General features: G+C 39.5%; 1 protein-coding gene across 1 annotated transcript; it reads right to left on the bottom strand.

The window, feature by feature from the left end:
* Nucleotides 1-16,468: 16,468 nt before the first annotated feature.
* Nucleotides 16,469-41,906, bottom strand: TAMM41 (TAM41 mitochondrial translocator assembly and maintenance homolog). Its single transcript, XM_014069804.2, has 8 exons — nucleotides 41,732-41,906; nucleotides 40,702-40,881; nucleotides 40,106-40,198; nucleotides 33,087-33,237; nucleotides 29,928-30,073; nucleotides 25,954-26,119; nucleotides 22,528-22,590; nucleotides 16,469-17,818 (listed from the first exon to the last, which is right to left on the bottom strand). Exons 1-8 carry the CDS (start codon nucleotides 41,858-41,860, stop codon nucleotides 17,745-17,747), a joined length of 1,002 nt encoding a protein of 333 aa, XP_013925279.1. The 5' UTR covers nucleotides 41,861-41,906; the 3' UTR covers nucleotides 16,469-17,744.
* Nucleotides 41,907-62,230: the final 20,324 nt, after the last annotated feature.

Genomic DNA, 62,230 nt, shown 5'->3' with positions numbered 1-62,230 from the left:
TAGAGGCAGATGAGTGGTTCACAAATATGGGGGAGGCAAATCTTCTAATGGCCAAGTTGAAATTACAGGTTATACATCTGAGGAAAGTGAAATCTCTTAACTTTTCTTGCAGAACCTGAAGTATATTTTTGTTCATATATAAAAAAACTATGTATGTTTTAGTTTAGATAAAAAAACTAAAAAATGATACACAGTTGAAGATATTTTATTAAAATTATGGAGCATTAGCTGCATATTAGGCATATCTAACACAATGTACAGTGTACATTACAACCCATGTACTGTAAGTGATAGCTGTTAGAAGAAATGTAAGCATTATAAAAAGAAGCAAACGAAAGATTCATTGAAAGTAAGTTATCTTCTACATATCTTGCTTCTTTGTTTATTCCTAAAGGTTCATAAGTTTAAACATGTGGAATAAAATGAAGATAATATACTTCTTGAGAGTTCAAGTGTTGTGTGTGTGTGTTTATACATCTATCCAGAGCAGTGATTATTCTGTTAGTGTTGCTTCCAGTACCCCAAACTCTTTGTTGCTGCCATGGTCCCAAGAGTCTCTCCTTTTGTAGTACAAATAAAATTACTTGATATTTTAGGAACATTTTCATCTTGAACCACCAAAATGAGAATTCTAGACCTTCCAAATTCTCTACTAGCTGAAACTTTGCAGACTCCATTCCTAAATTTTTCTTCTCTACCATACTTCAACTGTTTCTTTTTTTATTTATGAAACCCTTTTACAGCTACCTTTTATTGTGGGAGCCCATAATTATGCTAGAGGTTGAAGCAGTCTAAAGTTATATATAGGAACATTGAGGGTGGAAATTCAACAGTAATTAGTTGAACTGATTTTGTAACAGAAAAGATGTTTTATTTATAGGACGTAACTCATAGGAATAGAAAGAGATTAGCATCTAGCATTTTACCACAAACATCTTTCTGATGTTAATATTCCTTCAAAAAAAATTTTTTTTAGCAATCCTGTAATCCCTTGCATTGGGACAGAGTCGGGGTGACTGAATGGAGCGTTAGTGTTTACTGTTTGTGTGCACTTCTTGATGCTGATGCCGCTGCCTAGGATCGAACCCACAGCCTCCTTCCTGATTGTGAGGCCAGAGCTCCACCTCTAGGCCATCATGCCGTTCAAAAATAAACAAACAAATCAATTCCTTAAAATATCATTTACTCACCTTTCTTTTTGTAATTATAGCATTCCTTGTAACTTCCATTCTATTCAGGAATAGTGAATTTTCCATGTTTTATTTTCATCACATTTTATTCACTGTTCTGGTTTTAGAAACCTTTTAAAGTTTTTAATTAACACTGTAATATTTCCAATTCACTTAAGTTATTAACTAGCAGTCAAAATAATCAATTGTTTACTGGGCTTCATAACCATATAGTCTTTATTTACAGTACAGTACTGCCTCTTATATTTATTTATTAAGGATTGCTTTTGTGAGAGCCAGCTTGATGTGGTGGTTAAGGTATCAAGCTAGAAACTGGGAGAGTGTGAGTTCTAGTCCTGCCTTAGGCACAAAGCCAGCTGAGTGAATTTGGCCTCTTGTCTCAAACTACTTCAGAATCTTGCCAAGAAGACTGCAGGGACTTGTCCAAGCAGTCACCAGAAGTCAGCACTGTCTTGAAGGCATTATGTGCGCCCACATATAGCTTTTCTCTGTTATGTCCTAGCATGAACTTTGGTCTTTGAACGTTATGATGAGTATATAACAAATGTCTAGACTCTAGGCAAACTTACATAAGGGTCTGTCTAAGATGTGGCTTATCTTCCACCATCTCCATTCCAGGTATAAGATATTACAAAATACAATAAAATCTGACATACAATGGCTCATGCTTCTTTATTGTGCACTCAAGCAAAACTACATAATGAACACATGGAAATACCCAATAAACTGAAACTAATAACCATTTATGCAATAAGATTATCAGTCTAATGCTAGTGTGCTAAGACTCTGAAAATAAGTATTAGCAGCCATTAAGCCAAGTATTGTGGGAAATGAATTTAAGAAGTGAGTAAATGCACTGAATCAATGGTATAAGCCAGAGGTGGGTTCCTGCGAGTTCTAACCTCTTTTATAGAAGTTCCACAAATCTACTGTGCTGTTTAGAACCAGTTCCAGCTCCTTCCCCCACCCGTCTGCACCACGTTTGCCCCACCCCGCCACTCACTGCTTGGTTGGCACACTAATCGCCTCGCCCGCCTAAAGAGTCCTACCTTAAAGTCTTAAAGTTGTCAAGTTTGAACATCCCTGTTTTTTTCCTAAAGGGTAGGGGTGAAAGGGTCTTGTAACTTGACAACCCCTGGGGTTTTTTTTCCTAAAGGGTTGGTGCAAGGGTCTTGTAACTTGACAGCTTTAAGACTTGCATGCTTCAAATGCCAGAGTTTCTGAGCCAACATTTTGGTTGCTAAGCAAGGGCGTTGTTAAGTGAGTTTCACAACATTTCACAAGTTGGCCACGCCCACCAAGTCATATGAATGCCAAACCACTCCCACCCGGTCACATGGCCAGCAAGCCACTCCCACAAAGCAGGCCACACCTACAGAAGAGGTTCTAAAAAAAATTGAAACTCACCACTGGTATAAGCATAGAGCAATCTGGCTCAGCAGAAGCCTCCAAGAAGTTCCAGAATATTAGTAGAAATAATCTTCAATTGATTATCCTCACCATGTGATGTACAATGTACCTGAATAAGCAGTCTCACTTGATACCTAAAGGGAAATCTATTTTGCAGGCTATTCTAAATCTTTAAATCTTTAAATCAATTGAGTGACATTTTTTAATAATAAAGACCTATCACCACTTCTTAAAGGATAATATTGTGCAGATTTCTTTTTAGCTTGCCAAGCTTTTTAGCTGTATAATTTGAATACTCCAGAAGTTTCTTATCTGTGGTAAAATAATTCACTTAAGAACCATGTTACTAAACAACTACAATGATTCATTTAACAACTATGGCAAGAGAAGTCATAAAATGGGGCAAAATTCACTTAACAAATGTTTCACTTAGCAACAGAAATTGTGAGCTCAATTGTGGTTGTAAGTCAAGGACTACTTGTACTTCTTGAGCATGTTAGAAAAACTCACAGCCTGTGATTACACTTATTTTTGTCTGGCCGCTCCTTTTAACGCACTGTTTGAGATTAGCCAGTTCAATCTGCATGAAATATTGTTTGGTGGTAATCAAACAAAGGATGGGTTTTATTTAACTTTCGGAATAACAATTTTAATGTGACCTGACCAAACCAGAAATGTATAAAATCATATTTATATTTTGCTGTTACCACCTTCTTTATAATGTTAAAATATGGTTTCTAGCATCCTATTTACTTAAAACACAGGTTTTCTTTTCTCAAAGTAGTGTCCAATGTAACAAACAACAAAACAAAATTAAAGGTAATTGAGTCCAAAATTTATGCTGTTAAATGAGAAATTTGTTACGTGAGTTTTTGCCCCATTTTGACTTGTTTTGCCAGATTTGTTAAGTGAATCACTGCAGTTGTTAAATGAGTAACACGGTTGTTAAGTGAATCTGGTTTCCCCATTGACTTTCCTTGTTAGAAGTTTGCAAAAGGGGATTACATGATTCTGGGGCACTGCAACCGTCATAAATGTGAGTCAGGTGCCAAGCATCCAAATGCAAATTGTGAACATGAAGATGCTACAATGGTCCTGTGAAAAATAGCAATAACCCTTAGACTTATATACCACTTCATAGTGCTTTACATCCCTAAGCGACTCAGAGAGTCAGCATATTGTCCCCAACAAACTGGGTCCTCATTTTACCCACCTTGGAAGGATGGCTGAGTCAACCTTGAGCCTGGTGAAATTCGATCTGCCAAACTGCTGGCAGCTGACAGTCAGCAGAAGTACGCTGCAGTACTGCACTCTAACCACTGCGGCTCTTAGTGGTCATAATCACTTTTTTCAATGCCATTGACGGTAACTAAATGAATTGTTGTAAGATGAGAACTACCTGTTGATCAGCATTTAAAGGAAAATGACATGAAGAACGCAAGAAATTTTTTTCTCCATTGCCACAGTACACTACTGAAATTTTAATGAGGTTTCTGCTCTAAGTTCAGGAATATAGACAGTTATGGGAAGCGTGTGTTTATGTACTGCATAAAGTTGAGTTTCTTGTTTTCATTGTGTACCCCTCCTACAATTCTTGGCCAGAAAGTTTGATTGATTCTTATAGATATATGCAACAGGGCTTGAAAAGCAGCTGACTTTCAGATTCTAATAGTCTAAATATATGCTGGAGTTACTTGAGAACTTAAGATATTTACTATCCTTAGGCAACAAGCTCTGTAATGATGCTCCGCATATTGCTTCAAGAGAGGAAAAAATAGATGGGAACTGAACAGGTGGAGAACAATAAATCTTTCTTGAACTTGCTGTTTCATTTTCCTCACCAAAGCAGCTGACCAATTCTGTACAAAGTATTGTATATGTTTATTATATTCCAAATGTGATCTGTGCTAAAGGAATAGCTATAAATAACTAATATGGATAAAGAATCATGCAAAAATAATTAAGTCTTTCAATTGGTTTATCTACTGATGTGCCTAGTATCCATGCAGACTTATAATGTGAAACAATGTATAACACATTCAGTTTACTGTGGAAGATTCACAGTACTATATTATGTACTATATTAAATTTAGGAGAGGAAATCCAGCAGAACAATAAAAGGAAAGCACTAGTATACATCAACATGATAAACACAGGCTTTTAACAAGTGCATGACATTGAATTAGAATATATTTAGCAATAAGGATTGTAAAAAAGTACACAGTATTAAACACTATTAGTTTCCATATTTTGAAAAATTTCAATGCAACCAATCACATACATTATTGAAAAATATCTTTACTTCTTTATAAAGAAATACATTTTCTCTGAATGATTTTTTTTTTATGCGACAATTGAGCGGAGTGATTAAACAGAGTGATTTCCCTTAAGAAAAATAGGACAAACTCAAAGCATGGACAACTTTAGCTCATGAGTCATTCTTGGCATTGTACCAAAACCTGAACAGATTGAAGTCCTATATAACATTCAGAAGGAAGGAAAGTAGGAAAACAGGAAGGTTTTCAAGATCATCCTAGTTAGAGAATAAAATCTTTCTAAAGCTCTGACACTTAAATTTTTTATTGTGCAGTGGTTACAGTATTTCATAGGCATTTAAAATTGGAATGAACTATCCACATTATAAATTTGGAAGTTGCAGCCCCTGCTTTACATAGGCAATTAAAGCTGCATTCAAGCTACATAAAAAAATGCCTGTAATACCATTGCTTTTAGGATTTTAGTTCTGTACAGAACATCTGCTGCACATCAAATGCTTAATTAGCTGTTGCATATGTGCTTATCTTCTGTCTCTTTCTCTCTCTTCAGAATACTTCATTTCCCTCTGCTCTGCTTATAACTAAGTCTGTACCAAGATGTAGAGGTCAGTCTCCAGATTCACAGACCTAATCAAGTTACTTTTAACATTTTAAGCCATATTTTTCAGGACAATAATCTATTCAAAAGTGGCAGACTAAGGAAATCTTTCTGTCTTTATGACTGGTCAGAGGTGGTATTCAGCCAGTTCTGACAGGTTCTGGAGAACCAGTAGCGGAAATTTTGAGTGTGGGGTGGGAATGGGGATTTTGCAGTATCCTTCCCCTTCCGTGCCCACAAAGCCACGGTCCAGAACAGGTAGTAAAAAATTTAAAATCTCACCACTGGACTGGATATGTGTATTTGCTTGCAGCCCTGCATTTGGCTGCCTTTGTGAAAACAGGTATGTGAAGTCCAAGTTTGCTTGGATATAAAAATATACAAATGTGATTTTATATATATATCTGTTCACACTTCTAAAATAAAAATCTATTTATAAATGATTGCGAATTCCCTTTGGCACAGCAACTAGGTTGCCTTGCATTTCCAACTGAATATGTAAGCGTAGGATATGCAAAACGTTCCATACAAAATTTGCTCTGGACATGGAACAGCTGGTTTCATGTTGTCCATGCCCGCATGTTCCCAGGATTGTTTCTTCTAGATGGGGATAACGGCATCTTTCCCTGATAAAGAGGCAGGGAGAGGAAAGAATTGGCAAGATTTGGGGGCAAACAGACAGTGGAGTATATTGTGTTGGAATTTATTCATTCTGTAAAAGACACTTCAGGATTCCCCAGCACCATCATACCTAAAAAGGAGGTGGGGTTTCAATCATACATTTTTTATATACCCTCCGCTCCGTTGAATCCTAGAACTAACACAATTTGTTGCTTTTGTCAAACTGCAGTCATTTGAAGATACAATGGTTTGTGCTGAGTTTGAAACAAAATGTATTTTTTTTTAAAATTTTGTGCACAATCCCTATAAGATTCAACATTAAAACAAATATGCATTGGAAGATCTTGCCCAATTAATTTGACTATGATTCTGCAGCACCATTTACATTTATATGACAAAGTAGGTTGATAAGCAGTATCACTTAGACTGGACATTTTACTCTTCTTCAGAACATTCATATACAGTACAATAAATTATTGATTACATTCTAAATCAGAGGTCTCAAACTCAAGGCCCGGATCCCAGATCCGGCCCACGTGGTACTTAGATCTGGCCTGTGGAGCCACCCTGGAAACAGTGCAGGACCGGCCTGCAGTGCTTCTGCCAGTGAAAATGGAACTCAGGGTCATGTACGGCCTTCCCGAGCTCCGTTTTATTTGCAGACTGTTGCAGGAGGCTGTGGCAACTGATAACAGAGCTCGGGAGCCCATTTTCCCTGGCAGAGCACCTATGACATTCACGCCCATCCCAGCCACCTCCACCCCGGCTCTGAGGTCAAATAGATTTAGATTTAGATTTTATTGAACATTTATATGCCGCCCTTTTCCCTGAGGGGACTCAGGGCGGCTTTCAACAATGGGGGGAAGGGATACAACCCTGATGCAGCCCTCAATGAAATTGAGTTTGACACGCCTGTTCTAAATGGCATCATAACAAAGACATGAGCTAATGTCCTTCTCCAAATTTGAAATTTATGGTACAAAACCCTTAACTCAACAGGTTTAAGGGAACTGTCAGGGTAAATCCAATGGCATTTTGTAAAAGTTGAAATTTAGGAAAGAGAAGGTTTCTATATAGTGTACTCAATCTTCCAAAATATACTACAGTGGTACCTCGGTCCTTGTTGGTAATCCATTCCAGAAGATTTGCCAAATACTAAAACCAATGGGGTAAATCATGAGAAAACTCTGTGACTTATTGAGTTGACCTATTATTACAGTCGGAAGAAATAGTGAGTCACAAGGCAGCCAACACCAGCAAGTTCTTCCTTGCATGTCACCCACTGGGAGAAAGATGACTACCAGGACAAGAGTCCCCTTCGGGGGAAAAGGGCAGCATATAAATATAATAAAATCAATCAAATCAATCAAGAAGCAGTTGAGTGCTAAGGTATAACTCTATATACTAGGCAGTGGTGGGATTCAAATAATTTAATAACTGGTTCTCTACCCTAATGATTTCTTCCAACAACGAGTTCGCCAAACTGCTCAGAAAGTTAACAACCAGTTCTCCCGAAGTGGTGCGAACTGGCTGAATCCCACCACTGATACTAGGTCAAATTAGAGTCAAAGCAGGGAAAAGAAAGTAATACTAGCCCCTGAAACTGCACATTGGCACACATTTTAATAAAACGTTGGTCTTGAAAGTTTTGAAAAAAATATTCAGATTGAAATAACTATCTACAATGAATACATATATTCATTGTAGGATTCAAAGGATTCAAAAGGTTTTTTTTTTAAAGCAAGTAATTGATATTTAACTGAATCTAGCTTTCACTCACAAGGGACGTTCTGCATCTTCTAAAGTTTTAAATCCCCCTCCTTTCCCTACAATCTTCCCAATAAAATAATGTTAGAGCTTAATAATGCAGTCCTTCAATTCATACCACTGGAAGAACTACAATATTAAACTGTTGCAGAACCCACCTCCAACCTATCCAATGTCATTTCTGCCTTACATTTGGCACTGATGTTGCACTGGCCACCTAGGACACAAGAAAATCAGACTTTACAATTCTTCATGTTAGAAGCTGACCTGCAAATCTGAAAAATCTCTCATCAATGCTTTATTGTTAAATATATTTTAAATAGAATATAACCATATAAATGTTTTTAATTTATATTTATTTTTAAATAAATATGCAGGGAAAAAAAACAAGATTAGCCCATTCAAGTAATTTTAATTGTATTTTCAGTTAAAAAATATTAAACTCTACTTAAGGGAATAAGCAGCTCCAGCTAGTTCATCATATGGATTCCATTTCCAACTGTGTAACTTTTTACATCTTCTATCCCCTTCATTGCCTTCCTGGGAGGGATCAAATACAGGCTGTTTTCTTCCTTAAACATTTAAATTGCCTCTCATTGTGTTGGGTAAAAGAAAACTTTTATTAGCATACAGTTTTCATATTGGCTTTATACAGATTCTGCCCCTTAATATAATTGATTCACACAAGAGGGAGCTTCTTTTTAGTAAATGACACTATTCCTCTAGCTCAGTCAAGACTCTTCAACTTAATAGCAGCTATTCAGTTTTAGTGCAGCAGCCTTTTCCCAAGTTAATATATGGGGGTCACCCATAACTAAATTAACCCACCCCACTTTAAATATATCTCACACATTCATGTTTCAAGGCTGGTTGTGTTGCTACTGGTATCATCTGCCACTGTTAATTCCATTTGACTGAAATCAGTGGCATGGTCTATGTCTTACATTAAAAAAAAAGATTATTCAAAGGAATATTTCAGGGGCTACAGCTATTGTATTGCTTAGCATGCAATATTCACGCATCCCGCCAGAGTAGTTACACAGCTTCTGAAATGACATTACAAAACTTTAGTAGAGAAACTGCTCAGTGTCTACCTCATTTTTATGAACTCTTCCATACAGATATTTAGCATTAACTATTCCTTAAAATTAGCCCTTGGGGCATATGATAATACTGGACATTTGAAATTTAAAAACTTTTGAGAAGCCATCGTTTTCATGATTCTAAGCTAATCAGGAACTATGTTTCTGTAACTGATGAAGTCATAATATGAAAATGTGAACCTCTGTATCTGTGAAAAGTATTATACATACACACAGATACCTGTTTCTATTGTCAAATATTTCTAAAACATTCCTAATTTCTGCTATTGTGGCTTATGATTTCTCTTATTACATCAACTTAAAATTGAGTTGCACTAGGGAATGGGTTGGGGGATTGATTGATTTATATTTACTACACTTATATTCCGCCTCTCTCACCAGTAAGGTGATTCTGGGTAGCCTTACGAATTACATCTTGGGCTTTTCAGACTTTTTCTAACTCACTGCTCAACATTTCTGATTACCAGCTACATTGGCTGAAACCAATAACTAAAATAGAAAACTGCAATCCTTTTTAAAAAAAATCATTTTTTACTTCCGTATCTCCGTGTTACTATGTTCCTATAATTTCTTACTTGTATTTCCCAAGAATGTCTCTACTACTGGGAATAGAATAGAATAACAGAGTTTGCAGGGACCTTGGAGGTCTTCTAGTCCAACCCCCTGCCTAGACAGGAAACACTATACCATTTCAGACAAATGGTTATCCAGCATCTTCTTAAAAACTTCCAGTGTTGGAGCATTCACAGCTACTGGAGGCAAATTGTTCCACTGATTAATTGTTCTGTCAGGAAATTTTTCCTCAGTTCTAAGCTGCTTCTCTCCTTTATTAGTTTCCACCCATTGCTTCTTGTTCTACCCTCAAGTGCTTTCAAGAATAGTTTGACTCCCTCTTCTTTGTGGCAATCCCTGATATTGGAACACTGCTATCATGTCTCCCCTAGTCTTTCTTTTCATTAAACTAGACATATCATGTTCCTGCAACCGTTCTTCATATGTTTTATCCTCAGTCCTCTAATCATTTCTATTGCTTTTTTCCTGTGCACCGCTTGGAGAGTCCAAGCAACGGGTTGCCCTGGGACTGAGGAATCTTTTTCCTTGGCCACACCTCCTGGTGTTGCTAGTCCCCAGAATTTTTCCTCAGTCTGCCCGTTCAGGACTGTTTTTGTGAGCTCCAGCTAATTTTTTCCCTAGGCTTGGACTCTCCATTCTAAACCTCCTTTTTTCTTCTTCAATACTTTCCCCCCTTTTCCCCCTACCATCAGAGTGCCCTTTTCTTCGTTTTTGTGTCTTCTATAACGTCGATTCCCTTGGAGGCCAGGAGGTAGGCATGGTGGTCGTGGGATGCTCCGTTGCTGCGCCGCACTTAGGATGGCTTCGGAGAGCTGCCGCTTGCTCTTAAAAGCGCGGCAAAAGTGGCAAGGCGTCCGGCGGTGCCGGTGGCTCCTTTTAAGCATTCTTTGATTTTCAGTTTTTAGTATTCCAATAGTGTTTCTTTGCAAATTTAGCCTCCGATCGCTCCGTTTGCCTCCGCATCGCATGGACAGGCTCCCTGGAGCGCTGACAGCCCGGACGCTGTTTCGGGCAGGTCCTGGAGTTGGGGCTCTCTGGGCAGCAGCCTGTGAGTCCAAGGGGCACGTTAGGCAGTCAGGTATCCCCTCACGAGGAGCGCTAGGCTCCCCGAAGCCCCGACGACGCTCCAGACGCACGCGCCATTTTGAATAATTTATTTGGTGCGTTTTCCGTTCCTGGGCTCCTTCCTTGCCGCGCTGCCTGTTCCACCTCAGCAGATCACACTGGGTGGCCAGGCAGGCTCTTACCCTCCCTTTGAAGTCCAGCGGCTGCAGGGAACTTCGACCTAACCAGCCTTCCTACCTGCCTCAAGGAGATCTGCGGGAGCTTGGCTGACTCCACAGCCAGCTCCATTAAGGCCTCATCTAACTCTCCAGGGCCCAGTACCACTCAAGGCCCCAACGCGAGGCTCAGGCCCATCCTTCATCAGGCCTGTCCCTTCTGATTGCTGGCAGCATGGAGAAGCAGATCAGCCCTCAGCACAGCAATGAGGAGAAGCAAGGAGGCAACCTGACCGGGCCCAAACCCAGCAAGCGAAGTAGGCCTAATCCAGCGGCCAAGAGTGTTGGGGTGGGCGCTTCCCCCAGGGAGAGTCAGCCAAAAGTGGGGATGGCCTCTAAGGCCGGGTAAAAAATGGCGGTGTGCTGCCAGAAGGCCCTGGAGAAACAATTCCAGAAGGCCCAGGCCGCGCAGCGCAAAAATTCCGTGGGCCCCACTCCAAATGAAACCCGGGGTGGGTCTCCCAGAAGTAGCTTCCAGCAAGGGGAGTCCCCATTAGGGCCTAGTAGCAAGGATTTGGGGTTTTCCCCCAATCCCTCCAGGGCATCTCTGGGGTCCCCAGCCCATTCTATGGCTGAAGAATCCCTGGAGGAGTTAGATTCAGGGGCTGAGGAGGAATCCTTGGCTCCTTCTGAGTTGGAGCCTCCCTCCCCCCCCCAGGTCAGGAGACCATGTTATGCAAGGCCATGGAGGTGGTTGTGGCTCGTGCCATATCACAAGGTATTTCTGATGGCATGCAACAGGTGGTTTGGTTTGGTTTGGTTTAATTTATTTGTATGCCGCCTTTTTCCCAGAAGGGACTCAGGGCGGCTCACAACTCAAAAAGGGAGGGGAAATACAAACAGAGTTACAAAAACATAAAAACATACATAGTTAAAAGCACAACAATCATACCATTCGAAGTGGGGCAGCGAGTCTTTAGCCCCAGGCCTGTCGGAACAGCCAAGTTTTAAGGGCTATGCGGAAGGCCTGGAGGGTGCTGAGGGTATGAATCTCCACGGGGAGTTCATTCCAGAGGGTCGGAGCGGCCACAGAGAAGGCTCTCCTCCGGGTAGTCGCCAGTCGACACTGGCCGGCTGATGGAATTCGGAGGAGGCCTAGTCTGTGGGATCTAATTGGTCTAGTGGAGGTAATTGGCAGTAGGCGGTCTCTCAAGTATCCAGGTGGCGGCTAAACTGCCCGCTGTGGCGCCTAAACCCATCGTGAGCAGCACAACACGCCCCAAAGGGCCTGAAGCTAGGAAGGCCTCTCCCACCCCCACGGGTATTAGTGAGGTCTCGGATTTGGAGGTAGCCGAGATAGAGGTCCCTGTTCTCTCGGATGATGAGAACCCTGCCCGTGAGCAGGCCACCAGTTCAGGTCTTTTCAACCCCGCTATGTTCAGGGCCATTCTCAACAAGGCCCAGACAGCGGGGTCCCAGATGGGCCTTCCGGCCCCTACAGCCAAAGCTCCGTCTGAATAGGCCGCTGGCGTGACCATAGGACCCCAGGATCCTAGTGCAAGCTTGTTTAAGGAGGTGCCTCCGCCCCTGGATTTAGTTCCGGCCCCTCAATTGTTCCTGGATATTATTTAATGGCAATGGGCCCAGCCAGGGTCCATGGCAAATCCTAGTGGGACAGACAGGAAGCTTTATACTATGGAGGCCCCATTGGAGAAGCCGCTGAAGCTCCCCCAGGTGGATGACCCTATCGGGTCCCTCACTTTTCCCGCTTCCCTTCCCGCTGGCTTGCTGGAAGGGCTTAAGGCGGAGGACAAGATGGCGGAATCTGCAGCTCACAATACCCACTTGGCTACCGCCTGGGCCATGCGGGCTTCCTCGTCCTCTTCCTATTTTGGCAGGGCAGCCCTGTTTTGCCTTCGAAAGTTGCTGGCAGGGCTTCCGGCAGCGCCTAAGAGAAAGACCATTAGCTTACCTGAATGGTCGTTCTCTAGTCGCTGCAGAGTGTCCAACCCCACCCTTCAGGTGGGGCCATGAGGTGTGTTTTCACCTTATGTCTTGGACTTGGATTGGTTTGAGTTATGGACTATGGAATCTCCTTCGTTTTTCGAAACTGAGCCTCTGAGGCAACCAAGAGGCGGAGCTACAATCAATTTTAAAACTCAGTTCCTCGGGCAGCAAGCTGAAGTTAACCCGTGCTTGGACACTCTGCAGCTCCTAGAGAACAACCATTCAGGTAAGCCAACGGTCTTTCGCCCCCCATTGGGCTCTGATCATGGAGAACGCCTGGGTCCTCCACACCGTCAGGGTGGGACTCTCCTTGGAGTTCCTATCCCAACCCCCTCAGAACTTCATCCGCTGCCCAACTCTCTCCTGCCACCTCAAGACCCAGGAAATCCTTCATCTCCTGGAGATCAAGGCGGTAGAGCAGGTTCCACCTAACCAGGAAGGAAAGGGGTTTTACTTCATTCTCTTTCTGGTAGCCAAGAACTCGGGGAGAGGGCCATCTTAGACCTCAAGAATCTCAACAGGCACATCGCTTACTGGAGGTTCAAGATGCAGTCCCTGCAAACCATCCTGGCAGGGATCTGCCAGGGAGATCTCCTCATTTCCATCGATTTAAGGGAGGCGTACCTCCACATTCCCATCTGACCCCACCACAGAAGGTTTCTGCGGTTCTATTATGCCGGCCTACACTATCAGTACAGGGCTCTCCCATTCAGCCTGTCGTCAGCACCCAGAACCTTCACAAAGGTCCTATCAGTAGTTGTGGCTCAGCTCAGGCGCAGACCCATACGGCTCCAATGTTACCTGGACGACATCCTCATCCAATCGTCGTCCAGGCAATAAGACTTGTGGGACCTCCGCATCACCATCAGGTCTCTCAGGGGTCACAGGTTCTCCTTGAACCTGGAGAAAAGCCATCTCATCCCAACCACCAAGCGGACTCACATCATGCAGGGTGTTCCTCTCCCAAGACAGGATAGACGGCCTAGTGTCCATGACCCACAAGGTGTTAAGAGCAAAGCAGGTTCCCGTGCTCCTCCTATCACAGCTGTTGGGAAAGATGATCTCCTGCATCTCAGTCATCCCCTGGGCTCGGCTACATTCCAGAGCGTTACAGCGCCACCAGAGAGCCAACAGGAGCAGCTCATCCATGATGGTATGCGTTCCTCCATCAGTGAAGAGATCCCTCTGGTGGTGGCAGTCATCAGCTCTTTTCAAGGGACACCTGTTCAAAGAGTCCACCAGGTTGGTCATCACGACAGATGCCAGCCTCACCGACTGGGGGGCACACATAAAACATCTAGTGACTCAGGGCAAGTGGTCTCCATCAGAAGCAGCCTGCAACATCAACCTCCTGGAGCTGCGGGCTGCTTCCAATGGAGGCTAGCTCTGCGACATTTCCACCTGGACATTCAACATCAACACGTTCTCCTGATGACAGACAATGTGGCCACCAAGGCGCACATAAACCGCCAGGGTGGCACCAGGTCCAAGAGATTTATGGCAGAGGCGGAGGCCCTGGGCCACTGGGTAGAACACCATCTCGTATCCCTCCGTTAATACTCCATAATACTCGGGCGGACTGGCTGAGCAGGACCACCATAGACTCTGCAGAGTGGCGATTGGAACCGGCGCTATTCTGTCAGTTGTCTTGCATGTTCGGCACACCAGTAGTCGACCTGTTCGCCACCAAAGACAACACACAACTCCAATGTGTTGGGGGCGAATGGGACGGATGCTCTCTGATGCAGTTGGCCCCAGGGTCTGCTGTACGCCTTCCCTCCTCTCCCGCTTGTTCCACAAGTGATCAGCAAGATCATCGCAGAAAGGCCGGAGGTGGTCCTTGTAGCCCCCCACTGGCCTCGGAGGTCATGGTACACTGACCTTGTCAGCCTGTCGGTGTCTCCTCCATGGCGAATTCCTCGGGATCAGATCTCCCTCAGCCAGGGGGCCATCATCCATCCGGAACCCCAGTGGCTCAAGCTAGCTGTCTGGCACTTGAGGGGAACCTCCTGAGGACCGAGGGCCTGTCGGGGAGGTGGTGCATACCATTCAGGCTTCTAGACGCCCCTCTCTATGTCTCCTCCTGGGCTACTTTCGCCAAGTGGTGTGACTCCTACCATCTTGACCCTGTTACCGCACCTGTGTCCCGCGTTTTGGACTTTCTCCAAGGGGGCCTCGAAAAAGGCCTTGCTCCGAATACTCTTTGTCGTCAGGTGGCAGCTCTATCCACCATTTGGTCCAGCAATCCGACCCTGCCCCTCAACAGGATTCCCAGGGTTCACTGTTTCCTCAAGGGCGCTTCCAAATTGTGTCCACCAACGGTGCACCATTACCCCACCTGGCAGCTGTCGGTGGCCTTACCTCACTGCATTTTGAGCCTCTGCGTACTTCATCTCTTCGCTATCTTACCTTGAAAACGGCCTTTCTCATCGCAATAACATCCGCGAGATGCATATCTGAGCTGGCAGACCTGTCAGTCCGGCAAGACCTGTGTATTATATACCCTGACAGAGTTGTCCTGCGTCTAGACCCAGCCTTCATTCCGAAGGTTAACACATGATTCCACAGGGCGCAGGAAGTCATCCTGCCTAACTTCTGCCTGCATCCCTCTCACCCAAGGGAACGTACCTGGTAAAGATTGGACGTCCGACGGGCTCTGCGGATATACATCAGGCGCAATGCAGACTTCCGCAGGTCAGAGGCCCTCTTTGTGTCATTCCAGCCTGGCTCCTTGGGCAAGAAGGTGTCATCTTCCATGGTAGGCAGGTGGCTGAGAGCATGCATTGCTGCTGCCTACGAACACCAGTCCAGGGCGGTGCCTAGACACATTACCGCTCACTCGACGAGAAGCGCAGCCACCACTGTGGCCTGGGCCACCCAGGCCACCATTGATGACATCTGCAGGGTGGCCACTTGGTCTTCACCATCACCCTTTGTCAAGAACTATAAATTAGACATGTATGCTTCGACTGAAGCTTTGTTCGGCAGGAGAGTTCTCCAGGCGGGTTGTTCCCACGACTGAATCCTGGGACTGCCTTTCTGCCCGCCCAGATGGCACATTACTTGGGTATGTCCCATTGCTTGGACTCTCCAAGCGGTGCACAAGAAAAAGACCATTGGTTTACCTGAAGGGTCCTTTTCTGTGCACCACGGGAGAGTCCAACCCACCCTGGCTACACCTCCAGGGATTTGTGATTGTCGTGTCAACTTGGACTTACCATTCTATGATTCTTCACGCTTCCAGTCTTCACGGTTCCAGACCATCTCAAAATTCTGGGGACTAGAAACACCAGGAGGCGTGGCCAAGGAAAAAAATTCCTCAGTCCCAGGGCAACCAGACTGAATTAACCTGTTGCTTGGACTCTCCCGCAGTGCACAGAAAAGGACCCTTCAGGTAAACCAATCGTCTTTCTCAGCACTCTTTCTAGAGTCTCCTCATCTTTTTTTACATCGTGGTGACCAAAACTGAATGCAGTATTCCAAGTATGATCTTACCAAGGAATTATAAAGTGGTATTAACACTTTGTGTGATCCTGATTCTATCCCTCTGTTTATATAGCCTAGAACTGTGTTGGCTTTTTTGGAAGCTCCACACACTGCTGGTTCATATTTTAATGGTTGTCCACTACGACTCCAAGATCCCTCTCACAGTTACTACTTTTGAGCAAGGTACCACATATACTGTATCTGTGCAAAATGTATCTGTGCATTTTGTATCTCTCTCACAGGAGGAACTCTGGTCAGTGAAAAAAACAAAACAGTTCCAAGCAAAGAGCTTTCACAAGCAAGGAGAGAATGGTGCAGGAATAAGATAATAAATACTCCCCATCTCCTTCACCCCAAACCATTACAATATGCTCACTTCAGGAGAAGATGTATTGAGGATCAATTTCATAACTCAAATCACTCTTTTAATAAAATGATAATTACATGTCCTTCTTTCCCCTCTTCTGTACCAGTGACTTTGTCTCGACTCCTAATAATAACATGCACTAGTCTCTGTGATTTTCCTGGCAACATGTTTTTAGAAGTGTTTTGCCCTTGCCTTCTTCTTCGAGTTAAGAGAGAAAGTGTTAAAGGCAGGATAAAAACTAATTCCTTGCTCCTAGTCCAATGCCTTATATTTTAGAAAAACAATTTAGGAGCTTTCTTTTTGTGATCCAGTAGTTGAAGTTCATTGCTTTGGGTGTTAAGGAAGAAAAGCAACCTAAATCACAATGGAAAATATTCTCTGATTTTATGTTAGGTATTATTGAGCCTGGTTGGGCTACCTGAAGATTATACAGTCTGACATTTAAGCATTTTGTGATTTGCAGGGTAGCAGAACACTTTCATTACGTGCATTATATATACACCTATTATTAATCCCAGGAACTCAACAATAACCAGATCATCTTGTTTTGAAATATGACCTATTCACCAATATTTGGCTGTGATGTCAACTGTGCCTGGAAAGCGCATGTCTGACCTTTCTCAAAGTTACTTGATATGTAGCTCTACACAGTGAGTGTGACACAAGCAAAAGAATTTAACACATTGCTATTCAGCGTTTCTTAAACTATAGGACAAAATCATTATAAGTTCTTGGTAAAATGAATGATGCAAAAACAGAAGGACAATAGAACTCTTAACCCAAATGTGATTTTAAAAATACCTCAAAAATATAAGACCTTGGAAACAGGGATGCTTTGAAGATATTACATGTATAACACATGTAAAGTAAGTCGACTGTGGAAAAGTTAGAAAAATGCTAATAAGCATAGGGAAAAATCATTCCAAACAGTCTTCAAGGAAGCAGGTAAAAAACGGATTTTATCTTAATCTGTTATCTTCTCTGAAAAGTTGTCCGAAAATAAATACATCAAAGTTTCTCCAAACTGAACAAAATGCTTTGTCTTCCAACATGATGCAAAAAATAAACTAGAATACCATTTAGTCATGAGAAGATCAGGTTTTTCAAAACTTTAACTTCATAGCTGTCATGATTTTCTGAACCATCCCTTTGACATTTTGTACATCTTCTTCATGCTGTAGATCAATGACTTTTTCATCCCTTTAAATTAAGAAATATTATGTAAATAATGGATAGAAAACTTAAATACGATAGAATTCAACAACCTACATTCATAAACTTAGCCATATAACCTATCAGTTGGTGAGTTGCTAACATAGGGCACTGCACCATAAATTCATTAGATAATTTATTGTGATAATTAATTAAAGCAGTTGCACAAAGCTATAAACACTTTTCCCCATTCAAAACTGCTAGGGCTCTTTTCTTTTTACTATTCAAATACAAATTAAGAGATTCTTAATTTAAAATACAGTATTATTCACAAAGTTGTTTTCCTGGTTTAATTGCTATTATAAATGATTATAAATGATTATCATTATTTTGATGACAACTTTTCAATGTATGTATTACTAGCATTAAAACATATTAAGGAATTTTATGTGATACTAAATAAACTGCTTTCCTTTTCTTGTTCTGTTAATTTATGCCTTTGAAAGCCAAAGAATAACTTTAGTCAATTACCCAGGAGGTGTTTTTTTTAATTACCTGGTAAATCACACTACCATTTTATGGTTAACTTTTAGCCTATTTGACAAGACTCATGGACCCATTTACCTATTAAACTAGTCCCCAATACATTTCTGAAAAGGTTAGTTTCTCAATCTTACCCTGTTGTCTCTCGTGAGTTCAGACTCCAGAGAAGGAGTAGGCAAATGTTCAAGATTTTAGTCAGCCTTTTTGTATTGCTATGTAATTATATAGCATATGTGCACAGAATTGACAAAGTAGTTCCTTCTTAGTTTTGCATTTTGTCACTTTCTAAACTTATTGCTATTCTCACTTTATGTAAATGAAACCAATCCCCCATCCTTTGAGGGTACATCTAAGTCTGATTTCTATTTTTCACTTCCATATAACCTTACAAACAGCAGTTGCTTCATTTATTATGTGCCATTAGTGCTTGCTATATTCATGTAATACATAATATTTTGCTCACTCAAAATGAAGCAAAGTAATATTTATTAAAATGGATGTCAAGCATAGGCCCAAAGCACTATGGAAAGCAGATCATGTTCATATCCCAGGAGGGATGTCTTTATTGACATGAATAGGTTTTGACCCTTAAATAAAACATGACTTATTTGCATTTCTATTTACTTTTGTCCAGGGCCTCCATTTTAACTTGAATAATGTTCTAATAATGTTCTAATAAAGCACATCTGGGGTCTACAATACATTTCAGTCTTTGATCATCTGGGGATCTCTTTACTAAGGCAACAACAATAACAAAAATTCTGTCTTTTCCCTTAGAAGTGCTTTTTTTCTCTGCCCACCTTGATTTTTACTTTTGCACTACATAACATCTCCAGGTGTCTAAGCTTTCCTTCATCCACCTGGGACATCCATGACAGATTTAGATGTTGAGCAAGATTTTGCAGTCTCTGGAAGCCTCTGGCCTGCGTGCAGTTGGATACCAATATTGTATTAGGAACTAACCCTGCCTGTTCAACCAGTATATTTGTAAGTAAATATTATAAACTCTTCAGGAATCCCCTCAAGGAAATCTAGCCCATCAGAGGCACCTTTTAGAAATTTCAAATAAACCCTCTTCTCAGTTAATGAAGTGCAGCAGGACTGCAGGTAGATTTTTTCCTGATGTTGATGCAGCTACTGATATGCATTTGGTCAGTGCAAAATATATCCTATGGAAAGTTTTCATTTCAGGTAGGAATGAAGACCATCTGGTGTTGCCTCATACAGAGATATCCTTTGCCTTATGCATGAACAGTCTGGGAGAGGTCACAGACCAGATGTACAAGAGTGACACTAAGCAAATGAAAGGAAATGTGATCCAGCGGCAAACAAATTTAATAAAATAAAAAATCTAGAAAACGTTTCTGTTGTTATTCTCTCTCTCTCTCTCTCTCTCTCTCTCTCTCTCTCTCTCTCTCTCTCCCTCCCTCCCTCTCTCCCTCTCCCTCTCCCTCTCTGCCTGCCTGCCTGCCTGCCTGCTTCCCTTAGTAGTGGCCAAAATTGTAGAAACCTTTTGGGAAAAGTGTATTTTTGAGGTTTGATGGCTAATAACACCACTTTTTTGGAGTAGTACCATAAAATTATATACCTGTCCATTTACAAATCTGTCCATTTCTCCTCCTCCTAACTCTTTGGTCTCACATTCATACTCAAGATACATAGGAAGGTATGTTTTTCACAAAAAGCTCTACCTGACACAAAATCATTACTGCAAATATAAGAAACCTTATTTTATTTCACATAAGTTTGCCAAATGTATTCTCTCTTTTTGTGAAACATCTAATTTGCAAGCATTTCAGAGCCTTATATGCCATAAGACCAAGAAGAAAAATAAATCAATAGATGGTGTCATTTCTAATAGAAACCAGACCCAAAGACTTGCCACAGATTTTAGAAAACATACAATCTTTTTTTTCTTGAAGAGCTAAATAGGGTCTCCACAACTGAGCAAAAACAAAAAATAAAAAAACAACAGGGCTCAAGCTAGTTTTAAACTACATGGACTGTGCAAGATGAAAATAAATTGTTAGATGGTTGAAGGCCTTGTATTCTTTACCAACGTTTGGAAGCAGAACCTGCCAGCTACATAATAAACCCTAGATGGTATATATGCATTGCAGAACTTAGCAACGACCATTTTTCCTGTAGTGATGACTCCGGTGTTATAGATCTAGGTATTTGACTGAAAGAGGTAAACTGCTGCATGGCAGCCCAGCAACATTTAACCTTTACAGCCTAGCAGGATCTAATTACCAACCACATTCAGAATCCAGCTGAGATGATGGTAGCGGGTGAGACTAGAGAGGTGAAAGGCAAATTACTAACGTAATGTCTGGCTTGAAGATACTGCCTCAAGCCTGCTGCCATTAAAATATGAATAAAGTCTGTGTGGGAAAGAGGAAAAGGGGTGTAGGAGATGGGTGGATAATGTAGCACGAAAAATAATAGTCATGCAGGTCTGTGCTAGTTCAAAGCCTCATTAGAAGAATTACAGCTGTAACAAGAGAAGGATGGTTAAGTGGTTAAACCGGTATCTCTGTTCACAGCAAAATATATGAAAAACACCCACACAACAGTTAAACTTAATTGGGCTTATATCTTAAAACATCTGCTGCACTGCTACAGTCATTGCACTGATGCAGAGAGGCTATTCAATTTATCAGTAAATCAGAATGAGTTAACTATCCAGAGTCAGGTTATACAGGGAATTAACAAGTTTTGACCACAGGGCTAATGCTCCATTATGCAGGTTCTAGCAACTTGCTGAAGTGGCAGACATGGGGGAGAATTATCTCAACTGAGATCAGTTTGTCGCATACAGACTATTAGAAACTTGACAAAAAGGTTTCATAATATTCATAAACCAGGAAGACAAAATAATAAAAAGCACAGCACCTTCATTTTTATATGCTTTCTTTCTTTGTTGATATAGTTAAGGGTGATAGTGGAACACATGAAAAAACTAACTCCCACATGGACATATACAGGGAGGAAAGAAAAAATATTTTATCCCAACAAAATTATGACACTGAAAACATTCAAGCCCTTGGGATTAAGTGTCCCTCTCAAAGCAGGGCTGTATTTTTAACATTTCTAGAAAAAACAATGCCATGCCTTGCTTTCCCAGTCATCTCACCCTCCCTGTAAGATGTAGACTGGCTTGCTTCATGATCTACGGCCATTATATGTCCTATCAGTTATTGCTAGTGGGAAATAGCTCAGGGATCTGATGTTAAATGAAATTGTCCTACCCATTTACAGAGGGGAAGGGAGAAATGAAAAATCACAACTATGTTACTGGCAGCAAACCCCATTCTCCTTATGGGAAGCTCTAACTTCCCATTCCTTGGGAAAAGCTACAGCTGGGAAAGTTACTGCAATTTTGTGATTAAAAAATAATATTTGTACATATAATTTTAAAATTCAGGGTCTGCAAAGGGTTGGAAATGATTCCAAGCTTGGTAGACAGCAGTTTTCTAAAAACTTAGATTTTAAGAAAACTTTAAGAAAGTTTTGCAAAAAAATTTTTTAAAAAATTTTGCCCACATTATACTAGGAACATATGTCACACTAACAGCAATATGTGGTTTTACTACCACAAATTATTTAAACATTACTTTCACTGTTCTAATAAACATAGCTCCCATCGTAAAGTTTAGGCTCAGTTTTGCAGTTTTAGGTGTGTTCTATGTTCTATCTAGAGGTTTGAAAAACCCACATCAACAAGCAACATACAGAATCAAAAAACAAAGCAAAGTAAAATAACTGCAATCAAAGCTATGAGTTAAGTGTACTTGAAGTACTTTTTAGAACTACAGTTTATTAATTAGATCACGGTGTGCCTAACTTAATAACTCGTGAACTCATACAACCTAACACCTTAACTAATAAATGCAGAATTATTTTTCAATACCTCAACAACACATAGCAGTTTTGTTAGCAGAGAAAGAGAGAAAGGTCCCAAAGCTGCGAGATTAGAAGGGGAGCTCTCAATGGCAAGTAAGAATTGCTTATAGACTGCTTTTTACCCAGTATTAGTTAGGTTTGGAAGGTGCAGAAAGCAACTAAGCCACAGTATTAGCATCTTAAACAATTTAAATCAATGGTCTCTATTGTTAATTTTTTAAATTCATTTTTCATTTTCATTTTGCAAAAATACTTTTGTATGTTTGAATACAAGATTGTCTCGAAAAACACTGCACACATGTTCTTACCAGCTGTTAGGGTAGTTTTAGCACTCTGAATTAGGCTGGACAATCCCACAATTCTTGAAATACCTGGGGAAGGGGAAAGAGGAGGAGGAGGAAGAGGCATGGAAAGTAGGAGAAAATAAACAGAGTCAGATGTTATTCTTGAGATTATTTTTAAAAAGGGGTTTTAAACATTAAATATTATTCCAGAAACACATTAAACCACACTTTGCAGAATAACCAGATGATTATCCCACCAAATGCTGTAATTTTTATTTTGTTGGGAGATTCAAGTTTACTCGAATGTTTTTAATATATATTATACTGTATAATATAATGCACAAACATTCAAATTTTCTGTTCTGCGAAATGAAGTGATCTTTACAAATAAAATTCAAGTTTTCCTTGTAGTCAATCATGGCTATTTGCTGTTTCTGATGAAGTTATTAACCACATCTTGTTAAAAATTGTTGAAAGTGGAGACAAGAGGGGAACAGACAATCAATGTAAATGAACAAGGAATTAACAAGGTAGAAATGGAAAATAAAACTCAATGGAGTAAAGGCACAAAGAGAGTAGAGAAGAAAAAAGAAATTAGCCAAAAATAAAGAGAGAAATAAAGGAAGATGGGAAAGAAAAATTTGGGGGGAGAGATACTCAAAAATTCTATTGAAAAGTGAGAGGGAAAATACAAAAGAAAAGATATAAGACACATAAAAAGAAGAAAAAGAGAAAAGAAAATTTAGAAATAGGAGAATAGGAGAATGATATGATCCAGTAGAAAGAGATTGATAACAAGATAAAAATATGTTTTAATTAGAATGTGTGGGAATTATATTAAGAACCTTAAAGCTTATAATTATATTACGCTGATTATATAAAACTTGAAATTTGAAACTTGAACATTCATATTGTTAATGGAAAATAGATGGAAAATAAGTGATAAATTGTTTATTTTTAAAGAGTATGTGGTTAAAAATACTATATTGCAGCAAAGAAAAAGAGTAAATATGTCTTTGGTCATCCAGTGGTCTTTGGGATTGTTATAGCCCATGTCTGATAGCTTTGGTCAAGTTGTCTCATAAAATCATCAGTATGCCTCACTTTCCTTAATACAAACTCATTGCCCTTTATCAGCTAAAATTGCTCTCACCGGGAGGGTCTTGAAATGCCCCCCTCAGGTGGCTCAGTCAGAAAAAGAAGTAGAGCCAAAAGTGGCAGTGAAAACCGCTAAATCCAAATGGCCAAACTCTGCCGCTACAGGATTAGGAAGAACTAACAACCAGCAGGCCTGGGCCTGTTTCCTTTGACTCCAAACAAGATTCGCTCATCTAACCACACAAGCCCACAACAGCACCTGCAGTAGATAACATAATAAAAGGCAGAAAAACATGAAAGGACAAGGTTGCAAGGAAGAATCTTGTGGGAACAGTGGTCTACTAAGGAACTACTCCGGACGTCTGCATTCTAAGCAAGAGTCATACACCCCAGCTAGGCTTGAAATAGTATAAAATGACATCCATTGAGACAGTGAAGGGCTGTTGGTGGTCTTTGTCTTTACCTTCCTTGAACGCTGGTTCAAATCACACATCTGGACCACTGCAACTTGGTTTGTCTATTTTGACTACACTGTGCTTAATCCCTGAATATATTTACTGTTCTATTTTAGAATTCCAAACTACAAGACCTCTCAATTCCAAAACAGAGGCAATCTAATAAGTGACAATGGTCTGTATGTCAAAGTTACCCAGAAAGGTAGAAAAACCAGGTTACTACCGCAGTAATTTTAGTACTAAGTCCCTTTCTTAAAAGGGTCCATGAAAGTTCATTAAGAACCCTGAAACTGACACAAAGGAGCTTTTTCCAAAAGGCAACTGGATTTCTTGGATTTTTTTCTTTGAAAACATTGCCCTTCAGTTCTCAACTGAACTGAAATCTTTTCAAAGAAAAATACCAAGAAAGTCCAATCGCGTTTTAGAAAAAGCACCTTTGGGGAAATCATGTCCTGTGTGATTGAGAATCTTCAAACACCTTCAACTGAACACATTTCTCCCAAAGGAGGCATGTGTGACTGGATGAATGCTGTGATAGTTATCAGGATCAAGTAAATAGTCCTTAAGCTATGTCTCAGTCAGGGAAACTGGGGGCCATTGCTGTCAAACTGGCAGCAATTACCTGCACAACCCACCCAGAAATCCCCTTCAGCTGAAACTAATTATAGTTTAATTCATCTAATTAGTCAAGAGAGTAAAGAGGCAGACATCTGGTTAAACTTTTCCAAGCAAACTGTCCATCTCTTTGCCCTATATTAATTGAAACCCATTTAATATAACCAGACTAGATGGTATGCTGGTGACCTTTCCAGGGTAACTTTCCCGACAACTATGGCTGTGTTGTATAATAGCCTACTTAGCAAACTCCATGCTTGTAGCATTTAAGATTGGGGGAAATTTAGGCTGAGAGCTGGAATGTCTAAGTCTGTTACTGGGCATAACTAAATCCCAAGGTCAGCCTCAAATTCAGCCCTGAGCAGCTATAGTTTATTGGCTAAGACCCAATGAACAGCAAATGGGTCACATCCAGTGATAGTTCTTCATATTATATGGCAATTTGCTTTTGAGCCAAATCATCTGACATAGGAAATATTTTTTTAACAGTAAAAGAGTTACCAAACCCAGGCTTCTAAAGAAACCAACATGGTGCCAAAAATAAGGATGTGTGTACTTTTATGCAGAGTGGTGTATTTAGACCAGGGGTGTCAAACTCATGTCGTCAGAGTAGTGTCATTTGATGTATTGGACTTTTTCCTGCTTTGCTAAACCCGGTGTGGGCATGGCCAGTGCATGACACATCCGGCTCGTGAGCCACAAGTTTGACAGTCCTGATTTAGACTTATCAGAACAATGTTAACATGGTAATCATTTCGTGCAATTTAATAGACCAAGTGAGATCATTCAGAATGTTCATAACTCCCAGGCACAGTGCTGGAATTTCTAAGTACTTCATTGGACACAACCAGCTCCCAGGTCCAGTCCACAAGTTCTGCCTGAGGAACTATAGTTTATTCAGATGGCTATTGGCTAAGACCCAATGAATGGTGCAACCAATGAATGGGACACACCCAGTGATAGTTCTGCATGCTCTATGGTAAGTGGTTTGTGAGCGAAATAACTGAAAGAGGAAATCCAGAAGTAGAAATTGTAGGACAAATATACAGAGAGAAGCTTGTTAGGCATGGCTAAAGCTTTGGCATAAGAACATAGCATTTTGAATTAGTCTTTATAGATTCTAAAATGGGCTGACACAAAAAATATCAATTACATCATCAGCTTTGACACCACTGCCCATTTCCAGCTACATATACTTAAATACTATGGATTCTGAAACTACTATATACAAGACTGATTCTAAAACATTCACTTCTGCAAATGAATTATCATTAAAACCTACCTTGGTGTACCACAAATCTACAGTCAGGGTCATGGGCGACCTGTAATAAAATTTCTTCCACATCTCTGTTCTTCCCTGGAGAATCCTTGAGAAAAGTTATTTTTTGCTGCAGGGTGCTTGGTAAAGCCATCAGTTGTGCAAACTGACCTTCTGGACTTTTATCTATCTAAAGATTAAAAAAAAGAGCAGACACAGCTTGTTTTCCTTCAACAACAACAACATAGAAAATTAGCAGCCACATCTGGAACCAGGTTGCCAGCTCATGCAGGTTATCTGCACTGGAGCACTGTCCATTCACCTCATAAAAGGGCACAGAAACTGGTTAATGCAGAAGGGAAAATATCAATGAATATGAGTCAGGGTCGTGCAGTCAGGGGAGGCAGAGCCTCACCACTGTCATCATGAAAAGAAAAGAAAGGCTGGGCTAGTTGCTGCCAGAATCACCATGGATGACTCTGCTTAGTGCTTAACTGTTTAAAAAAGCCTCTAAAAAAGTGCCCTCTACAGGAGGTGGCAGGAGAACGAGGTGCCTCATCTAGCCTGACTTTATGATCACTCGAGCAGAGCTAAGCAAGGATTAAAAGCCGAAAAATTCCTGACTTACATGAGGCACGTCGTTCTCCTGCCTCCTGTAGAGGGCATTTTTTTAGAGGCTTTTTAGAGGCTCTGGCAGCAACTAGCTCAGCCTGGCCTCAGCTCATGCCTTTTTCCTTTTACATTTTCTTTTCTTTTCATGATGGCAGGCAAGAGCAGAGTTGAAATCCTCTCTGAAACAGCTGGAAAATGTACGTGTGGGTCGGAGGGAGGGGGCGAAATTCAAAAAGTTTGATTGCATGCAGAGCCACATTGCCTTTTCAAACACACACACACACACACCTGGATAAAAGTATATAAGCCCAGCTTCACTGATTACAAATTTGAAAAGGCAACATGGCTCCACCTGCAATCAAAGGCTCGAATCAGAAGGCAGCAGGGGAATGGGAGGGGGGTATGGAGGAGCTGCTTTCAAGCCACTGGAAAATATATCCACTCCAACTTCTGTGTTTGTGTTTGTTTGAGAGTGAGTGAGTGAGAGAGGGATCCAACTTCTCTGTGTTCTCTGTGTGCCTGTTTGAGAGAAGGGGGAGGGAGGGAGAGAGGGAGGAAGGAGGGGGAGGGAGAAGAAAAAGAATGAAGTAAAACTTTTTTGCAAAGGCGAAAAACAAATGCTGTCACTTTAAATTGGAACTGAGCATGCCTGGCTGTGGAATTCTGGGAGCTGAAGTCCACAAGTCTAAAAAAAATTGAAACCCCTGAGTCAGTGCCTCACCAGCCATAAACCTCACCTCACGTCACTGATATGAGTACACCCAGCCCAGTAGAGCTGACTGATTTGACTCAAAATTGTATCTGCATTTTGATCTTCACTGCCACCTGCAAATGTTTTAAATACGAGACTAGACTTGGGTTGTTTGCATTCAGAAATTTACATATTTAAAGAACTTATATGATTATCTATCTCACTCAATGAATCTAGGCTGCAACTGGTAAAAATATAAAAACACTTCCTACTCTTCCCAAGACATCAGAATCACCCATGTTATTATTTTATAAGACTTTTTAAATTTTAACAAAAGATAAAATACAAGAAAAGGAAAAAGTGGGTATAGGAAAAACAAAAATGTATTTGCAGAAAAAGAAAAGAAGACGACAGAAAAAAAAAGAAAAGAGTAACTTCTGACTTTCTTCAGTATAGCTACTAGCATAAAATAATAAATTTGCTCTAACATTAGCAATAATACATGGCACTTCTATAACCATAAACAGCTCCATCAAATCCCATAGTTAAAATTTCATCTCTTTCACTTTCAAGCAAAAAGTCCAAAAGTGGTTTCCAAGTAGACACAAAGCTTAGGCAAAGTCTTTCTTTAATCAAAGCAGTCAGTTTTGCCATCATCTCTGCCAAATCTATTAACTTCACCATTGTGGAAATGTGTAAGTCTTTCTATTTCTGTTCATACGAAAGTCTCACTCCAAGAATCCCCCATATTACTGGCTCAACCCCATTCTAGTGCTATGTTTGGAGGAACAGCTAGGTCTTCATGGCCTGCCAAAAGGCTAAAAGAATAGGGAGACTTCAGATAGAAGACTATTCAAAAGGGTTAAGAGGGATGAGTAGTATCCGATGACAATTTTTGAGGAACGGGATATGGAATGTGCTTCACTCTATCTGGTTTCTGCCCTTCCAGACTCTTCTAGCCTCCAGGCAGTGAGTAAAGCACCTGAATAGCATCACTTGTGCATCACTTGTACAATATCATACTGGACCTAGTGCCACGAAATGACTCCATCCAGTTGCTTCATAGTACATCTTAACTTGGAGAGGAGAAAGACTAGAGCACCCCACATAAAAGTCAAGGGCTGGATCTTTCTTCCCCACCAACATTTCCTGGTAGGAGCCATGGAAGAAGCAGAACCACTTCAAAATAGTGTCCCCCCCCCCCAATTTCTAATCACCTCAGATGATCCAGAAGCATACCATGGTTGATGGTACTGAGAGCTGTTGAGAAAAGAGCCAGGATGGGTGCATCACCCCAATCCTTTCACAGGTCATCCACCTACATGGTTATCTACAAACCTAGAGCCTCTGAGTAGGCAGAGAAAAAGATATATGATATGACAGGATAAACGAAGAGACTTGTAAACAAAGGAAAATCTTAAATCTTAAGCAGATAGCCTTGGTCAGTTTATAAATACATCTTCAAAGACTGATTTAATTCAGGCAGAAGGTTTTTTTCAATTTTGAACTAATAATTATATATCATTTTCTATCATTTATAATCTACAACAGAATCAAGTTGAAATCGTTGCTAAATCTCATCATGCAGTTGTCATTTACGGCAAAAATGCCACTCTGTTTCCAAATGAGATTGGCCCAATAATCTGAGCAAAACCAATGAATTCATGAAACATAGTTTATCTGAAAAGTTAAATTTTGGTATATGAAACTTGTTTAGTCTTCAGATAATTTGTTATAAATCTTTACCAAATACATTATTCTCACTGCTTATGTGGAATAATCATTTTTCCTGAAAACTGCTGTAAATTAAACCGGGATTCCTGCAAAAGCAGAATGTAACAAAATGGCATTTTTTTTTTGTAATGAATATTTTATTTCCATTTTCATAACACACACTCACATGTATAATATACATAGCTGGTATCATACAGTATTAAATAATAATTACATCAGTTCCTCTTGTCAACAATGCCCAGAAAAATAGAAACCCATTATAGCTCTTCTGCTCTCCATACACCTCTTTCTTCTACCACCCTCCAACTTTCTATATTCCCTCCATCATCCTTTTCTACTCTACTTCCCCTCCCTTTCTACTACTCCTCTCTCTACAATCCACTCCTCCTTATCCTTCTCATCTTCCCCCCTAACCCTCTCTCCTATCCTTTTCTTCCCATCTTTCTTCTCCCTTCTATTTCCCACTCCTCCTCTCCTTGGTGTATTTCCGCTACATGTCAATATGCTTAACATATCCTAGTTTTAATGAAAAAATAGGAATAATAATAGTAATGAAAATATAAGAAAAAAAAAAAAGAAACAGTATACATGTGGGGTCAAATTACATTAAAATCTAACACGTCTCATCAAACCTAATATATATCCCTCCCTCCACCCTCCCCCACAACCCCCCACAACCTACCCCCCCCCCCGACTTCCCAGAACCCGTACACAGTATAGATTTTTAACAATCACAGTCTGAAATATATTGGAAAAAAGAATAAGAAATTAATAACATCTTTACATTGAACTTAGCTCCTCCTTGCTAAGATAATTTTAAACAATTTACTTTTCCAGATTTCCTAAGTAATCAAGCCACCTGGATATGCCAGGCTATGGATAGCTTGTTATTTAACATATCACACTCTTCAAAATAGTTTACATTTTTTTAAAAAAAATATTCCAACATTGACCTGCTTACCTCTAACTTGCCCAGCTGATGCTTGTATATCACTTGGGGGCTATCTTGCAAAATGTGGCTATACAGCTTCTGAAAATGTATCATGTTTGGTTTCACTATGTTCATAACCTTTGATTTATCTTCTCCAATGAGCATTCTGAAATCGCCTAAAGCAAAGTCAGGTTATCAATATTTATATAGGCAACCTGTTTACAGAGATGTAGTTTGCCTTACAATTAATAAGATTTCTAATACTAGCTGCAAACTGAGACTTAGTCTTATCTTCATAATTACAGTATTACACTAAAGCAGGAACTATGGCTCCTTCACGACATGGAGTTCAACTCCCAGAATTCCTGAGCCAGTCAGGAATTCTGGGAGTTGAAGTCCACAAGCCATACAGGGCCCATAGTTCCCCACCCCTGCACTAAAGGAAGAGTGAAAACATACATTGCAAAGGGGGCACACTAAACTAATGATACATAATAAAGAAAATATAGCAAATACATGTCCTTGAGCCAGAAGATCCCACTTAAAATCACTACGTTGTGAATCTCACACTGTGGCTTTGGAATACTCATTAGCATAATTTACCTCACAGATATATTTTTAAAAAGTCCATCAAACATCGTAAGAATTACTTTTATGAAAAATGCAGCTTAGGAAACTGCAGGCAGAATATTAACTGCATTAGAATTCCTCAGGAGATCCTTGCTAATTAATTCAGTAGCCCAGGAAAGATAAAAGATGCAGCTCTTGCACTCAAAACTAATGAATATATTATGTTGGCATGTTGGGTGGGGGGGGACCTTCAAGCCGCCTTTAGCATTTCTTTCTATCAGATCAGGCAGATGGCTTTGTTTCAGGAGAGCTCAAGGCACATACTGCTGGCTGACACAAATGTTCAAACTGCAGTGTCTGAGCCTGTGCGTTTAAGGCAGTGATGGAGAACCTATGACACGTGTGTCAGTGCTGACACGCGTAGCCATTTGGGGTGACACGCACAGGATTTCATGCGATTCATCCTCGGCTCCTGCATGGCCGCCGAGGATGAAAGAATCTGTGCTGGAGGAACGGGGGGGGGGGGACGTGTGATCTCCCCCGCCCACACTCACTTACTGTATCGCCGCTGCCACTTTCTGAGCGCAGGGGCTGCTGGTAAGGCGTGCGTGCCGTGCGCACACACGTCATCAGCGCGGCGAGCGAGGACCCGCAGGAGAGGAGCGTGGGAACAGTGCGCGCCTCTCTCCAGTCAGGCCGGCACAGAGAGTCTACTCCTGGGACTGTCGGTTACGACCGCACCACAGCAGGGAAGTAGTTTAAACTATAAATTGCGCAAAATTATGTTTTTGTCGAAGTGACACACAACGCGAGTTATGCTCGATTTTTTGCCGATTTTTGACACACCACGCCAAAAAGGTTGCCCATCACTGGTTTAAGGGAAAAATGGTGTTCTGATAAGATCAGCTTGCCCCAACCACAAAACTTTTGTGTGTGTTCGACCACAGCCCCCAACATCCTTAGACCACAACATGCCAACATAATATATTCATTAGTTTTGAGTGCAAGAGCTGCATCTTTTATCTTTCTTGGGCTACTGAATTAAGCTTTCATTGTAAAATACTCCCTTTAACACTCAAATGTATTACATTGAACAAAAATCTGTACATTCAACTGATTTAAGCTGAAAATCAGATATGAAAATATCCAAGAAATCAAAACTATGGGTGCTTTCTAGCTGATAGAATGCAGGCAACAAGATATTCAGCTGAAAGCCTCTAGAGACCCTCACTTGTAGAAAATGAAAGTATGCTAAGTCCAAAAGTGGGCTATGGCTGTGCAGCACACACTGGCAATGTGCACAGATTGTCATTATTAGCAGCAAATGATGAATTTCGCAAATGTCACATTACAGCCAAGAAAACTATTCAGGGAAGCCAAGGTATAGACAGGGCTACAATGTATGACAGAAAACATTTGGACTTTGGTAGTCCTGTGTGAAAGTAGGAACCCATATGCTGGCAATAATTTGGTGTTAAGTTCTGATAATTAGGGATAATGAAAGAAATCAGTGATGAGTTTGAGGAAAATTGTGCAACATTCTGAATAAATGTGATGGAGAAAAACTAGTCTGTTAAAAGCATTAAATTAGTCATGTAAATGCATAAAGTGAGAACATTTGGAAGTCTAAGAATAAAACATTTGTGAAAAACATCTGTTTTGAATATATGATTTAAGTATATGTCTATTTGTAAACATACATATGTTAAAGCAAAGAATCTAAAAGTACAAATAACATGATAATTTATAAAAATATAAACTGACGGAAGAAGTAAAAGGCTAAAATGGAATTTTGAATGTGGGATACCATCTTATTTGTAGCGGATCTTGAGGGAAATAGAAAAGAAAGAAGAGAAAAATAGAAAGAATCAAGAATCATAGGGTTGGAAGGGATCCCTGACCAATGCAAGAATCCTCATAGCTTTCTGGACAAAGACTGTTTATTTTTTCTTGTGAAACTACAAATTTAAGAGGCAGGCTATTCCACTACTTCAAAGTTCTCACATCAGGAAAATCCTCCTTATTTCAAGTCTGGATCTGTCTCAATTCAGCCTCTATTCTTGTAAAAGCAGACGGCTTGCAAGAAAAAAGACGAATCCTGCATTTTTAGAGTGGAATGAAAGGAAACTGGACAGTAAAAAAAGATGTGGAAACTGCTTGGAATAGAATAGAAAGAATTGTTACAGAATACTACAGAAGTGTGAGGAGTTACATTAATGGGAAATATGGAAAAGGGTGATGAAGCAAATACAACTATGAATGAAGAAAACTATGCATCTTAGAGAATGCTAAAAAAGAATGAAAGATACATTAATGCATAGAAAGAAAAAAGTTTGTAGGCAAACAGAGAATGTAGGCAAACTGAGAAAGACTACAAAAAAAGAACTTAGAACAAATGCGTGGAAAAGTGCTAAAGGAGTATCCAGCTAAGTGAATAGAACTGAAAATAATTTAAGCTGCAAGATCCAGAATACTTCTTCCTAATAGTTTGTCAGATAGATGGCTGAGCCATCTATTATGCTAGCAAACCATAAGCAAAGTTGGTGCACATCTTTCATTAACAGTTACGATCTCGTTTTTAAAAAATCTATTATTAAACTATTTAAAAGCCATACTCACCACAATACGACAATCCAGCAATCGTCATATAAAGATCTTCTTCAGAGAAACTTTCAGGCAACATGAGAAAGGCTGCCATGACAGCACTCTTCAAATTACTGTTCAGAGCCTCTTGCAGCTTAACATTCTCATTCTGAGCCAGAATTTTCACCTGTAATTAGTTGGAAAATTTGGTCATCAAATAAGATCATAAAAATGATCAGCAATCTATTTCATTAGAACAATCCTCTATAGATTGTTTAAGGGATATCTTCAGAAATTGAAGCAAACAAAAAACAGACCCTCATCCTGAAAGCAAATGCTTTCCTCAGCTTAATTAAAAGATCTATGAAACACAGCCACAATCATAATGGCCTTTGAAACCAAGAAAATGTCAAGACTTTATGAAATGATATAGAAAAATCTATAGCAGCAGAAGACCCCACTCCAATTTATGTTTTTCAAAGCTTTTTTTTTTCAATCAAAGGACTTTGCCATTTCTTTAACACACATCTTCTGAGGCAGCTTCGAACAGAAAAAATGTGTACAATCTTGTTATGTGTGTTCATTGAAGAAAACTTCTCTTACTAGATCTGACTCAATATGTTGCAAGAACAAGTATTGCCTCTAATGTGATCACCGTGTGCTCAAATGTAAAAAAAAAAAAATCCACAAGATGAGTGAAGAAGACAGCTGGAACTTGACTGAATACAACAGTATTTTGTGATAAGAGTTCAATTTTGCAAACATGCAGAAAGCACACAAACATCACTAATTCCATGACAGAGGCATGATTGTATCCAGAACCTCACAACTGAAGATACACAAACGCACACACCCCTCTCTCTCTCCAAATGCAACCCTGGAGACTCAAAATGAACCTGTGGTGCATCCAATATCATTATTTTTCCATTATCTCTCCCTGCATCTGAAGTGTGGTTTTTGTTAGTTACATAAAATTTGAACCATCTGAGCTGTTAAAGGTAAACTGGTCCTGGGAGAGATTCCTAGAACACATGTTTTCAATTTGCTCTCCAGTCTGTTTTTGAAAGCCTAATTTTGCAAACAAGCATTCCCCTCCCCAAGAGGAGGGGGGGGTCAGTACCATCGTGTGGAACTGGGAGAGGCTGGTAGAACAATCTTGGACTACAGTGGAACCCAGCTGCTTTGCCAACTATTTCCAATGACTAAATTACACAGCCTATTGAATAATCAAGTGACCATACTTTAAATTAACTGTTATGGAGAACAACTGTGTTACTTGCTAGGAAAGCAAATTCACTGAACTGCATTAAGGGGGGGAGGGGGGGATAAAGAAAGGTAGCACTATGACCTTGAACGTGCCTTGGACTACAATGGCATTTAAAGAGAATAAATGTAGAAGCACCAAATGTCTCATAATGTTTGGGTTAATTTCTGAATATGCCCGTATTTTAAAAAGCTTCATTTGTTTCATATTTTTATTTGGTTTGTAACTTTAGCTGGAGCCAGTGTTCTCCTAACCAAAAATGAAACAAAACAACTAAACAACCACACCTTTGGAATGAGTTTTGGAAGAAAAACATCCAATATGAATGTTTTAAAATGACTTTTCAACCTCCAAAATAAAGGTTAAAGAGAGGCAATGGAACTGAGTCATTAAACCCTTTGTTTTGAAACACAATCAAATCCAATTTATTCTCAAAATTACTTCAAAATATAGTCCTAAAACACAGGTTTTAAAGGTATGGTGCTTAGAACTTCTTACAAAGCCTAAACATGTTTTTTTCACCCATTGTGTATATTACCCATTTGGTCTTTTATATTCCTTCAAGTGCCAGAATCATGTACCACTAAATTTCCTTTTTATATTTTTAAAACAAAATACAGCTAGAAAGAAAGAAAGAAAGAAAGAAAGAAAGAAAGAAAGAAAGAAAGAAAGAAAGAAAGAAAGAAAGAAAGAAAGAGGCAGAAAATGTATGCAAATATAATATTTGCAATTTCTAAACTTAGCTACTATATTAGTTTATTAATTTCTATGGTTACAAAGGAGAGTGCAAAACACACAATAGATTGCCTAAGGCAATCTATAGGAATTGCCCGTAATATCTCATATAAAGAAAACCACACACAAAGTTCCACATTCAATTTCTGACAATCATTAAGAATACCAGAGAAAGATCTGGAAACTCTATGAATTACAGAGCTCTGCATTAGCACTTAAAACTAAACAAGAAACTATGAATAACTGCTGAGTGGGAAATTCTAGAAGTTGACGTTCATAAATAAGATTGCCAAGTTTGGAGTCCCCTGTTTTAAACCAATAATATTAATTTTAAGCCAACCTTTGCTGTGTTTTCAATAGGTACTTGTGCCTTATTGAAAATGTCCTCATCTGAACAGTCATTTATATTAAAACCATTACAAGAGGAAAGTCTAAAGTGATATTTGGAAAGAAGAATGAGAAGGCAATAATTATGTATTTTAACTAATCAGGTCACAAATGGGAAGGTTACAAATGGTGATCACCTGACCCTGGCATAAATATATGCTGTTTGCCAAAAATCCAAAGTTTGATCATGTGACCATGAGGGATACTGCAATGATCATAAGTGTGAAAGATCACTAAATCGCTCTTTCAGTGCTTGAAAGAGTGTAAGTCAAATGGTCACTAAACAATGGTTTTAAGTTAAACGCTACCTGTACCTGTGTGGCTGAAACCGAAAAAGCCACTCAGACCACTTCTGCAGGAAACCGCAGGACTGAAAGAATGTGAAGAATGTACTGGCTGAGAAACAGGAGACCATTATGGCACATCAAACTATAGTTTAAGAGCCGAGGTGGCGCAGTGGTTAGAGTGCAGTACTGCAGCCATTTCAGCTGACTGTTAGCTGCAGTTCGGCGGTTCAAATCTCACCGGCTCAGGGTTGACTCAGCCTTCCATCCTTCCGAGGTGGGTGAAATGAGGACCCAGACTGTGGGGGCAATATGCTGACTCTGTAAACCGCTTAGAGAGGGCTGAAAGCCCTATGAAGCGGTATATAAGTCTAACTGCTACTGTTTAATCCTGTAGGTGTCTGAAAAGACTCTTTCTGGGCATTCTTTGCTGACTTCATTGAGAGATTGTGGGAGAAACTGGAAGTAATCATTGATGGCTCTTCTTTTACATTTATCAATTGCATGAAAGTAACTAAAGGGTTATTATGTAATCATAGGGTATTTATCTACAATGGTAAATGGACAGTTATTTTAAATTCTATATAAACTCACTGATCCAAACTCTTTCTAAACCCAGTTTACTTCCTCCAAGATTGGTATATTGACCCAATTCTGAATTATGCCTTGGTAAAGCCACACTTGGAATACCGCATTCAGTTTTGGTCACCACGATGTAGAAAAGATGTGGAGACTCTAGAAAGAGTGCAAAGAAGAGCAACAAAGATGATTAGGGGGACGGGAAACTAAAACATATGAAGAACGGTTGTGGGAACTGGGTATGTCTAGTTTAATAGAAAGAAGGACTAGGGGAGACATGATAGCAGTGTTCCAATATCTCAGGGGTTGCCACAAAGAAGAGGGAGTCAAACTATTCTCCAGGGCACCTGAGGGTAGAACAAGAAGTAATAGGTGGAAACTAATCAAGGAGAGAAGTAACTTAGAACTGAGGAGAAATTTCCTGACAGTTAGAACAATTATTCAGTGGAACAGCTTGCCTCCAGAAGTTGTGAATGCCCAACACTGAAAGTCTTTAAGAAGATGTTGGATAGCCATTTGTCTGAAACGGTATAGGGTTTCCTGCCTAGGCAGGGGGTTGGACTAGAAGACCTCCAAGGTCCCTTCCAACTCTGCTATTGTATTGTATGTATTGAATTAATTTATGTGGGTGACATTGTTATTTTACAGTCTATAGCAGTGAGCGGAAGAAGTTTTACTACTGATACCAAAAAGAAAAAACTCACCATAAATTACTAAAAGGACAAAGGTTTTGTTTATCTTCAAAAGCCAAGTCAGATCAGAAAGTCAGATAACAGCAGATCAGTGTGCATGTTATTCAGTGGGTAAAGACTTTCTAGACAACTATAAAGATTAAGGAGAATGGCCACAGAAACATAATAGCAATTATTCATTTGATGTATATACAGTAACCGGTGCTGCAATTATTCCATCTGAAATTAAGACTTTCAAGCTTGCTATATGCATTTAAAAACCCTTTAAAAGAAAACAGAATCCGAATTCCACAGATCCATGCTTGATGTGCTTCAATGTGCACTTTGTGTAGTAGGAGGGATTAACTCGAGGTCCAGCCTGGTGTCAGATCATAAACGTTTGATACAAACCAGTGGTGGGTTGCTAACCAGTCTACTACCTACTGGTTCGTTTGTACTTGCGTGTGCAACACTTCTGCGCATGCGCAGAAGCGTCCGGGAGGGTGGCCAGAGCCTCCCACCACCACTACCAGTTCGGCCAAACTGGCAGCAACCCACCTCTGGTGCAAACTGAAGTTTTACTCTAAGAATTAGTCCTCTTAGATATGGGTCCATAGCTTTTGCTCCAAATAAACTATAACAGCAAAGACAAGGTCAAGGCACCTACTGTGCAACAAATCACAACATGCAAATCACAATATGCAAGTTCCAAGTTAAGCTAATGCAGAAAATGAAAGCCAACCAGTTCCACAAGATGATCTTCAGCATATACCCACTATTGTCAATGATTACATCAAGAATTGCTTTGAAATTCTGACCACAGGGAACCAATGAACCATGGAATGAAATTTTAAAAGCTGCTAAAGATCAAAATGCAGGTTGGGGACTTCCTGGAGAAGGTCTTAGCTATGTGGCTGCTAAGAATCAATGTCAGATATGCACAAAAGACTTGTCTTTACATAGCATATAAATCTGTATCTGTTGTTAATCAGAAAGAACTGTTTTGAAAAGCCCCTACCAATAAAGGCTTTAACATTCAAGTGATGAAAAAATTGACAAAACCTCAAAGAAAACCCACATAGTATTTGCATTATTTTTCCAAAAGGAAAAAAAAGGAAAATCCTAACTATCCATGTGGCAACCATTACATCTAGTATATCTCAGTTTCAAATAGTTGAAATAAAGTAATTCCATATAAAACTTGTTATAAAGTACCATTGGTTTCATTGCAAATGCTAGAGACCTACTTTTGTACAATATCTACACGAGTGAACAGGTGCCTACTCAAAGAGTTGGCAAATATTAACAGAAAAGCTAAATAAACACAATGAAAACATATTTTGCCTAATACAGTGCAACTTTCTCATGAATCAAAACATTTCATACACTGTGATATGGCTATATGGAACCACCAATCACTAATCACCTTGCATGTTAAAAGTTAACATTTGACAAAAAGTTTTCAAGAACTGAATGCGTTTGAAGCAAAATCCTGTAAGAACTTAACAGAAAAAGTCACTTACATCTGATTGCAGTTTAATCTAGTTCCCACATGAAAAGATGAACATTCATTTTTTTAAAAGAATGTCATAATGACTAATTAGGAGTAAAGACTGTAGAGCCTCTTCTACTGCCAGTATGTAATTTCTGGTTTATCTGTCTTAACAAATATTAAGGTACATATTCCAAAGCTTTTAAAACATTTCTTTTCCAGTCTAGTGCCCTTCAAAAAATTGTGTAATAGAATGAGAAAATGCCAGACAGCAGGTAAAATTACACTAAACACAAATCAGAGTTATCCAAATTAATATTCAATTCCAAATGGATCCCTCTCTCCATATCAATGTTACTATTAAATTATTACTAAATGTATCTTAAACCAAACTAGTTATTTTGTCTTTTTTAAAAAAATCTTTAACTCTGCTTCCATCTTGTGGCCAGTCAGAATAAGTAACAAGTTTGTCTCTCCCTTTATTCTGATGGACATCTAAGTTGAATTCCATTGTATCTACTATCATCAACATTATATAAGATATGTGAAATGTTTAAATAGAGTATATTTCAGTACAGTGAGCTATAACCACATATTCTAGCACAAACATTGCAAGTATGAAGAGATAACACTTCTATCAACAATTCATAACACCCTGTCACACGCTTCTTTTAGATCAGGGATTGCATTGTTGGTTGTACAGTTGTTGGAGATATTGCAATGGTCTCATACTGAATTAGCATGCTATGCAAAGCTGTGGATAGGCTAATGTTACATTAAGAAAAGAAGAGCAAGTAACAATACCCTGCCTTCTATTGCAATGGAGTTGGTCAGTGCTTCTGAAAAAAAATCTGTGCTTTCTGCAGTTCTAAAATGCTTAGCCCTCATCCCAGCACACTGGGTAATTTGCTCCATTATCAAAGAACTTAGAATAAAACCATGGGCATGAACTGAACACTCATTTTGAAACCATGCCAACATACCCTCCCTATTTGGTCTGGTAAAAAGCCTGCAGCATTCTCAGACTCCTTTAAGGAATGCTTAATGAATGCAGGGTTTTCACAAGCAGTGGGGGCTGGGGGAGAGGGAGGGCAGGAGGACAAGAGAGAGAATGCAAAATGGGATTGTGTAGCCATCTCTTCAAAACAACAGAGGACAAGTTAATCCTCCATTTTAAATAAAAACAAAACATGTAAGGCAGGGGTGTCAAGCTCATGTCATTGCGGCATCACGTGACGTATCGGGACTTTTTTCTTTCACTAAACCGGACATGGGCGTGGCCAGCATATGATGCATCCGGCCCACAGGCCAGGAGTTTGCCAGCCCTGGTATAAGGCCTTTAGATCAAATCTAGTAGCAACTGAAACATCAGATACTTTAAAATGTGAGGAGTCTAGACCAGAGGTGTCAAACCCACGTCATACGTTGTTGTCACATGATGTATCGGGACTTTTCCCTTCGCTAAACCAGGCATGGGCATGGCCAGCACGTGGCATACCTGGTCTAGACAATACTATTATGACTCACAGCCATCATTTATTTTCACCACATTACTGTCAGTCAATTTCCCTATTATTACAGTCAGTGCTATCTACCATATTTTTTTTCATTTGTAATTTTAAACAAATGAGCAGAAGTAGTACCGGCTTTTGCAGACGTCCAGCTACATAAAGTGTCTTCCATCGCAGCAAATCTTCAATTAAAGCATCAGTACTTATGACACCGTATTTTATAATCTGGCAGAAAAGAAAGCTAAATCAGACAAATGTAATTTTGAGATAGGTTTAGCTCTACCTAAATCAAACATTGAAAAGCTAAAAATGTCAGAAGTCTTATTATTCTGACCTTTTTTTTTTTTTTTAAGAAAATCAGATTTTTATCTAACTTTGCAGGTCATTTTCCTGAAAAGCAACACATAGCGCAGAGCAGGAACCATTTTTCTCAGGAAACTTTGACTAAGCTGGCAATTTCTTCTTATTCTCCTACATACCCTTGAACTCAGACTCTTTTCTTTTCTCTTCTCTGATTTGTAAGACTTCCTAAGAAGGTTGCTATGTTCCTGTGACTGGGTTTTGAAACCCTCAGTAACTTAAAAAAAAGTCTAATTAGAATAAACATTTCATTAATAAAATATCAGAATATTGCGTTCTAACAGCACTACAACACTGGAGAAAGAAGATACACATCAGACAAATTAGAAATAATTCTGCATTTTTCTTAATGTGTAAACATGACTTACCCTACCATTACAAGGCACCAATGTATTGTAGTAAATCCCTGCTCCATAGTTTTGGACGTTGCATATTGATTTGGTTCCAAAATATTTTAGGCAGGAATAATGACTCCGGTTTTTTGACAGGTTCATTGTATGCCATGTTGTAGAATCATCAACTGCAAATACAAAATCCAGCATATTGTTCTGCAAAGGAAAATAAAGTGGACTGACTTCTCTAGTTGGCAAAATCCACAATTCATCTGCTAGGATTAGAATCTTTAGCACCAATCTCATTTTTAGCTTATCCAAGAAATGTGTGAGACATGAAGGACAATGTTACTTGGACACCTCTTTTCCGGTGTGGGGCAGGAAGGACATTTGTCATTAGGTTGTCAGACTAACAGACAAGTAAAATACACTATATTGCCAAAAGTATTCACTCACCCATCCACATAATCAGAATCATTTGTGAGCGAATACTTCTGGCAATATAGTGGTTTTCAGGAGCCCTAACCCCTACTCTTTGAGGAACATTAGAACAAGAAACTCAATTCAATGCAGTTCCCTGCATTATATACACATAACTCCTTCCACAAATCTAAAAAAATCATGAACAGTTGCCATCTTCAGCTATAATGGACTAGGACTATTTTAAAAAAAAAAACTTGAGGAAACTTCTGATTAATTCAGTGGACAGGTGTTCCAGGCAGCAATCACTGAAAGCCTTGTAAGGAGTAGGCTAAAGCAGTAAAAATAAAAAAAACTCAATGTTAGAGAAGCTGTAACATGGTCGCTGGTGATAGAACTCAATTCAATCTTTCCCAATTTAAGTCAACCTCCTATGTAACACAGGGTTTAAGTAACAAAGTTGAAAGAAGGTGGCCATCTCTCAAGGATACTAGCACTCATTCAAGCGTATTAAATTCATGTTTAAGAAACAGGTCTCCTCCTCTTTCCAAGGGTATATAAAGAGCTTGGATAGATCTATCAAGTGGGCAAAATAGCTCAGTGGTGATGGATGGGCATAAGGGCTTTAGACTCCGTCCCGTCCCACCTCCGTTCTGGCTGTAGAAGACCCCGCTTGTTGGAAGACCCCAGAGCCATAAGCGAAGGCTAGGCTGAGCTCTTGGGGGAAGTGAGACAAGATCCTGCGGAACTTCACGGCTGAGCTCGGCAAAGACATGCGGGCAGAGGGGCAACAAAGAGGCTCCCCCGGAATTCGTGCTCGGCGCCTTCTTCCAAGCAGCACGTGGTCAGTCCGGGCGGAAGCCTCGCCTCGCCAGTAACTCCGGAGGAAAGGTGGTCGGTGATGGGAGAGGAACAACAGACAAGTAGCCGAAGGACGCTGCCTAAAACCACAGCGCCCCCTGCCTCAGGCGGTTATCGCTCTTTCGCTTTAATAAAATAGAGGTCGCGCGCTCTATTCAATACATCGGAGTGCATCTTTAGTGGATGTAAACACGGATTCAGCAGCCTCTGTGCAATCGATGAATTATATTCATAAAAACGCTAGTTTCAGGGTTGCCTTGTATAACGCCTCTCTGTTATTTAATCTTTTCTTTAACAGATTAACAGAGTTGGAAGGGACTTTGTAGGTCATCTAATCCAGCCCCCCACCCAAGCAGGAGACCCTATACCATTTTTGACAGATGGCAGTCCAGTGTCTTCTTGAAAGCTTCCAGTGATGAAGCTCCCACAACTTCTGAAGGCAAAGCTGTTCCATTGGTTGAATGTTCTCACTGTCAGAAAAATCCTTATTTCTAGGTTGAATCTCTCCTTGATCACTTTCCATCCATTATTCCTTGTCTGGCCTTCAGATGCTTTGAAAAATAGGTTGACCCCCCTCCTCTCTGTGGCAGCCCCACAAATATTGGAACACTGCTATCATGTCTCCCTTGGTCCTTCTCTTCACTAGACTAGCCATGCCCAGTTTCTGCAACTGTTCCTCTTATGTTTTAGCTTCCAGTCCCCTAATCATCTTGGTTGCTCTTTTCTGCACTTTTTCTGGAGTCTCAACATCTTTTTTTATAGTGTGGTGACCAAAACTGGATGCAATATTCTAGATGTGGCCTTACTAAGGCTTTACAGAGTGGTATTTTTGAGGAATTCTTTAATCCCAACCAAGCACTGCTTCCTTGATCTGCTTTGTAACCTAACTTTATTCCTTTTCTCTGTAAGTCCACATTGCTTTCACAGGGTACTTTATACCAGGTCTTCACGTCTGAATTCTGGATCTGCATTTTTTTTTTACTCTTATTAATTTCTTGTTTTGCCACACACCCCGCAACCCACTATATTCATTTTTCTTTCCTTTTCTCCTAATAATATCCATCTCTCAGTTCCATGGAAAAAAGAAGCACATTCACATACACAGGCCTTCTTTTGACAGTTACTCATTCCTTTCCACAGACTATATTTTATTGCCTGCTTTTCCATCAGCATTTACATTTCTTAAAATGCCTCCATTTCACCATCTCAGTATACTACCAAAGTGTACAGGTTAATCTCCGTTTACCTTTTTGCTGATGATATATTGCTTCCATTTGTTCGTTCCTTTCTCCCTGTCAAATCTTGCTCACTGCTAGGTTGAGTTTCCAGGTTGATAATTCTCACTGCATCATGCAATCTATCTACCATTTTTTTCTCCAAATCAGTTGGGGTCTCAAAACAACAAATGGCATCGTTTGTTTACAAAAGTACATGTATATTCATTTCCCCAACTAATATGTCTCTGATGTGATCATAAGTACTAGGAATCCTGGGATCTATATTAACCTAGTGATTATGTAGCCTTTATCCCTTTCAATTTCACAACAGCATTTTTAATTTAGGCTCTTTGGAGCATACAAAATTAAAATATGGTTAATTAGTTTGTGGCTTAGAGCTGTTGTCCCCAATTCAGGTCTGAATCTGGTGCTGAGGTTGATGAAGGACGTCAGACAAGAGGTGCAGGTTTTGTTTCCTTTTATTGAAGCGCTCCAAATAAAGGGTCAAAATGCCAAGAGTCCAGAAGTGTTGGAAGAAATGTCCTTCTGGGTTCAGCTCCAAGTGTGGAAAAAGACACTGGAGACATGGAGGCTGCTTGGAAAAATGATTTAATGGTGGACATGATCACATGGTTTGAGCTCCTGAACAGAAAAGCGGGGCCACATGCTTCCATGGTGGGTGAAGAAGAGAAGAGAGTGAGATGTTGAAAGTTCCTGGCTTTATACTCTCTGTTCGGCCCCACCTCCTGTTCCTGTGTAAGAAATGTATTCTGATTGGTTGCCAGACTCCCATGGGGCCATGCAGGGGCAACTCTCTATGCTGTTTTTGGCTGAGTTCCCAGATGCTATGTGGTGAGTTGGGTAAAGGGCTAATACTATCATGCCTTAAGCCTATCACCCTGAAGCTGAAGGGGGAACTCTTTGTTATGTAGAATAAACTGACACAGGCATTTTAATGGCGAATTAAGGAAAGTGGAGGCTATTAAGAGTGAGTCTGTTTCCTGCCTAAGAACATGTTTCTCCATTTCTGATCCAGAGAAATATAATATTCTGCCTTTTCAATATTTCCTAGGATATTTCATTTTTCTAGGAGAGGGGTGGGTTTTAACCTCTTACAGAAAGATTAAGAAAGCTGTATACAATTTCACTAAAGCAGAAGTCTTGACAAGGTGGCAGAATAAGAAATATCATATAATAAACATTTTAGTGATGATCTAACCGTTTGCTTTATTGGTGTCTAGCCATTCCTATTTCTAAACCTTGGCTAATGAATGCTCCGGGAATTATCTAATACTATTTGCTCCGGGCCATCTCTATTCCTAACTTTTAGCTGAGCTATGTGGGATATCAAACTCTGTTATTAGTCCTCTAACCACCTAGAATTGCTACAAGCTTTACACGTGCACATTCACTGTGAATAAGCACTCTTTGTTCTGGCCAGACAGACCCCACAATTACAGGCTTCCAAGTCTCCTTTCAATTTTATGCCATAACCTTGGTTTGTTTTAGCAGCCAGCCCATCAGACCTGTGTTTACATAATTTGGACCTGATGTGGTACCCTTTGGAGAATCCTGTTTTGTACACAGAGGCTAGCCCTGAGTTTGAGAAATTGTATCCCTAGGATGGTGTTTCTCAACCTTAGCAATGTTAAGATGATTTCTGGGTTTTGGAAGTCCACAAATTTTGTTGCTGAAGGTGAGAAACACTGCCTTGGAGGAAATTTCCATCCATTGGGTCTCCGTGAGATTTTTTTCTTAATCCCTATTGAAAACCTCCTTCAATCAAACCTACTGCTAACTCTCCACTCTCCGGCTAACAGGGATGCTAAGTGGTGTCTCTCACCTCCCTCCAGGCTCAATAATATCCAAGATGCTATTTATGAAAGATAATTAATGTTTACTTTCCTGCATTTAGAAACATAGCCTGATTCAGCTCTACCTAGCTACATAGTGTACTTGCATTCAACCAAAAACCACACAAATCTATGACTAGATTTAAACAGATAAAAGAATACCTGCTGGCTGGAGAATTCTGAAAGTTGAGGTCCACACATATTCAGGTTACCACAATTGAGAAACACTGTTCTAGACTAAGAATTCAATGACCCAGGCTAGTCACCCTTAAGACTTGGCTAGCAGAAAACCTGTTATCTCAAGGGATAAGCCAGCAGTGTGCAGCAGCTGCCAAAAAAGCCAAGTCAGTTCTAGGCTGCATAAACAGAGGGGCAGAATCAAGATAACGTGAAGTGTTAATACCACTTTATAATGCCTTGGTAAGGCCACACTTGGAATACTGGGTCCAGTTTTGGTCACCACGATGTAAAAAAGATGTTGAGACTGTAGAAAGAGTGCAGAGAAGAGCAACAAAGATGATTAGGGACTGGAAGCTAAAACATATAAAGAATGGTTGCTGGAACTCGTTATGTCTAGTCTGATGAAAAGAAGGACATGATAGCAGTGTTCCAATATCTCAGGGGTTGCCGCAAAGAAGGAGGAGTCCAGCTATTCTCCAAGCACCTGAGGGCAGGACAAGAAGCAATGGAGGAAACTAACCAAGGGGAAAAGCAACTTAGAACTAAGGAGAAATTTCCTGACAGAATAAATAATCAGTGGAACAATTTGCCTCCAGAGGTTGTGAATGCTCAACACTGGTAGTTTTTAAGAAGAGATTGGATAACCACTTGTCTGAAGTGATGTAGGCTTTTCCTGCCTCAGCAGGGGGTTGGATGAGAAGACCTCCAAGATCCCTTCCAACACTGTCTATTTCTATTCTATTCTAGTCTATTCTATTCTATTCTAGTCTAGTCTAGTCTAGTCTAGTCTAGTCTAGTCTAGTCTAGTCGTCTACTCTAATGTAATCCACCGTGTTTCCTCCTTATTTTCTTTTGGGCCCCGAAATAAGCACCTGGCCTTATTTTTGGGGAGGTCTTATTATTTTTGAGATGCAGGAGGCAGCGAGCGTGGTCACCTCATGGCTGCTGCTGTGTTGCAATATTTTCGGGGAAGGCTTATTTTCAGGGGAGGGCTTATTTTAGTGCATGTGCTCAAAAGCCCGATTGGCCTTATTATCCAGGGAGGTCTTATTTTCAGGGAAACAGGGTAGTCTAGTCCATTCCATTACAGATATGAATAGCAAGAATTTTGGTCATTGAATAATCTGGATTTGTCCTGGGGTGGTTTCCGATGATCACTACTGCCGGTTAGCTCATGACCGTGCCACATACACGTGCGCTTCACGTGCATGCAAAATACAATAAAAATTATTCTGTGCATTCACAGAAGCAAAAAACAAGATGGTGGCGCCTATGGTGCCACCTGGAGAACTGGTTTGGGAGCGTGGCAGGCCTGGGTCTCTGCTGGTTCCAGCGGCGCCAGGCCGCCAAACTACTACCGGTTCAGTCGAACCAGTAGGAATACACCACTGATTTGTCCATAACAGATATGAGGAAATATTTGATTTGTGTACTCCTCCGCAGCCATACCACAGTAGTTTGTAAATTCTAACATGGCTTTTCATCCATGTAGTCAACTAGCCGCGTGATTTCAACTGTTGGCAACTATATCTTTGCTGATTCAGTTATAACACCCCTCCAATTAATTCACCAGGCTTTCTCTAAATATAGCAACTCTTTCATTCTACTCTCTGTACCATCTGCTTTGTTTTCATCTTCCTGTAATTGCAGGTATCTCCAGCTTTAGCTGTTGTCACATTATATACTTGCTGTTATAATTATACATTTCATTTAGTTTTTCTCAGGTTTTTTTTTTCCTTTGGAACATTTGTCTCAGAAAAAACAGTGGAGCAATTAAGACTCATTGGTTTTCCAACCTAGATTATTCAGTAGTTGTTTTTGGCAGATATTTAAATCCCTAGTATACCAACTCATGTTTATTATTCCTGGCTTGTGTTTTCTCTTATGTAAATTAAAGGCATAAATGTGCAATTTTCCAGCCCATGTACTCCACATTTACATTAGGTATTGAAGCCACCATTTTATAATAATTTCTGGGAGCTAAGTCACAATCTGGGGTCATATAATACGCTAAGATAAAATATGGGTACTCTGAAGCTGAATCAACTGGATTAATTCAGTGAACTGTGATTAAATAAGCCAACTATCATTAAGTGAGATAGTTCTGAGTAGACATAAACAGTAGTGTGCTATAAAAAATTGTTAAAGAATTATCTAGAGAGCAAGCCCTATTTACTAGTGAAAAAACAAGTAGGATTTGTATTTAACTACCTTACAACAGGGATTCTCACCCTTGGTAACCTAAAAATGTATCTGCTTCAACTTTTAATATCAGAATACTATATTAAAATAAATGACAAAACAAAATATTATTGCAAATTATGTTAAATGCACAATAAAATATAATTTATGAATAATCTTTCACTAGATTTATTTCATTTTTAAAATTACCCGAGGACAGGACAAGAAGCAGTGGATGCAAAATAATCAACGAGAAGCAACCTAGAACTAAAGAGAAATTCCCTGCCAGTTAGAAAAATTAATCAGTGGAGCAACTTGTCTCCAGAAGATGTGAATGCTCCAACACTGGAAGTTTTAAAGAAGAGATTGTATAATCATTTGTCTGAAATGGTATAGGGTTTCTTGCCTAAGCAGAGGGTTGGACTAGAAGACCTTCAAGGTCCCTTCCAACTCTGTTATTCTACAGCTAATATATTGTTATATAGAGATAGAGGCTGGCTGAGGTGGTTCTTGAGAATCATTTATTTGGTCTGCAATATTGATCCAAAGATTTCTCTATTAGAAGGTAATTGTCAGGCCTGCAATTATATTCCTTTTAGAATTTTGGCCTTCCACATTTTCTCTTATTTCATTATGCTGTTTCATTAGTTAGTTGTTGGGAGGGGGGAATAGAAAGGATTGTGGAATGTGTTGTTGTCATTATTTTCTAGAAGACCAAGGTCGTCTTTTGTCTCCGCACTTTTACAACTGACCGGAAGCAGCTGGGTGGAGATGACAGCGTGGAAGAAGAAGATTGGACCATGTAATAGATTTGTGGGTGTGGGGACAAGATCATGAACTTTTAACTGGGTGGAATCCCAGGAAGCTCTTTAGAATTGGATTACACAGATGTGTTAAGATGTCTGATTTATTAAATTGGAACTTTAAGAATCGTTTTGCCTTGGATTCTGATTTAATTCTACATGATACTTGGAATGCTGACAGTAATCTTATCCTAAGGAAGGGCCGATAATGGGCAGATAATTCAAGATTGCCATAAAAAAAATCTAATGGAAAGCAGGATTTGGTTTCAATGTGCTGGAGCTAAGAACCTTTTTTTAGATTGAGCCTGATATTTAGGCTCAGCCTATATATCACATCACAGTAAATACTATAAATCTCCAGTGTGCTCTGACTGCTTCCCATATCTTTTTATTTCTTGGATGTTGGGAGTAGCTGTGTAATGATATCTCAGCATCCAAACAACATTTCCTAGATAATGAGAACCAGTGAAACTCTGGGGCTTCAGAAACAGGCTTAGGAACATACGGCGAATATCATTTGTTGAAATAATGTACTGGTGCTTTTGACACTGTGCTCCCCGGGCAGCTAAAGACGAAAATAAGCAAGTAAGCAAACAAACAAATGTCAGGTAAGCCAAAGCAGTCACTGAAAGAAAATGGAATTATGGGTCAAGTGTAATAAATACAATCAGAAAAACAAATGTGTTTTTTATTATAAAGTAGCTCAGATTGCTTAAAAAAAAAAAGAATTAAAATGCTTGGAAAAGTGGCTGGAGGAACAGCCTAATGATGAAATATAAACTAGAACGGTGCCCAAGTGTGTCTGGTAAATGAGCATCACCACTAAGGAGATCATTGTACTGATTATCTGCCAGGTTGTTTCCCCCCCCCCCCCCCAAAGCTAAGAATCTGGGAAGAGATGAGAAAATATCTTAGGGATATAAAAGAGGGCAGTTATGTAAGATAATAATACATGCAAAAGTTTAATAACTTGTCCCACTGTCCTTCCTTCCTTCCTTCCTTCCTTCCTTCCTTCCTTCCTTCCTTCCTTCCTTCCTTCCTTCCTTCCTTCAGGTGGCATAGAAAATCAACAAAAAGAAAATTAAAAACATAATAATAAATAAATCAGAAAAAATGTTGTTGGAAGAAATGTCCTTCTGGCTTCCGTTCAAAGTGGGTAAAAAAGACACTGGATTCATGGAAGGGTTCCACCACAAAACTGTGTTCGACTAAAGCGCGCTCGACGAAACCGCGTAGCTGACGTCATCACAGGGTGACAACAGCGCGGAGACGGAAGCACGCTGTAAATGCTAAACCTAAAATTAACCCCTAAACCTAACCCCCCTAAACCTAATCCTAAACCTAACCCTAAACCTAACCCTTAACCTAACCCTAAACCTAACCCTAAACCTAACCCTTAACCTAACCCTAAACCTAATCCTAACCCTTAACGTAACCCTAAACCTAACCCTAACCCTTAACCTAACCCTAAAGCTAACCCTAAAGCTAACCCTAAACCTAACCCTTACCTTAAGTTGAATCGGCTTGCTTTCAAAGCGCTATTTAAAGCGTCCTTCTTTCTCCGCGCTCGCTGTTGTCGCCCTGATGATGATGTCAGCGACGGGGTTTAATCGGGCGCGCTTTAGTCGTGCCACGTCATGGAAGTTGCTTGGAAAGAAGGTTTATTGATGATGGTCAGGACCACATTGTTTGAGGTCTGGGGGAGGGGAGAAAATATGCTGAAAGTGCCCTGGTTTTATGTCCTCTCTGGGCTTTTGATTTTGGTATTCTAATTGGTTGTCAGACTCCCATGGGACCATGCAGGGGCAACTCTGTAGGCTGTCCTGAGTCCCATGCTTGGTTACGCCTTGCTGGATGATGATATAATGAAAGGACTTTGGGCAATCCTACTATGGCTCTTCCTAAAAGAGGTTGATCTTTGTTATGTAGAATAGACTGGCTCAGGCCTTAATGGCCCATTGACAAAGGTGGAAGGATGAGTTTCTGCCTCCCTTTTAGGGGAAATATTCTGTCCTTTTAATATTTCCTAAAATATTTCATTTTTCTAGGAGAGGGGTGGAGGCTAACTTCCTACAATGTCAAAAGCCAAACAAAATTGCAAAAAAGTTACACCCCACAATAAAACTCAAGATTGGCACTGATAAACAGTCAGCTGGACTGAATGCATATTGAAATAAACAGCTTTGGCATGCTAATGGAATTGAAGGAAGTGGGATGGGCTGGGGTTGCCTGTACTTCAGGAGATAGAATATCCCATAAAATAGGGCTTTAACAAGGAAGATCTGCCATCTCTCCCAAGCCTGATGCCCCCGCAGGCAGATTGACTTCCGACAAGGCATTATCTGATATAACTTGCAACTGTGCTGAATAGAAGATTCCTTATTGATGTATTTTATGATGTGATCTTCACTTGCATCTATAAAATCTGAAGAGGAAGTTGGTTTGATAATTGCTTCAGTGCAGAAAACTTAATCTTATCCCACAATATAAAGTAATTATGATTTTATATTAGCAGGATACATATAATAAATATTATAATATTTTCCTAGGCTTTTATATGCATTTAAAGGAGCAAAGTAGGGTGATATGTACAAGTGCATGAGTGCAGATGCTTCTGATTTGAAATCCAAGAGTCTAAATCCTCAGTGGTTTATTCCAATAAAGTATTTTGATGTATTTAAGCAATTGCAGTTATGGGTATTTACCAGTAGAGGGCCTCTTTCCCTAAAATAATCCATTGTGCATTTCCAAAATAGGCTATATGTTTGGTTTGGTTTGGTTTGGTTTTTTTCAGGAGTAGCAAGGCTATTTTTATTGTCATGTAATTATAAGGGGAAAAGCAAAAAGAAGATAAGAAAAGGAACAGTGTTATTAGACTAATATTGTGCTGCTGAAAGAGTACATAACACCTTTGAGTCAGACCCTTCAGTCATAATGATAAATAGCTCAGATATCAGCACAACCAGCTGGTAGCACACACTCTGACATTTCTCTGATAAAAATAGAGATGGGGTTTTGTGCACAATAGTAGAGCAAACACGCTTGGCTAAAGTGTGTTCAGGCACATGTCTCTATTTAATAAATCCGGTCAGCAAAATAAAACCTATATCGCTAGTGAAATACAACTAGAGAATACCGTATAATCTCATGGGTTAGAAGAAGTAAGGTGGTGCCAAATACAGGGATTACAGCATCATGAAGGAATGCTGAAGAAGCTGAGACAAGAATGGATTTTTTTCCCCAAAAAAGTAAAAACTGCATCCAGATCAGAGGAATAAAAGAGGTTACTTACACAATAGACACTCAAGTAAGCAATAAAAGGTGTGTAGGGGGGGAAACGTGGCAGGCAGAACTGGATTAACTCAAAGGATTGAGGCAATTTCCCTTTAAGGAAAGATGTCTAGATTTTAGTTGCAATTTCTTATGAGGCAAAGGTGGGTTTCAAAATTTTTTCGAACCTATTCTGTGGGTGTGGCCTCCTTTGTGGGAGTGGCTTGCCGGCCATGTGTTTTCTTTCTTTCTCTCTCTTTCTCTCTCTCTCTCCTTCCTTCCTTTTGTCTGTCTGTCCCTTTTTCCTTTTTTTCTTTCATCTCTCACTTTTTCTTTCTTTTTTCTTTTCTCTCTTTTTCTTTTTTTCTTTCTTTCTCTCTCTCTCTCTCTCTCTCTCTCTCTCTCTCTCTCTCTGTGTGTGTGTGTGTGTGTGTGTGTGTGTGTCAGTGGTGGGTTTCAAAAATTTTTGGAACCTCTTCTGTAGGTGTGACCTGCTTTCTGGTGGAACCTCTTCTAACCGGTTCGGTAGATTTGACGAACCAGTTCTACCGAACAGGTGCGAACTGGTAGGAACCCACCTCTGTTATGAGGGTTGTGTAATGCCTCCCCTATTATAGTCTTCATGTATCGCTTCCCATTTCAGTTGCTGGGAACACAGCTCAGGTAGTGCTGTTCCTGCCTGCCTGTAGGCCTCCCATTAGAACAAAAGTTTTAGATTAAGTGGGGCCCACATCTCAAGTAGAAATCTGTTACTTACAGTGTATGTGCACTGACTCCATACTTCCTTTGAGTATGAACCTAAAGACATTTCAAAATGCAATTTGAAAAATCTTCTTTTACAGAACCACCACCTAAAACTATGATAAATCCTTCAGAGAACAGAAAAGGTGAAAAGAATGAAATAGAGCTATCCAGGTATGTGAAACTATCCTTTCCCTTCTGATAGGTTTAACAACAACCTTTGTTGACATTGGTTGTGATATATGCAAGGAAAGAGCGTCAAAACAGGCAAAATGGTGAATAGAGTATTAAACATCAAGCCTTCACGCTTTTAATATATCTAATCAGAATAATCAGAATAGAGCTGGAAGGGACTTTGAAGGTCTTCAAAGATACCATTTGAAGTTCTTCAAAGATACCATTTGAAGGTCTGCTAGATACCATTTTAGATAGGTGGCTTTGCAATCTTTTCTTTCTCCAGTGATGAAGCCCCTACAACTTCTGAAGGCAAGCTGCTTCCACAGGTTAATTGCCTGGAATTAAGGTTCTCCTTAATTCCAGGTTGCTTCTATCCTCAATTGCCTCTATCCTCAATTAGTTTCCATCCATTGTTTCTTCTGGTGCCACATCTACAAAGGGGCAAGACTTTCACCATTATGCTGCATCGGCCATCTTATCTGTTTTGACCTTCCCTGAATGTTGGTGTTAGTATAGGCAACCTTGTTCCATTGGGTCACAGTTTCAGAGATAATTCTTTGCTAGATTCCTCAATGCCTTCAACAATGAAAGAGCTTCTAATGTACTCTGTTCATTGGAAAATTGGGATACATTCAGAGGTATTATCTGCTTTGAAAATGCCCATATTCAACTGTAGGCAATTGTGGCACAGTCAAACATCAGCGCATGAACCTTTTATGGTATTTTCTATTATGTCATATAGTGCTTTATGATCATGTTTATGTTATAACATGTTTTATTAAAAAAAAACCTGCCAAATTTCAATTCCACAGGAGACATGGGTCCTGGATTTTGGATACCCTTCTGTATGTTAGCCCATTTGAGGTACCTTGGCTGAAAATCAATTGCCCCAGGATGCATTCTTTCATCCAATTAAAGGTCACGACAATGAAAGTTTTAGTAGAATATAGGTAGATGGATCTACTGCGTTTAACTTCAGTTTAATCAAGGTCCTTAAAATTGAATCACTTCTTCCTGCACACAGCCCAGTTTAGAACATTTCATTTTATATTTCTGGTTTCTGAGAAACATTGCCATCATTTTTATGAAACACAGATTGTAATGCATTTGCCAAGTAGCTCAAATGGCATGCTTGTTTGGCTCACATACAGCAACTGCAGGGAGAACGTCTGCACAGAGCACAAATGTTGACGTATCCTAAAATGGCCATAATGATGGCATGCCTTTATTATATATTCCGATACTTCATATGGAGTGACAAGAGCCAATGCTTTTTAGGCTTTCATTGATGCAAACACTGGCTTTTAATGCACTGTTCTTAGAATGGTGTGCTACTATTCAAAGTCAAGTAATGGAACTCTTATCAAAATGCAGCGCTGGTGCTAATGCACAGTATAGAAAGGGGACTATTTCAAATTGCATGTCCATTTTACCACAGTAGACAGTTGCTTAAGCAATCTTTATTATGGTTTTAATATCCTGATGTTATTATGGTTTTAATATCCTGATGTTTTGACAAAATCCCGAGGAATTGCAAACAAAATGTTTTAATAGGACACACACACCCCAGCAACATAGACATTCTCAGTATTCCATCTAATGTTTGGGAGAGTAGAAATAAGAAATAAGGATTATGTTCTTTTAGCATTGTAAAGGCATTTCCATTCATGGATCTAAATTAGAGATATAACAACATGATTGACAGCTCTAATATTCATTTAGCACTTTGGGCCACCCTTTGCTTTGCCTTAAACAACAGGACAAGTAAAGACAACTAAATTTCCTCCTGCCTTGGATTTGCTTGGCTCTCTCCTAGCTATTTCTTTCTCGCGTCTTTCCTTTAGTCATTGTTTTCTGCTGATGAAATCTTTGGCTTCAAAATGAGACTGCTATAATTTCTTATACGTGTTTGCTCAGAAGTCAATCCTATTCTATTCATTCAGACTGCAGCTCTAGAATCCTGCATGCTTCTCAAAAAAAAAAAAAGCATGATTGCCAAGTGTAGAGACATTTATTCCTGTTCCATTTCTTCTCAACATTCATTTTGAAAGTTACAGACAGATCCTTGAAAAAGACAGGGTTGCTTTATCAATTTCCAAGACCCGAATGTAATTATCAGTTCTGGTTTCACTTTGGAAGAGCATTCCATCATCTCTGCTATGTCATTGAGCTAATGTGTATGGTGAATCCAAGGACAATGACAAAAATAAAATAGCCAGCTCCCAACAGAAACAATTCTCAGGATTCTTTGATGGCTTTTGGGATTTCATATCCGCTTCTTCCATAAATAGATGCACTGATGAACATGGGAGAGCATTTCCCAACCTCTGGCAGTGAAGGCAAATACCTTCACTAAGGTATTTGCAGATTTTTTTTAAAGAAGATCCTTTAGTCAAGATAGCATCGTACTTTGAATATTGAGAAGCAGCTCACTTGAATGCATGGGATGAATCCATCTTCCACCCCATTATCCACCATGTTTTAAACTAAACTGGTACAGTTTATCTTTCAACAAAGCCAAACTGTACCAGAGGGGGAAGTGTTTTTCTCAGATGTCAGATGCTGGCGGGTGGGAAAGGATAACACAATGTTGGAAAGACAAAAGGTGTAAATGCTTCTTGGCATGCCTTCATTTTCTTTACCTTTTATCCCCAATATTCATGGAGGATATTGCTCAATGATCAATGTCAGAGAAAGATGCAACAGGCATTCTAGCCAGAGTTTGCATACCTTGTTTTCATTCTCAGCCCAACAATTTGGGGACTGACTATTCCTCAAGGGCCACTACTCAATATCTGAATATCTAAAAGCAAGTAACAGGGCTCTAATTATTTTCTTTTCTAATATAATACAAATCGAACTGTCTCTCCTCCCTCCTTCTTGTGTCTAATCAATGTCTAAATGCAGCATTGCTTGTCTTGTTATGCCATTAATTTTGCCTAGAGCGCCATTGTTTGTGAAGAAGGAGTATGTGAAATGCATTGCTTTACGGAGAAAACACTTTAGGAAGTTTTTTTTAAAGACAATTTATCAAATCATGAGTAAATATTATGCATACATTATTGAAAAAAGCCTGATGTCCATGCTTCTTAAATCAATGTTCTGTGCAATTAAATTAGAAATCAAATAGGTAGCTCAGAAGAAGAACCACAAAAAAATCAATTGTGAAGAGATGAAGGGGATAGGAAAACATGCTTTCGGGAAGTGCTTTGCAGTTTTATATTTCAGAGCAGTGCCTTCCTTACTCAAAAGTTCATGACACTGAACCAACCAATTTGCAATTCAGGAATAGCAGAAATGCATTAAGTTCTGATGCTCAACCCATAAGGCAATTGTGAACAGCATTCACATTTTGCTGGGAAGACTGTTTTAGAAGGGCCCATATTGCTCTATCTTAATTCTATAAGGAGTTAGATTAGATCATAAAAATGAGTTGTGCGGGGGAGTTCCAGGGCTCAGAGGTGCCGAACTTGTCATCTGGAAAGATGACAGCCCGGGTTTGAGATCCAAGCACTGCACAAAGGGAGGAGCTCCTGTTCCTGTCCCAGCTCCTACCAGCCTAGCAGTTTGAAACCATGCAAATGCAAGTAGTTAAATAGGTACCACTTCAGTGGGAAGGTAACAGCGTTTGCTGTGCCTTGCTGTATAATGCTGACCACATGACGTGAGAAATGGCAGTAACAGTAACCAGTAATAGTAACCTTTGGTTGACGCTAGTTCTCTCTGCTAAGAAACAGAGATGAGAGTGTGCGCGCACCCCCCCCCCCCCACACCTCTTTAGAATTGGACATGACTGGACATTAATGAGCAGTCTGAGGATATAACCAATTTTGTTGTGCTTAAGTACAATGACAATAAAGATTATACTTACAGAATTCCTTTTGGTCTTAAAATGCATAACTTTGGGGCTGGTTAGGAATATGAAACTGGGACAACTAGGCTTTTTTCTTCACTTAGTGCTACTAATTGTGTGAGGGGAAATAAATACATATGGAAGAATCAAATAATAGGGATTTGATGAAAAAGCATCCCTCGGTTATTTCCTTTATAAAAGGATGAACACCTGAAAATATCAGAGAGAGGTTTAAACCATTTATATTTCCTATGACCGCAGTTACACCACCTTACTCTTGTCCTACAAAGGCTCTGTACAATGGTTTGTGTCCTCCTTGACCTAACTAGACACAATTTTCTCTTTTGTTTATAGTTCTAATTTATCAGTCTGAACTGATGGGCTAAACTATTGTGAACTGGTTTTGATTAGGAACCTGGTACTAAAAACCATACCACAATATCATTAACAGCACAGTATGATGGCAACCGAAATAATTAAACACTCTACTAAAACAGATTAAAAGAACAATAACCCAAAACAAATATAAAATATGTAAATGGTGTCTCTGCTGCATACTATCCCTTCAGAGCAGCCTTATACCCTGAGTCTGCTGTCCTGTAAGGAAGCCTGGAAGACCAGCTGTTCCCACAGGCATCAGGCCAGGACATTATGTGTATCGACCACTTGAGTCAATACTGTTTAATTTTTATGCTTTCCCTCCCTCACAGCACAGCCATTTTTAACTCTTGTTCTAATTGATAGTTATTACTTCTTTTAAGCTTTTATAAGTTGCCCAGAGCAGTTGGTGAGTGGGCAGCCTGAGAAAGTGGAGTCATATACAGACAAAGAAATTAATAATCCAGCACTGTGTAACAAGAGGATAATAACTCTACTTTCCCCACTATAACCCATAATTTTTTGTCCTCCTCCACAAAGAAACAAAACAAAACAAAACACCTGTGGTCAACTAGAGGACGAGCCAACCACAATTTTGTGGTTCCTATATCTGGTTTCCATATCCACCAGGAACTAATTTTTAAAGGTACCACAATTTTGTTTCTAGCTTTTGATTCATTTATGACAAATCTTTACCTTAAATCCTCCCCTACTCAGAGATTTCTTATCATTAAGCAATTTCTTTCATTTTTTTTTTTTCCTGGGATCTCCCATCCTCCAGAAGCTGTGAATGCTTCAATGCTGAAAGTCTTTAATAGCAGTAGACTTATATATACCGCTTCATAGGGCTTTCAGCCCTCTCTAAGCGGTTTACAGAGAGTCAGCATATTGCCCCCAACAATCTGGGTCCTCATTTTACCCACCTCGGAAGGATGGAAGGCTGAGTCAACCCTGAGCCGGTGAGATTTGAACCGCTGAACTGCTGATCTAGCAGTAGCCTGCAGTGCTGCATTTAACCACTGCGCCACCTTGGCTCTTTAAGAAGATATTGGATAGTCATTTGTCTGAGGTGGTGTAGGGTTTCCTGCCTAGGCAGGGGGTTGGACTAGAAGATCTCCAAAGTCCCTTCCAACTCTTCTCTTCTCTTCTCTTCTCTTCTATTCTGAATGCAATATATTGGAAAAGCACTTGTTGAAGAGAGAGCTGAAAAAGCATAGCTTATTCAATATTATGTAACTTTACTTATCTAATTACCCAAATTGCATGGGCTTGCATTTGTCACTACTGCCTCTCCAGCACAACAGTCAGTTTGTTTGTTATCTCATAAACTTTTAGTTATTTCTATTTAAGATTTCAACAGCTTTATCTTGATGCCATTATAAGCCTAAGACTGTTGCTTTATTTTGTGAACATTTGTACACAAATTTCCAGAAAGGACAAAATAAATTAGGAAAATTATTATTGACTCCGTGGAAAATATATTACCCAACTTGATATTTCATAATCAATAACAACCTTGTGAAACAAAAATACAGATTAAAAGATTAGTTAATGACCTTTTTTGCACTATTATGGAATTGTTTTCCTGCAAATTCCATACCAGAGTCCGAAAAACCAAGATTACAGAAAATTGGATTATTCCATAATTTTCAATTGCTTTTCTGATTTAAAAAAAGGTAGAAGGCCACACCTGTAGAGGAACTGCTCAGAACAGATTGCAAATAAGGCTGAATAACAGCTAACCAGCCATTGGCAAAGTATCTCATCTGAAAAGGCATTTTAAAAAGCTGGTTTAAAGCAAGGTGACCAGATTTTCAGATTGGTAAAGAGGGACACCTTTGACCGGGGGGGGGGGGGTGTTAATTAAAAATTTTATACGGAGCAACAAAAATTTTCATACAACGCAAAAATAGTATTGTAATTTTTTTTTAATTTCAACATAACTACAATTTACAAATATAAATTGTAACTGTTGCCAAACATCAAAATTTTGATCACATGACCATGAGGATGCTGCAATGGTCGCTAAGTGTGAAAATGGTCGCTAAGTGTGAAAAATGGTTATAAGTCACTTTTTTCAATGCCATTGTAACTATACGACCTTTCTGGCCACAGTTCTTAAGTGAATAACTGCAGCTGATAAGTTAGTAACATAAGTGAATCTGGTTTCCCCATTTGACTTTGTCAAAAGGTAATTACATGACCCCAGGACACTGAAACCATCATAAATACGAATCTGTTGCCAAACATCAAAATTTTGATCGCGTGACCATGAGGATGCTGCAACGGTTGCTAAGTGTGAAAATGGTCGCTAAGTGTGAAAAATGGTCACCAGTCACTTTTTTCAATGCCATTGTAACTTTGGTTACTAAGCCCATTATACCACCTTTCTTGCCACAGTTCTTAAGTGAATAGCTGCAGCTGGTATTTTGTATTTTGGATAGAATCTTTTTTTAAATAGCCTAAGACAATTTAAAAAAAGAATCCACATAGAATAAATTGAAACATTTCAAACTATTCTTTCTATGCACAATATATTTCAAAGTATTGTGCATAGAATTTTTAAACATGGTTTCACTTCAATTTATTTTGGATAGAATCTTTTTTTAAATAGTCTAAGACAATTGAAAAAAAGAATCCACACAGAATTTTAAAAAATCGTATGCACAATAAATAAAATATTATTTTAAAATACATTAAAAAAATAAAAGAAAAAACCCAGCTCACTTACCAGCAGGCTTGCACTACAAGTAAACCCAGAATGATGTAGATGTTAATACAAAGAACTGAGCAAATTGAAATGGTGAAATTAATCAGGGAAATATTTTTCAAAGAAACTTTGCCACCATTTTGGAGCAGACCTCCAACCTCCGTGCCCCTCCCCTCTGGAAAATCCAGGAAGTAACACTCATGACCTCTCTAGCCATTTCCTGGTGCTCTATGGTACTAGGTGATTTTTTTCTTATAAAATGAGGTAAAAAAGGGGTGCGGGGGGGGGGGAGGTCCGTTTTCTTGCTTTAATGTTTTAATATCTTCAATGAAAGTACTGAGACAGAGAGAGAGAGGTTAGACAGAGTGTCTTTTGTCTTGCCCCGGTTAGGATTTCTTAAGCAAATCCACATGAAGCCAGAAAATCGGGACTTTTTAAAAACGGGGTGGGACATGGGACAAATTGTTATAAAGCGTGATTATCCCGCTGAAATCGGGACGTCTGGTCCCCTTAGTTTAAAGTCAAACTGACACAAAGATAGGGCAGGAGCAGTTGAGAGGTGAAATGTAGACATGCCGTGACGTAGGGTATTTTCCTCATGATTCAGATTAAATAACTGGTGATCAACAGCACTTGATAATAAGGATTCACATCAGTGGTGGGATTCAAAAATGTTTACTACTGGTTCTGTGGGTGTGGCTTTGTGGGAGTGGCAGGGGAAGGATACTGCAATATCCCCATTTCCTCCACCCCATTAACCTGCTTTCCAGCTCCGTTGTCCTGTTCAGGGCAACAAAAAAAGATCAGCTGGGAAGCTGGGAGGCATCAGGGGTGAGACCAGCCTATTTGCCAGTTCTCCGAACTACTCAAAATTTCTGCTACTAGTTCTCCAGAACCTGTTAGAACTGGCTGAATACCGCCAATGATTCACATGTTCTACACACCTTGCAATTCGTATTGCCAACATTAGAAGCAGAAATTAGGAAAATATGATATGATTTTTAAAAAACACCTACATCTAATTAGCAGGAAATCTACAATAAATACAATAATATATGTAATACATATATTGCATGTATAAATATAATACACAATTCTTTGCAGTTAATGCCTACGTGATAGCATAATCAATCAATCCATATAATAAAGTCTGAAATTATCATGAGTAGCAGAAAAATTTGGATACTATATTTTGGTTTATTCTAGTAATCAGCTGTATGTAAGCTTAAACTGCAATGGATTTTTCATCAGATTTTAATTATAATATTGAATACTTAGTAAAGTAGAAATGTTTTTCAGGGAGCTATAGGATTTCACATGGACTATTTTGATAGAAAGCAATCTTTAATCTCATTTGGAACTTTGATTTTAATTTTAATAATATTGATTGTGGCTGGATCTCCTTCCATTGGACAATTTACTATGTAAAAGTTCATTTCTGCATGAATTGTGATCTCAATTTCTGATGTTCTTAGTTTCTATAAGCATTTAGGAATTGGGCTACAAATAGTTCAAATGACTACACAATTTTATATGATTCATCATACACAGGAAATAGATGAGAATTTTAAACAAAAACTCTGGAAGCTAAAGATCATCAGTGATTTTTTTTCTACAGGCCTCATGAGAAAAGCTTAGAACCCACCTGCATTTTAAAAGAAAGATATTGTGTTTCAAGGTCACATATGAGTCTTTTTTGTAGGGCTGTGCAGTAACCAAATGATTGATTTGGTCCAAAACTTAATTTGTCAGAGCTGAGACATCATCCTGTTCTTGTTTCAAATTGTGGGGCAGCATGCTGGGTTAATCCTCCTTTTAAAAGAAAGGACCACCATTCTGCTGCAGGATCCACCACATTGACACAATACATAACCAGCAGTGCTCATCTCCGCCTGATTAAATAGGCCAGTGGTCTTTAAAAAATAAATAAATAAAGCTACTGAATATAAAGTGGTCTGTCCAGGCTTCCAGAATATTGATATATTAAGGTAGGCTTCCTTGATCTCCTGATCCTCTTTCTAACTGCTTCTTAAGAGAAAGGTTGCTATCAATTTGACTGTTAAAGAAGGAATAATATTTTATAAACTAGCAATTTTTTTCCTGCTTTAGTACAACCACATTGTTCAGTCTTATTCAACCTCTGATTCACAGGATAGCTTTTTAATATTTTGCATATACTGCTGCCCAGTTTGAAAATTACATTCTTTCTTCAAGCTTTTGATTTTTCCTACCTTAATGTAGGGCTTTCCATTTATTGCTCCAAGTTCTTAAAAACCTTTAGAATTTTAATACTGTCTTCCCTGATGTTAGGAAACATCTCCCCATCTTTGTATTGCCTGCAAACTGTGTAATTATATATTATAACCTCTCAGCACAAGTCTTTCATAACTATACTGAACAGTTAGAATGATTTACTCTTCAAAATTGAATTCTTGTTGTGTATGTAATCTAACTCTGGACGCACCAAATAGTAACATAATTCAATTGAGAACCACTGGCTTTAATCGTATCTATCTATCTATCTATCTATCTATCTATCTATCTATCTATCTATCTATCTATCTATCTATCATCTATCTATCTATCTATCTATCTATCTATCTATCTATCTATCTTTCTATCTATCTATCTATCTTTCATTGTCTGTCTGTCTGTCTGTCTATCTATCTTTCTATCTATCTATCATCTATCTATCTATCTATCTATCTATCTATCTATCTATCTATCTATCTATCTATCTATCTATCTATCATCTATCTACCTTCTTACCTACCTACCTACCTACCTCTATCTATCCATCTCTTTCTTTCTATCTTTCCTTGTGTCTATCTTCTTTATCATCACCATCATCTCCAAATCACTGTAAACTATTTTTTGATACCGCCCTCTGATATATATTCCAGTCCTCAACAGATTACAAT

The sequence above is a fragment of the Thamnophis sirtalis genome, unplaced genomic scaffold (genome assembly GCF_051295495.1).
Source record: "Thamnophis sirtalis isolate CommonGarterSnake01/CBP01778 unplaced genomic scaffold, rThaSir2_p1.2 scaffold_3, whole genome shotgun sequence".
Lineage (NCBI taxonomy): Eukaryota > Metazoa > Chordata > Lepidosauria > Squamata > Natricidae > Thamnophis > Thamnophis sirtalis.
This window is presented reverse-complemented; position numbering and strand designations above follow the sequence as displayed.

Coding starts and splice junctions, on each gene's coding strand:
- TAMM41 (XM_014069804.2), bottom strand. CDS start 41,860: ATGTCTTTGCCGAGCTCAGCCGTGAAGTTCCGCAGGATCTTGTCTCAC. Junction 40,199..40,701: donor TGGTGCCTTGTAATGGTAGG/GTAAGTCATGTT, acceptor CTTTTCTGCCAG/ATTATAAAATACGGTGTCAT. Junction 33,238..40,105: donor CTGGACGTCTGCAAAAGCCG/GTACTACTTCTG, acceptor AACTAATTACAG/GTGAAAATTCTGGCTCAGAA.